The following is a 72089-nucleotide window of genomic DNA, read 5'->3' as shown; positions in this document are numbered from 1 at the left end:
GTGGTTCTCAAACTTTGCTGCATATTAGTATTGTCTGGGAGTTTTTAAAGACCCTGATGCCCAGGCCGTACCTCAGACCAGCTGAATCAGAATCTCTTAAGGTGGGATCTAGGCATTGTGTTTTTAAAAACTCCCCAGGTAATTCCAGTGTGCTGACAAATTTGAGGACCAGTGGTTTAGAGCAAGACTTGCTAAATATTACATGCATAAGAATTACCTGGGATCTTGTTAAAATGCAGATTCGAATCCAGTAAGTCTGCATACTGCCAGAGATTCCCCAAGAGGCCAGGGAATTTTAGAGAAAGGAGATATAATGTCAGCCATGGGAATAAGAGAAGGCTTCCTAGAGGCAATAGCATTTGGATCAACTTTGAAAGACAAACAGTTTGGACATGCAGAAATAGGGAGAAGCTACCCCAAGGTTCCTCCCTGGGGGAGAAACAGACCTGACAGGAGCTCAGAGGCTAGAAAGCATAGTGGATATGAAGATGCTATTGATCTATATGGGGTTTCCTCCTTCTCTTGAGGCTATCAGGAAACTCTAAAAGGCTTGTTCGTACTACCATTACTCATTACATAGAGCATATACTGTGTACTCTCTATTGCCTCAAATCTTCACAGTAAGCCAGTGTGGCAGATTTTATGATCCCTTCAGGAAAGCAAGGCTTATAAAGGTTAAATGTCACATCCTTGGTGACCAGGGTTGGAAGTAGGACCAGAATGGAAGTGGAGGAGGTGGGAAGGATCTGCCCGGGGCACAGGCAGTAAGGAAGAACATTGTCTGAAAGCATTTAAAGGCTTAAGTTAGTTATAAGCTATCAATTCTAAACAATGTCAATGATAAAGCACCCCTATCTTCTGGGGTGCATGGCTCTCTGCTCAGCGCCATTGCTGTGTGGCCTAAATCTGGCATTCATACCCTGCCCTCTGCTATGCCCAGTAGTGTGTTGCTAAACCTAGTCTCTGGGGCGGGGAGGTGGGGAAAGCCTCTGACTTGCAGCGTTTGTTGATGTCTGTGTGTAAATATTCCATGACTGATGATGAAGCCACCAAAGTAGAGAATTGGAAAATAATCTGGTACTAGCTAGGTCCAGTGCAAGCTTATAGCCAATATTTAGATTCAGTACTAAGCAGATTTTATTAACAAAAAGCAATTATCTAATTATGGTTGAGGAAGTAATACAAGTACCTGGTGCAATTAACTTAAATAAAACTGTTTCATATATGAGAGATTTTATTACAGACAATTAAATTAGGCGGCGGGAGTAACCTCAAACAGAACTGATTATTTTGCTAATTTCCAGGAGCAATTGCAATGTGTTAAATTTCCCAATAAAAGTAGTTGACTACTGGTTACATAATAGGCAAATAAGAGATTTTAGCTTCAAAATAGAAATAAAATTATATATACAGTCTATTTGACAATTTGATGCTTAAATAGCTGGGTTATGTTTTTGGAAATAGGGTGGTAACAATTAAATTTTGTTTTTGTCTTTTACTATTTTGATTCTGAGCTCCAGCCAGAGTTGCTTACATGTTTTCAGGACTAACCAGTTAACTTTTTATGGGATAAATGCAGGATATCAAGCCACCCTGCAGCACTGCAGAATTTATCGAGTCACCCTTGATTTCTCCTTCTCTCTCTCTACATCTTACCTATCAGCCAAGGCTGTTGGCTCTATATTCATAATGTGTCTTGAATCTGATCATTTCTTAACATCTTTGCTATTGCCATCTGCTCTGGGCCATGCCTCCTGTCACCTGGTAATTGCAATCAGCCTCCTAAGTGGGCTATCTCCTTCTTCCTCTGATGCCACAACCCTCACAGCAGTCAGCATGACCCTGTTTAAAGTACTCCAGCTCACAGCATTCCTCAGATCAAAACTCTAAAGAGGCTCCCCACATTACTCAGAATCAAAGCCCAAGTCTTGACAAGTGGCTTACAATGCTATATGATTTTCCACCATTGGCCCCCTGACCTCATTTCCCCCCCTTTCCTCCCTTTCTTAGTAAGCTCTGGATACAATGGCTTCCTGGCTATTTCTAGAACATACTTCTCATCTCATGGTTGATTTCCCCTACCTGGATGCCCTTCCCCAAGAGGAGAACATGATTTACTCCTCCATTTCTTTTATGTCTTTGCTTTCATGTTACCTTCTCTTGAGTCATTCCCTTACCACCCAACGCGACCTCTGCCACCTGCCACCAACTGGTACAGCCTATCCTTTTTCCCACTATTTTTTTCCATATTACTATTGCCACTGACATACTTTATTTATTTTACTTATTTATTGTTTGTGTTCTCCACTAGAATGCAAGCTCCACGAGGGAAGGATTTTTTACATGCCCAATAAATACACGTTGAATCAATGAATGGGTAGCCAGGGCTTTCTCCTTTTCCTAGGAAATAAAAAAAGGAAACAAAACAGACAGTCTTGGGAATACACTAAAAACTAGTGAATTGTATGCTTTCAAAGGTTATTTTATGGCATGTGATTTATAGCTCAATGAGCATTATTGATAGTCAACAAACAGAGAGAAGATGGATTGCAGAGAGAAATGCTCTCAGACCTGTGTCTTACAACTTGAGGAGGCAGGATGGACCTGACCTTTACATGTTGAGATGGGTGGAAAAAAGCAAACAGGATTCCAGGAAATACTCTAATCCTATAGGACATATCACCCAAATGATGACTTCTTCATGATGGACCTCAACTAGAATCACTTGGTCTCTTGGAATCAGAATGTTTTGAGGCCTCTTTCTTACCATTTCAATTTCTCTCCTTGTTTGGTCCATTTGCTCATCCATTTAAAATATAAATGTGCCTTTTGAAACGTGTGTTAAAAACTTCTAACCCTCTCTTAGCCATTCCAGAGGCCAGGAGTGAGGATGGCCACCACCAGTGTTAAGCTGTAGAAGTAGGCTGTCCAGTGCCACAAAACTGTGAAACCCGGGGAGAAACCCGGGGAGTGCACAGTAATGTTGGAGCCCTAAACCCTCATGTACCCACAAAGGTTTGAACAAAACCAAAACAATTGGGGTTTCCAAAAGAATGTGTGGCTGATTCATTAATTTATGGGTTGTGCCATGAAACATAATACAGAGTCCTGAATATGAAGTTCTGGCCAGGCAAATGAAGCCTGATTATGAAGTAAAAATACACACTAATGTAAGTAGAGGAGCCAGCCAATTTAATTAGATCTCTTGTTTCTTGGATTTTAGAAAAGAGCAAGTTGGTAATAAATAATAACATCACCTTATCTTTATAGGCTTGTTTAGTTTTTTCTCCTATTTAAGAATTGTGATAAAATGCATAAATGTAAAATTCACTATCTTAACCATTTTGTAAGAGTACAGTTCAGTTTTAAACACATTCATAATGTACAATCATCATCGACATCGATTTCCAGAACTCTTTTTGTCTTGTAAAACTAAAATTCTATGCCCATTAAACAAAATCTCCCCATCTCCCCCTTCTCCCCAGTCCCTGGCAACCAGAATTCTGCATTTTGCCTCTAGGATTTTGACTAAGTCCTTTATTTAAGTGAATCATACAGTATTTGTCTTTTTGTGATTGTTCCATTTCAAATAGTATAATGTTTTCAGGGTTCATTCACATTGTAGCCTAAGTCAGAATTTCTCTCTTTTCAGTGCTGAACGATATTGCATTGTATGTACAAACTACATTTTACTTACTGTTTCATCTGTTCATGAACTCTTGCGGTGCTTCTACATTTTAGTTATGAAAAATGCTGCCATGAGCGTGGATGTACAAATATCTCTTAGGCACCCTGTATATGCCTCAAAGGGAAATCACTGGATTATATAGTACTATTATGTGTTTGTGTTTTGAGGAACCACCATACTGTTTTCAGAATGGCTGCACCATTTTACGTGGCCATTAACAGTGCCACGTTCTCACTAACCCTTGTTATTTTTGGTTTCTTTAGATAGTACTCATTCTAATGGGTGGGAAGTGGCATCTCGTAGTTTTGATTTGCATTTCCTTCATGGTTAGTAATGTTGACCATCTGTTTGTGTACATGTTGGCCTCTTAGAGATCATCTTTGGAGAAATGTCTTATCAAGTCCTTTGTCTAGCTTTTGATCAGGTTGTTTTCTTGTTGAATTTTTGGAGTTACCTATGCTTTCTGGATATTAATCTCTTATCAGCTATGATTTGCAAATATTTCATCCCATTTTTTTGTATTTTGTTTGCAGTGCCTTTGATGCACAAGATTTTTAAACATCCATGAAGACTAATTTCTCTATTTTTTTGTTGTTGTCTGTGCCTTTGGGTGTCATATCCAAGAAATCATCATCAAATCCAGTGTCATGCAGCTCTTATCCTATGTTTTTCCCTGTAGGTATTACATTTAGATCTTTGATCCATTTGAGTTCATTTTTGTTTATGGTGTTAGGTAAGGGTACAGCTTTGTTCTTTTGCATGTGGATATCCTCTTCTCTCAGCACCATTTGTTGAAGAGACTATCTTTTCTCTATTGAATGGTCTTGGCACTCTTGTCAAAAATGATTTGACCATATATGTGAAGGTTAGTTTCTGGGCTCTCTATTCCATTGGTGTATATGTATGTTTCTCTGCCAGTTCCACACTATTTTGATTACTATAGCTTTGTAGTATGTTTTTTTACTTTTAGATCAGTTTCAGTTTCTGCAAAAAACATCATTGGAATTTTGATAGCTATTGTATTGAATCTATAGATTGCTTTAGGTAGAATTGAGATCTTTTTAAAATAGACTTTATTTTACTTATTTGTTTTTTGAGAGAGAGAGCATGAATGCATGCAACCGGGAGAGGCAGAGAGAGGGAATGGGAGAATCTTAAGCAGGCTCCACTGAGAAATCATGACCGTGAGATAACGACCTGAGCTGAAATCAAGTGTCTGACTTTTGACTGACTGAGTCACCTAGGTGCCCTGGTAGTATTGACATCTTAAAAGTATTAAGCCTTCCAGGGGCACCTGGGTGGCTCAGTTGGTTGAGCATCTGACTTTTGACTTCAGCTCAGGTAATGACCCAGGGTGATCAGATCCAGCTCTGCATCGGCCTCTGTGCTAAACATACAGCCTCCTTGGGATTCTCTCTCTCACCCTCCCTCCCTCTTTCCTTTCCCCCACTCAGACACACATACTCTCTAAAATAAATAAAATGAGGAAAAACCCAATATCAAGTCTTCAAATTCACCAATACAGAATACATTTCTATTTATTTATGCCTCCTTCAGTTTTGTAGTTTTCATTGTACAAGTCTTTAGCCTCATTGATTAAATTAACTCCTAAATATTTTATTCTTTTTGATGCTATTGTAAATGGAATTGTTTTCTTAATTTCCTTTTTAGATTGTATGTTGTTCATGTATAAAGATGCAACTGATTTTTGCATGTTGACTTTGTATACTATTTGGCTAAATTAATCTATTCTAACAATTTTGTTGTGTAATCTTTAGGATTTTCTATATGTAAGATCATATCATCTGCAAACAGAGATAAATTTTACCTCTTCCTTCCATTTTAGATGCATTTTATTTATCTTTCTTGCCTAATTCCTCTGGCTATAACTTTCAATGCTATGTTGAATAGAAGTGGTAAAAACAGATGGGTATCCTTGCCTTGTTCCTGACCCTAGAGGAGAAATTTTGTCTTTCACCATTGAGCATGAGTTTTGCTGTCAGATTTCAGATATGGTTTTTATTATGTTCAGGTGGTTTCCTTCTACTCCTCGTTTGTTGAGTGTTTTTATCATGAAATGGTGTTAAATTTTGCCAAATGCTTTTTCTGCATCAGCTGAGATGACCATGTATTTGTTTTTTTCTCCCTTTATTCTATTAACATGGTATATTACATTAATCGATTTTTGTATGTTCAACATTTTTGCATTCCAGGAATAAATCCCACTTGGTCATGTTGTATAATTATTTTTAATCTGCTGCTGAATTCAATTTCCTAATATCCTGTGGAAGATTTTTGCATCAATGTTTATAAGGGATATTGTATTGTTAGGTGACACTGTAGTTTTCTTTTCCTGTAGTGCCCTTGTCTGATTTGGACTCTAGGTAATACTGGCCTTACAGGATGACTTAAGAAGTGTTCCCTTATGTTTAGTTTTCTGGGAAAGGTTTGAGAAGTTTTGGTGTTAGTTCTCTAAATATTTGGTGGACTTCACCAGAGAAGCATCAGACCCATGGCTTTTTGTTGTCAGGAGATTTTTGATTACTGATTAAATCTCTGTACTAGTTACGGGTCTATTCAGATTTTCTATTTCTTCGTAGTCTTGGAGGCTTTGCGTTTCTAGAATTTGTCCACTTCAGCTAGATTATCAAATTTGTTGGCACACAACTGTCCATAGAACTTTCCTATAATTTTTTTTATTTCAATAATTGGGCAAGTGGTGATCAGAGACAGAAGTGAGTAATCAGAGACAGAAGTGAGTATGACAGTTTTTTTCTGTTTAAATTCTCACTCTGTGCACATATGTTAATAAATCAGAAATTAACAAAATAGATCCTTTGGAAGACTGAACATAGATCACGTCAATATCAAATAAGAAGTTGCCATCATCTCCTAACTCATTCCTTGCTCTCTGCTTTCTGCTCCGGGTCATCCTTTCCCCCACCTGGGGAGGATCAGCTTCCAGAATCATGGGTCTGAGTGTACATTCACTCTATCAGACTCCTCCTTCACAGTCCACTCGTCCTCTGTGGAATAAAGCCCGACTCCCTCAGTGAGGCATTTCAAGCCATCACACTGCAGTTCTTATCTGTAATCCTCTCCTCTGACCCCCACACACCTGGGGGGTCAGAGGAGGGTCTTTCTCTACATGTGGCACCTCAGTGTCTTGTCCCGTGCTCTTACTATTGTTCTGTCTGGATTGGCTCCTCATCTCCCTCTCACAAGCCTCTCCATCTCTCAAGGTTCAGCTCATGGGCCACCTCTTTCTTGTAAATCTTTCTGACCTCCTGAAGTTAAAATTCATCCTCATTCGTAGCTCCATTTAATCATTCAAAAAATTGTGTGTGTGCTCCCTGCTAGTAAAGAAAAGCAAGATGCAGGTCCAATCATCAAGTTGCCTGGGGACTTCTAGAAGGAGACTGATGTGTCCGCATCATAACTAAGACTGACTGAGCACATACTAAGTGTCAATAATATATTAACTCATTTAATCTTTACAACAACCCCATGAGGTGGGGGCTACGTCTTGCCTTAATTTTAGAGGTAGAAAAGTGGAGACATGCAGAGGGTAGGTACTCTGCCCAAGGCTGGGAAGAAGAGCTGGAATCCACAGCAAGCATTCTGAGCTCAGAGCCCTATTTCTGTTTCACCACTTGCCACAGCTGTTTTATAATAAGTAGGCTTCCTTCATCTGTTCTGATGTAATTGCTCTGAGTTGGTATCAATATTGTTTTAAAGCTCTCCAGGTGACCCTCCCTATGCAGCCAGAATTGAGAACTCTGCTGTTAAGCATACAGTGATGGCAGAAGTGTGGATGGCCAAATAGACCTGGGGCGTGGGGGTTGGAAGGTGCTTGAATTAGTTTAACTGGCAGGTTGGAACACAATGAGTGATGAGGGGAGAACAGGACACAGGGGATAGAGTAGCTTCAGGAACTGGGAGCTGCTCTGAGAGGCTAGGCGCGGGATCAGACTGTTAGAGAGGAAAGAAGGGGCCATAGTGGCCTTGAATGTCATGCCTAAAGAATGTGCAATTGATCCTTTAGGCAATAGGGAGACATGGAAGACTTCAAAATTATGTTTGCATTCATCATTTTTAATAAGCCCCCTAGAGGCTTACTGGAGCCCCTCAATTGCATAAAATCTGCCCTAGTGGGCGTGTAAGATTTATGCAAAGCTGGTGTTTGTCTGATGTATGGTGCTACAAGAGGGAGCACCTAACAGTACTCTTTGTCCACAAGGCAGAAAGAGCCAGTGTCCATCTGGAAACATTTAATAGTTATGAGAGGCTTGTGCTATGTTTCCAAAATGCCAGAAATCCCCCAAGGACAGACATCTCTGAATGGGGAGAGGCTACATGTGCAGCCTTTTGCTTTTCCATCTCTGCCTGATGTAAAGCCTCAGCTGCTTGTCAGTGGATGTGGGTTGATCTAGTGAGGCTGGAAGAAGAATGGTCCTAGGAGGGGCCTTTTCAATGTGGAGGTGGCCTCGATCTGCATATAAACCTTTGCATAGATCATATTCCTCTGGGCTGGGCCTGAAGCACTGCATTTCCTGTTGCCATGACACCAGCAGTCACTATTACAATCCCCCAGGATTCTGTGAAGGAGAGGGAGGGGTACGGAGGGGGTGGGGGAGGGAAGGAGAGAACACAGGAGTGAGCCAGAAAGCATGATAGTTTTTCTTCCTTTCCTTATTTTCCTTCCCTTTCCAATTCCTCCTTGTATCTTACAGAAATACCAACAGAAAAGTGCAAGCCAAATAGGCAAGGAGGGCAGGGGAGGGTTTGCCTTTTCTCCGTGTTGGCTTCTAAGAGTGTACCAGGCTACTTGAAGAAGTGCTCTGAGTTAGGCTTTGTGGACAGGATGCTGATGGTTGCCTAAACAGAGCAACTGCTTCGCCACTTCCTCTTTCTTAACACAACCCCAATTTGATAAAAAGAATAAATACGGATGACTGAGAGGAAGCTGCTCCACCCCCCGCTCCCGGGGTGGACCCTGATTCCAAGTCTAAGCTAAGGATCATTATATGTACTTTCTATCCCTTGCTGGTGATTGCTTCAAAACCCCAGCTTTGAGCCTATCAGCACGGGGTCCTCTCCAAGCAACAGCGCCTAGTTCATGGATGGACTGTGTCCTGAGTTGCATCAGGCATGCAGAATGGAAAGACTTAATCCTGTGTGTTTCAGGGAAAGAGGCTGCCTCCCTTGTTGGTCTGCCAGCAGCCATCTTCTGACCATGAGACAAGTCAGTGTGAGGAAAAAGTCAACACAGAAAGGAAGAGTACCCAAGAGAATCACAGAGAAATGGAGCTAGAACTCTGTCTTGTGCCTGGAGGTGGGGCCCACCTCTGGACCACCTGACAGGTGAGCTAATGTGTTTCCCTTTCAGTTGGGCTTGTAGCTGAGAGGTGATTTCTAACTCACAGTACCTGTCTTTGTAACTACAGAAGACTGTAACAATGCCAGAGTCTGTAAGAAGCTTTCTCAACAATTCTCTCCTCTGAATCACCTAAGAACCTCTTGAGGATGTAGAATAGCCATTATTATCCCTATAATTCAGAGCAGTGAAGTGACTTGTCTAAGGCCCAGTCTCTATTTTAGTTCCATGCTCTCTTGACTATGTCAAACCTCTCACATGACTGGTACTATAAATTCCAAACAACCCCATGGTTTATTATATATTATTATAAAGTAAAAACCCCACTCCTCATTTGTATAGTTCTTTGCACATCTAAAAACATTTTTTTAAATGTTTATTTTTACGAGAGAGCGTGTGCAAGTGTGGGTGCATGCAGGAGTTGGGGAGGGGCAGAGAGAGAGGGATTCTCTTTCAGAGAATCTGAAGCAGACTCCAGGCTGTCAGCACAGAGCCCAACGTGGGGCCTGACATCAGGCACTGCGGGATCATGACCTGAGCGGAAGTCAGACACTTAACCGACTGAGCCACCCAAGCACCCCTAGTTCTTTGCATGTTTAAATGCCTGGTTACATCTAGGACTTTAATCTCAAAAGACCCCTGAAATGAACATCTCAGATATTATAGGTAGATGCAGAAATAACACATGCTGAAATGAAGTGACTCGGCTGGTCTGGTGGGAAAAGATAACTTACACAAATCAAGATCCCCCTGGGGATTTTGGAATTGGGACCCTGACTAAGATGTAGAGATGAAGGCCAAAGAGAGGAGAAGAGAAAGCCTATGGCCCTGAGAGAAGCAACCGGAGAAGACACCTTGGTTTCTGGCTAATTCTTGGGTCCCATTTCCAGTGTGAAGACGGTCCAGCTGGACATGGTCTCCTGCACGTGACATAGATGTTTCTGGACCCTTTTACTCCAGCCAGTTGGAGTTGGCTTCTATTTCCTGAAGCTTTGATTCAATCCCCCACCCCCCTTTTTAGTTTATTTACTTTGAAAGAAAGAAAGAAAGAGAGAGAGAGGTGGGGAGGGGCAGAGAGAGAGAGAAAGACCCCAGGCAGGCTCTGCACTGTCAGCGCAGAGCCCAGTGCGGGGCTCGATCTCACAAACTGTGAGATCATGACCTGAGCTGAAATCTGGAGTCAGATGCTTAACCGACTGAGCCATCCAGGTGCCCCCAAACCCTTTTTGTCTCTGCTTTTGTTATCTGTTTCCCTGACAGCATTAGTAGTAAAAAATGAAACCACTTAAAATGAAAAGGGCCCCAGTGCCAGTCTTGTGGTAGCCTCGAGCAGGGGTTTGAGAGGCCGTATCCCACTCTGGAGTGAGGCTCTAGGAAGAAGTGTGACAAAAAATCTCACAAGCTGTGGCAGCACCCCAGGAGGAAGAACACAGCCTGCTCACCTGGGATGTTCTGGGAGTGAGTGACCTTGAACCGATGCTGTCGGAATGTCACTGTGGAGTTCCCGATATATTTAAGACCATGTTTCACAGAGTGCCTGGGTAGCTTAGTCAGTTAAGCGTTGGCTCAGGTCATGATCTCAAGGCTCATGAGCTCGAGCCCCACATCAGGCTCTGTGCTAACAGCTCAGAGCCTGGAACCTGCTTCAGAGTCTGTGTCTCCCTCTTTCTCTCTGCCCCTCCCCTGCTCACATTCCGTCTCTCTCTCCTTCAAAAGTAAATATTTAAAAAAAAAGACTGTGGTTCACAGCCAAGAGTTATTTTGTCCCCTCCCCAAAAGACGTCATAGTGTTTGAAGACATTTTTGGTTGTCACAACTTGGGGTGGGGCTGCCTTGAGTGGGTAGAGGGGTAGAGGCCAGGGGTGCTGTTAAGCATCCTACAGCACACAGGACAGCCCCACAACTGAGAATTTTCCATCATGACATGCCAGTGGTGCCAGGGTTGAGAAACTCTGATGTCTGAGAATCTTTTCCCCAATGTTTTTATATGAGTGTTACATTTACTGATGTTCCAGTCTAAGGATTTTCCATAAATATTATAGGTAAATATTTTTTATAACTAATGTGTGGACAAGTCAGGATCACTTTCTCCAGGACCACTTTTCATCACCATGTACAGTCAGGTCAAATCCTCAGGCAGAGAGATTTACTCATGGGCCGCGGGGGTGGGGGTGAGGGAGGGGCAGGGATTAGGGAGGTCATCCCTGTGCTGGATGGCAGAGACAGCTTCCACCGTTAGGTTCATTGATCCATGTGGTCTGTCAGAAAAGCAAAAAGGGAAAGCCTTTTTTGGTGTGCTTGTTTCAGACTATCATCTTGTACCTCGTTAAGAACCTGACATATGGTAATGCTTACCACATCCACAAAGGCTTCGACCAATAGTGATTTCTAGTAAGGTTGCAAACAGTAATTATGTTTCTGAAGTGGTAGTTTAGATCTTATATTGCCAGTAGGGAAAAAACACTAGTTTGCCGGCATGCCCCCAAATGAGCTCTAAAGAACTCCTTCCAAGAGTTATTTATCCTCCATAATGGAAGGGCAGTAAATCTGGGGGAAGGGCTGAGGACCTCAGTAAAGGATGAGGCGGACCTTGACCGCTCCTTTCAGTTACTCTGGAAACCGTGTGCGGTTAAAAGATTCTCAGGGAGCTTTGGAAGATGAGCTTCTCTCATCAGAAGCTTCTTTACCTAATGTGTTTGACACTGTGGATTAGCGCTGCCTCCTCGCAGTGGGTTTTCTCCTTTGGGCTCTGAGGTTTGTGGTTGCCAAGGGGCTGTCCACTGTGAATGTGGAGCTGTGTACTTGGATCCGTCCAGCTGTGATCCCCGGAGCCTCGACTGGCCTGAACACTCTGTGCTTTTTGGTCTGCCTTCAATTCTGAGGCACGGAAAAACATTTTCAGGTCTTGCATAGCCTTCCGGCTGAGGTAGGAAAGAAGATGAGGGTGAGTCTATAAGATCCATAGCATCTTCCCGTTGGCCTCCTGGTGACACACGGGTTCATCTCAGATGAACAGGGTCCTAGTTCTTCCCCATGCTGCAGAGAGGCAAGCACGGGGCAATGGGTTAAAGCACATTCTTGAATCCCAGCAACCAGAGGCTCTAGGAGGGTGGAGTGGGGGGAAGGCAGGGTGTGGAGGAAGGCGGTCATGTGGCTGGGCAGTTGAGACGATGGAGAATTAAGTCCCAGAAAGGGGCGGGGCCAGCAGAAGGCCGCATTCCGAAGCAGGAGAACCAGGTCTCCAAAGGGAGCCGTGTGGCCTCACGCTCCAGGGGTCCTCTCCAGACCATTCTTGGCTCTGACACAGACGTCCAACTGTTCTTCACGTCCGTCCTGACAATTTTGGCCCAGCTGTCTAGTGGCCCGTTACTTGAGATGGCATTGATTTCTGTGTTCTTCTTCACGAGGAGTTTTCGAAGCTTAGAGCCCAAGTTGTGACAATAACAACTTCATTTGTTGAGTGCCTACCATATGCTCCACACCACACACCACCATCTTCTTAAATTATTGTGCTGGTCCTACCAGCTAAGTCCTATTGTGCCCACTTTTCAGAGTAGGAAATTGAGGTTTAGGGAGCTGTCCAAGGTTGGAATGAATGTATGGCAGCGCCAGAATTCCACCCCGGGGCCTCACATTTAACTCTGCTCACTGCCTCATTCTTCCCCTACAGGAGGGTTTCACCTTCCTCTTCACCTTGACACGTATGTCTGAGGTGTTTTGAAACACTCTGTTGACAGTAGTTAAGATGCACGCCGTAAGATACATACGTTGTGTAATAAAATGGTCTTGGTTATGAGGTCAAGGGATTTTTTTTTTTCTTTGAGTCCTATTTGGGCCTGAACTCACACAGAGCTTTCTCTCGCTCACAAATGCTATTTAGGGCAAAGTGATGCACCAGGCATATTTTTAAGTTTAACCAGGCATAACACACCCATCTAAATAAACATTGGAGTGTATTGTAATTGACTGTGTAATGAGATGTTAAAATCGGATGACCCTTTGTCTTAGCTTCAGCGGAAACTGGAGACTACATGAGAACTACTTGCATGTTCCCAAGTGGTCTCCCTGACGGTCCTCTCCCTGCTGTCTGAAGGGCTGGGGGTGGGGACGCGCCCTGCCCCCCTCCTGCCTCTGAGGAAGGGGAGGAGGAGGGAAAATGCCAATAACTCAATAACTTTTTCTAAAGCGATTTTCGCTTTCCAGTCTCCAGCTTCCCACTTGGCTCCTATAACTCTGGTGTATTCTGGAAGGAGGCAGTCAGCCACACATCCCGGTTCCTGGTCACCTCCTTTGGAAGTCCACCTTGGATGTCCCGTAGCCCCATTCGACTGGTCCTCAATAGCCCCAATGACTGGTTGTGTCTCCCGGGCTTGGGGGTGTGGTGGATTGGTGTCTGGCTCGTGATTAAGACATCTACAGGGGAGAGGGTAGCTTGTGGCAAACCAGGTCCTGTGTGAGAGTCAGCCCGGGGTCACTTCAGGTCCTGCCCCAGCCAGGTGCATGGAGGGCTGAGGAGGCCGCAGCGGAAATCATAGGAGATAGATTGCCGGTTGTTCAGAGGCTGAATGAGGAACCGTAAACCCCCAGCCAGGGCAGATCCGTACGCAGTGGCTTCTGGGGAACCATGCGTGAGGGGTTCCCAACAGACTGGTAGCATCTCCCAAGAACCCACAGAAGTGCCCCATGCACACGAGAAACACCAGTACCTTCCTGCTCAACCCAGGAGCCTGGATGCCAGCTTACGAGATAATCCACTATAAGGCCCTTCTGTCCCCTTACCTTTCCTCTCTGTACCCTCTTCAACTCTGAATCTGAAGATACTGCCGTTAGCAGCTAAGGGGAGGGTGAGTAGAGGCACAGGGCAGAGAAAGAGAGAATCTAGTCCTGCCTCCTTCTCCATTGCAGCGGTTCGGCCTGGGGTGGGGGGTGAAACTTTAAACTTAAGCATTACTTAAGTATTATATCCAGGCTAATGCCTAAACTGACTGTCTGGAGGTGTAGCGTGGGCAAGGTCTTTTTAAAAATTCTGAATATGGCCTGAGATATTAAGGGACCTACTCTGGATTTCATCAAGGGCAAAGGCAAGAACCGTGACAGAGTATGTGAATGGGCGGGTGGGGGGGGGGTGTGAGACAGGGTTGTCTGAGGGAACTTGAGAAGCATTAGGGTAGTGCCCTCATTCTGCTGGTCCAAATACCATGCCATTACTTTTCCCCCTCGCTCTGCCTGCTCCAGACCCTGTGGTCCTCCTGGGCATGGTGCTACCCCAGGGCCTTCGCATTTGCTCTATTCTCTGTCTGGAATGTTCTTCCTCCAAGTATCTGCATAGATTGCTCCCTGGTTTTCTTCACCTGTCACTCAGTTTTTTTCCTTAAATTTTTTAAAAAATGTTTTATTTATTTATTTTGAGAGAAAGAGACAGCATGAGCAGGGGAGGGTCAGAGAGAGAGAGGGAGACACAGAATCTGAAGACAGGGTCCAGGCTCTGAGCTAGATGTCAGCACAGAGCCCGACGTGGGGCTCAAACCCACGAACTGTGAGATCATGACCTGAACCAAAGTCAGACACTTAACCAACTGAGCCACCCAGGCGTCCCACCTGTCTCTCTGTTTAAATGTCCCTTTTATCAGACATTTTATCTAACCATGCAATGCAAATCATCACCCGCATCTCACTGCTCTGTCCAGCCCCCCTTAATCCACATTCTTAGGTTTTCCATAGTCCATAATACTGCCAGACCTCTCCTGTGGGTCTGTTTATTGTGTGCTCTAGGAGAATGGAGACTATTTTGTCACTCTTCTTCCCAAACGCATAGAATTGTGGATAGCACATGATGGTGGCCCAATACATATTTGTTGTTTCTCCTATTCAGTGTTTCTCCACTTCTCCAAATTCCTTTTACCTTTCGGACTATAGATTCGTTCAGTCTATTATACGAGCAGAGCCAGTCTGGGCAAGCTGACTGGCACCTTTACTTCCAAAGCCTGTTTTCTCTGTCTGGGACACAAAGGAACCCAGAGGAGGGAATTCACTTAGCATCGAGATGCCAGTGACTTGATCTCTTGGAAACTATACATTGGGCTCCCCTGAAGGAATAGTTTCTCTCTCTCTCTTTTTTCTTTTTAAATCTGAGAAGAAAGAATGCAGAAAGGGTCCCTTCTCACTATAGCCCGAAGGGTGGTTTTTATGAATTTTTACCACATGTCCACACAAAACTTTAGCCTTTCTCTCACTGACGGAAAGAATCTGAGAAATTTTTACTAGAGTCTTGTCCGTGTGGAGACTCTTATCAGGGAAAGTGATTTTCTGAAGTAGCCGGAGTCATTAGGAAATAGGTTTCTTTCTGCAACTTGTGGCTAACTTAGCCCTTGAGTGAAGATAAAGGACTCCTTTTGGGGACTGGCTACTCACAGAGCTTGATAATGAGGTGTGCTCCGTGGCCTTCCCCCCGAGAATCAGGTCTTCCCAGCACACCTGAAAAGTGTTCTTAAATCAGGAGCTCATCTAAGAAGGACAGAAATAACAACCTCCCTTCCTGACAGAGCTGCTCCTGTGTGATCCTTACCTCTGCTCCCCTCCATCATTATTACCCCTGTGTCTACACTTGCAGGAAGGAGTTTTCTCTGCAATTTCTCTGAAATTTAGTTGGCTTGAAAATGATGTTTTTCAGGGATGGCAAAGATTAATTTGGTGCAGTGACAGGGAAACCAGGATCCTGTGTACCTGCTGCCTGGTAGATTAATAATGTGAGCTTTGGAGGGGCGCCTGGGTGGCTTATCGGTTAAGCGTCTGACTTCGGCTCAGGTCATGATCTCATGAGCCCTGTGTCAGGCTGTGTGCTGACAGCCAGCTCAGAGCCTGGAGTCTGTTTAAGATTCTGTATCTCCCTCTCTCTCTGACCCTCCCCTGTTCACGCTGTCTCTCTCTCTCTCTCTCTCTCAGAGATAAATAAAAACATTTAAAAAATTAAAAAAATAAGAATGTGAGCTTTGGAAATAGACTGCTTGGGCTTAAGTTTGAGCTCCCCCACTTACTAGCTGTGTGACCTGGGACAACTTACTTAATTTCTCAGTGCCTCAGTTTTCTCATCTGAAGAATAGGAATAGCAACAACCTACTATATATATGGTTGTTGTTAGGATTAAATGAGTGACTACGTGAAGAGGGCTTAAAGCAGTGTCAGGGTCAATAAGAATAGCTGTATAGGTGTCAGCAAATATTATTTTTGTTGTTCGGTGGTGGTCGATCATGATTACCACCATTACCCTCATTGTTTTTAATCTCCATCTCTTCTTGCAAATGTGGCCCATTTAGACTTGAGGACTTAAGTGAGGAAAAGCAGCCAGTTGAATCTCTCTCAACAAGATGTTACTCAGTTAACCATGACTTGAGTTTTTTGGACTAGTTGGTGAAGGAACCCCCATTGAGTCCTGTTCTTCTAGGGCCCTTGAAAGGGAGTGATTCTACACTTGTGTTCCTTCCTAATCTCTCAGATCCATAAGGATTCTCAGCCCGTTCTCATGAAAATCTCCTAGATGATTGTAGGACAACTGAACCAATCAAATGGCTGAGGAATGGTCTCCAGAATTTTTAAATAGAACTGAAAAAAAAGCTTCTAGTTGAGGAACGGGAAGTAGAAGTGAGCCTAAATATTTTTTTAAACTTTTTAAAAATGTTTTTTAAATTTACTTCTGAGAGAGAGAGACAGCATGAGCAGGGGAGGGTCAGAGAGAGAGGGAGACACAGAATCTGAAGCAGGCTCCAGGTTCCGAGCTGTCAGCACAGAGCCCGATGCGGGGCCCGAACGCACAAACCCACGAACCCGTGAGATCAAGACCTGAGCTGAAGTCGGACGCTTAACCGACTGAGCCACCCAGGCAGCCCTAAACATTTTTTTTAAATGATAACACCAAAATAAAACACCAACACCCAACTATTCTCCAAACTGGATCTAAAAGAAACTAGTATTTCTTTTGTTCCAAGAGCATGGCTTGTCGATTTGAGGGAAGGATTTTGGCATCCATGATCTCAGTCCACCTTTCTCCCTCAGGATATTCGCGCTGGAATGTGGCAGAGGATTTCAGCCGAGTCACAACATCTGCAAGGGGGATTTGCCTTTTGCAGGTTGCCACACGATGTGCAGCTTTTATGGGTCTCAACTCGGAGCATCACCTGCTGCCTGCTTTGTACACTTCCAGGCTGCCCCGAGCATTTCAGATAGGCAGCTGCTCAGGATCTCTTCAAGATTTGCAGTCTGTCGAAGTGGAAAGTTTTCTAGTTGATTAAAAACAAATTCTAAATCTAGTACCCACAACTGTTTGTTTAACGGATGAGGTAACTGTAGAAAAATGCAATAAACAAAACTGAAATAGTCTTTGTTCCTTTGTGAGCATGGGCCTCTGGGAATCTCATTGGATTTTGATCCTTCGTCTCCACACGCTTAAGTGTGTGTGTGTTTTAGTTAAAATTTTTTCCCCTTATTGTAAAATTTCTTTTTGGTTCTCTTTTATGTCATCTAGGTCTTTGTTGAACTTATTTTGTTCTCGTATTATTTTCTTGGTGTCATTGAATTATTTAGCTGTATTCTCTTGTAGCTCTAGAACAATTATTTTGAATTCTTTGTCAGGTAGTTCATGTATCTCCATTTCTTGAGGGTTGGTTTTTGGAGATTTCCTGTGCTTCTTTGGTGATGTTGTTTCCGTTTCTTCATGATCTTGTCCAGTGTCCAGTTACCTCTTCTAGACTTCATAGCCTGTCTTCAGTAAGGAAAGGTTGACTTTGGTAAGGTGACTTCACCTGCAGGCCGGGGCGTGCCGGGGCAGACCGCAACCCTGGGTCTAGTGGTGCAGGACACCAAGTGTAGGGGCTTGTGGTGGCTCCGGGTCCAAGAAGTTGTGATACCTTGACAGCTTGGGCTTCTGGGGTCTACAACATCGACAACCGTGTCGTCCTTGGTGAGAACTTCGGTGCATCTGCAAGGGCTGTTTGGGTCCTGAGTGATGCCTCAGGGTCAGAGGCTAGAGACCAGGGCAGGCAACGGTGATGGCTGGGGCTGGCAGTGGGCATCAGGGGCTGCCATGGTCAGATGCAGGCGCCTGTGCAGTGGAGGGGCCAGTGGCAGGCATACATGTAGTGGTGGGGGCCAGGCCCACCTGCTGGTGCACTAGCAGGTACAGGGCCCCTGATGGTCACTGTGCTCTCTTGTGGCCGTGGGCTCTCATGATGGGCTGTGCACAGCAGTGGACCCGCTGATGGGAGTTGAGCTGGGGGGGTACAGGTGCACAACTTAGCTGCAGGTGAGCCCAGGGGTGCTGGCAAGTAATAGGAGTTAGGGCTGGATCTGGGCCGACAAGCAGCTCTGCAGGCCTTGGTTATTGGCAGGCGCTCCTGCCACTTAATTAAAAATTAACAACCAGGGGTGCCTGGGTGGCTCAGTCAGTGAAGCGTCCGACTCCTGATTTCAGCTCAGGTCATGATCTCACGGCTGGTGGGATGGAGCCCCTGTTGTCGAAGCAGAGCCCGCTTAGAATTCTCTCTCCCTCTCTCTGCTCCATCCCATTCTCTCACTCTCTCAAAATAAATACACATTTAAAAATTAAGAGCCAGCACTATATCAAACAGCCATTTCTGACGCCTCAGCTAAATTCACCCTGGTCTGCCGCTCCTTTCTTTCCCTGTTCTGTGCACTAAGTACACAAGCTGCCCACTGCCAAGTGCCCAAGGACCTTTCATGCAGGTAAAATGTGGCAGATGCCCTTGGCAGCTCTCTAGCTCACACCGTGGATGTTTGGACGCCAGGAATTCCATCCCCTTCTGCAAACCAGAGGGACACATTCTTAGAGGACCTTCAAGGTTTCTCAAATTACAGACCTCACAGAAGTCCCCTCTCTTGCTTATCATTTACTGATTGATTAATTAGCCTCATATCCTCTGGATGAAGAAATGGCAACACATTTCTCATAATTATACTTATATCAAATAATTTCCTAGCTCTACTCACTTAGGACATCCACAGAGTTAACGTCTGAAAGTCTGAAGGGTATCACAATCGATGTGTTTCACAGCTGATCTGATTTCTTCATTCTAGTCACATATAATACAGAAAATTTTGCTGACATTTGGGTGCTGATGGTATATCAAGCACCGATGCAAGCTTTTTGTCACAATCCTGAGAGTAATAGGCACTAATGATAGACTCCTTTTACAGATGAGAAAACTGAGGCCCAAAACATTATATACCTTGCCAAGGTTAACACATTTAAGAAGCGGCAGACCTTCCTGCCAGACAAACCCCCACAGGATCCATATAGCACAAGAGGACCACTTGGCCTTGGCCTTGTATGGAAGGCCTTAAATTGAGATACTTGACATTATCTCCACATGTGGTCACAGAGATTGTCATAGAAATGTACTGGAAAACTGAAATAAGTCTGGCATTCAACTTGGACCACACTGTCCTCATGATAAAACTGTCATATATATAGGGGCACCTGGGTGGCTCAGCCAGTTAAGCGTCCGACTTCGGCTCAGGTCACCATCTCATGGTTCATGGGTTCAAGCCCCACGTCAGGCTCTGTGCTGACAGCTAGCTCAGAGCCTGGAGCCTGCTTCTGATTCTGTGTTTCCCTTTCTCTGACCCTCCCCTGCTCACACCGTCTCTCTCTCTCTCAAATAAATAAAACATTAAAAAAATTAAAAAAAACTGTCATATACACACACACACATATATATATATACTTATATAATATATAGTAACATATACACATGTACACACAGTTGTGTTACATTTATGCAGTATGCAATTTTGGTACATTTCATTTTTGTGTATGTTAAAGTCTTAGGTAAACATAAATATTTTAAATAAATGATAGGTTCCAACCCCCATTTTGATAATTCTTCACTTTGTAACATGCAGAGGCCTGGCCATGGAAGTCTTGACATTGGAGAGGTCCCAGTGCATAGACCATAGCATTAGGAGGGAAACCTAGAGACTATCTTGTCCAACTTCTTCACTTCATACGTGAGAAATTGGAGACACAGAGATGTCGAGTAACCTCCCCAAGATTACACAGCTAGAGTGCCCTTCTACTGACAGACCAGTGTGCCGTGTCCTGTCCTCACTGCTGCTGCTTCTAAATAAGCAAGGAGAGAAGTTACACATATGGGCATGTGTAACATTCTGGAAGCCGTGACACATTTATTTCAAGACCAATGACTCCCTCCAGTGTAATCCGTTTTTGAATATGTGGGGGAAAAGATTTCATTTCCACTGGACTCTGCACATTTCAAAACCCTTTTGGAGCTGAGAATCAATAGTGAACCTCATGACCACCCTGGGCGGGTGTGCATGCAGGCGTTGCTACTTTTTTAGATGGGTAAACAAAAGTCAAGAAATGTTGCACCCCTTTCCCAAGCTCACACAGCCAGGTAGCAGCAGAACTGTTACTGTAATTTAGGACTCTTGGCTTAGAACTTTGTGCTGCACCCCACTGCTTTTCGGGGTACAATTCGTCCTTCAGGAATTACAGAGGAGAGAGCACGAGCATTTTTGTTTTCCTGATGGTATTCATAAACCTTTTTAAACCCAGGGTATTTTTTTTTCTGAAAGAAACTATTCCTCACAGGATCAGTAACCTGGCAAAAAAAGATAGCTAGATCTTCTAAATGATATTCATACAGTAGATGCTATGTCAGGATAGAGACTGAACATTTCCACTGTTCCTTAGGTGTTTCCTTTCAGTGGCGAGGTATAAGATAGATTTAAATGAAGCTTAGTCTGGGAAACCAGCACATTGCAATTAAAAATGCAGCCCTTTAGTCTTGCAATTCTTTGTCTAAAGCTCTTGTACAAAAGAGGGTATTTTAATTCAATAAAAAAAGACAGGCACTTCCAGCTTTCCTACTGGAGGAAGAGGAGGCTTAGCTACCACTTGGAACTAACACACATTACAGAGAAAACACACAAACAAATAGCATTTGATCTTGCTTTGCTGCAGGGCGTTTTCATCTTTCAAAAGGCGGAGGGAAAAACAACCTCAGAACTTTACCACCAAAGCTTCCAAATTTATTGCAACACAACGTAATGGCAAAATGCTATTTTCTTAGCGCTCAGATTTTTGAATAACCACCATGGCCAAGACTGCCTGGTTTTATTTTTACAATAAACCCAAAGAAAATCTGGAATTCCACTCTCAATTTGGGGAACGGCAGAGATGCCTGGGTTTTTCAGAGCAAACCATTGAGTCTAGTTATTCGATCTTATCCTCTCTGTTTAACCTGTGCTTGAGGCATTTATTTCATGTTTATACTAGTTTGACACAAATCATGCTTAAAAGAGATTTCGTACCATCTCCCTGTGCAAAGTTGGGCTACAATAGTAGACTTAACAATGCCAGCCCTTTCTCGGGCTTATCAGTTAAAGAAGCATTCAGCCTAAGAAAACACCTCCAGTGGAAACAAGATACACAATTTCACATCTACCCACATTCCACCGAGATTTGTCTGAGTGGAGAGTATAGATTCACACTAAATAAGTTCTCTTCATTTAGCATCGATGTGTCCGTTTCTTATTCTGCTTTTCATACATGCTTGGAAACAACTTGTTACAATTCTATTATATTCCATGTAGGAAGCAAGGTTTAAAAAAGGGCAGGATAATAAAGAGACTTAAAGGTACTTTAAAGTTCTACACAAATGTCCTACTTTTCAACTTTCTTTTTGACTATAATTAAATTGGTTTAAAAATACAATGAAAATCTTGTTCTAATCTTATCTCAGCACAATTTATTTATAGTTGATATACATAATATTAGTTGTTTACAAGAATGTTAACTACCCCTGCTCCCTTCAATTCTCCTGGGACTGAAATCTGTCCAGATTCATTACTTGGCCAAGGTATGTACTGTAGTTTCATAATGAGAAATACACTTTAACATTTTTATAATAAGGTATGGAAAGCAAACTATCTACATAGCTTAGTAATTCATCAGACATACCTTGTTTGAAGAAAGCAACTTTTTTTCAAAAAATTTCCACCACACAGAAGGGATATCCTTTTTTCGTTAAGCTTTTCTGCATCACAAATCCCATCCAAATTATTCTAAAGAAGAAACAAGGAGAGGTCCAAGCAACTTTTCTCTTTTCTCAGAGGAGCTAATCAAACATTCCCATCAACCTCTCAGCACTTTGAAAAGCACATTTTAGCCACACACACACACACACACACACACACACACACACGTACGTGCTCACACACACACACACTCACACACACTGCTTCTCACACTGGTTTTAGTGCTGAATTAGGCGGTCCTCTTTCAAATTTCCACTCCCACTTGCTTTTCTTTGGACTAAGGATTTCTAAATATTCTTCTCTAGCCTAAAGCACACATTTTCAGTAACCAAATTCTATAATTAGAAATTCTAAAATGTAGAAGAGAGGAGCCTCGATAAAATGGGAAACAAAAAGTATCCCTTAAAAAGGACGTACACGGGGCCATTCGATTTTCTCTTTCTTTTTCAAATGCTAGGGACCAGCTGGTTAAACTGCACAAGGAAAGACCACTGAGCCAACATGACCAGCCCGATTCGACTGGACTCTCACTCTTGGAGTCAAAAACACTTTTCCTACATGGTCATGCTTTTTTCTTTTTTTAGCTCGCTGTGGTCCTTTCTGCATTTTGGCAAGTTTAAGGAAATGCCTGTAGTCTACGTTGCTCGTAACAGGACACAAGATAATAATAGTGGGAAGCAAAACCTGACTTGTGTTTTGAGAAACTGATGGTGGCAAGCTTACGTCATCCGTGCAATCTGCCGATTTTAGTTATTATTGGTGCCATCAGTTACCTGAAAGGAATTCAGACCCAACACATGCGCAGGCATTCGCATATCACAGCGTTTTTAAAAGCACACCATGAGTACATCCGCACTCCTTGAGATTCGTGTGTGTATCAGCATGATGAGCATCTTCTCTCGGCAAGGCCGGCAGTAGAGCCATTCATTCCTCCTCCTGCTGGGGGGTGAGCGCTCCCACAGCCAACAGCAGCCTTTCCATCCCATCTGTTGCTCTGACATTGCCCTTTATTTAAGGTTATGGTTGGAATGCTATTTAACATTCCCCCCCCTCCATTTGGTTCTGCATTTAAATTGCCCCTGAGCCAAAACCATTGGCAGGAAGGATGGTGCTGCCCTCATCATAAGGATGGCTTGTTCCACCATCGGGGTGAGGAAAGGTTCAGACAAAATGGTTGCCCAGGGCACCTGGGTGGCTCAGTCGGCTAAGCATCCGAGTCTTGATCCTGGCTCAAGTCATGATCTCTCTCACGGTTTGTGAGTTCAAGCCCTGCATCAGGCTTTATGCTGATGATACAGAGCCTGCTTAGGATTCTCTCTCCCTCTCTCTGCCCCTCCCACACTTGCGCATGCGCACTCTCTCTCAAAATAAATAAGCTTATAAAAAGAAATAAATGGCATCTGAAACTGAATTAATAATAATTGCTGTTTACCAAATACTTTTGCTAGGAATGGGGATAGCCATTAGATAGATTATAGATCATAGACCATCTCATTTAAGACTTAAAAGAATCTAGAGAGGCCCGTACTACTATTCTCATTCCTCAGGTAAGAGAACAAAGGCTCAAGGAGATTAAGCAACCCCAACAGAGAGGCAAGAACTGGTATTCAAATTCAAGGCCCTCTTAGTCAGAGACAAGCGTGCTGTGTTAGCTGCTTTATTAGTCTGAAGCTTCTTCTCTTTCCCTATTTTTTTTTATTTTGGTGAATAAGGCAGAATCAAATGTAAAGGTACTGAAATGCATATGAAAAGATGCTCAAAAGGAAATGCAAATTAGAAGCAATGATATTTGTGGTGATGAAAAATACTTTAGTCACCCCATGTCCGTGGGGGATAAATTCCACGACCCTTAGTGGATGATTGAAACTGACTATAGTAGGGCACCTTGGTGGCTCAGTCGGTTAAGCATCCAAAGTCGGCTCAGGTCATGATCTCACAGTTCGTGGGTTCGAGCCCCGCTTCGGTCTCTGTGCTGACAGCTCAGTGCCTGGAGCCTGTTTCAGATTCTGTGTCTCCCTCTCTCTCTGACCCTCCCCTGCTCACGCTGTCTCTCTCTCTCTCTCAGAAATAAATAAAAAACATTTAAAAAATTAAAAAAAAAAAAGAAACTGACTATAGCATAGACCCTTATCTATGCTATGTTTCTTCCTCTGCATACATATCTACCTATGATAAAGTTCAATTTAGAAATCAGGCATAGTAAGAGACTAACAACAATAACTAATAATAAAATAGAACAATTGTAACAATGTGCTGTAATAAAAATTATATAATGTGATAACTCTCTCTCGAAATATCTAATTGTACTGTACTCTCCTTGTGATAGCACAGGACAATGTAACAGTGAGGTGAAAGGCAGGCATTGTGACACAGCATTAAGCTACTATTGACCCTATGGCAATTTGTCAGAAGAATCATCAGTTTCTAGATCAGGTTGACCATGGGGAAGAGCAACCACAGATGAGGGACACTACTCTAGATACTGATGGGTGTACATTATGAATGTAATTAATGCTAATGCATTAATGAACTTAAAATGGTTAGACTAGCAAGTGTTTTGTTATATATGTTTCATAATGAGAGAGACAGAGATTCCCTTTTGGGAAAAATAATAAGCCCTGTATCACAACATATTAAGGACCATTAGGAAATTAGTATTTGTAAAGTTCTTGGAATCTTACCTATGTGAGGCAAATACGATATTAGTGTTTTAAAAATGAGTGAAATGTACATCAGCACTTCTGTAATCATTTTCTATTGCTGGGTCACAAATGAGCACACAGTTAGTGTCTTAAAACAATGCCCGTTTCACAGTTCTGGGGGTCGGAAGTCCAGCTGGGGCATGACGGGGTGCTCTGCTCAGGGTCTCACAAGGCTGAAATCAAAGTGTCAGCTGGACCGAGCTCTCATCTAGATGCTCTGAGTAAGAATCTGCCTTAAGCTCATTCAGGTTGTTGGCTGAATTCAGTCATTTGTAGTAGTGGGATAGAGGTCCTCATGTTCTTTCTTTCTTTTTTTAATGTTTATTTATTTTTGAGAAAGAGAGAGAGCGTGAGCAGAACAAGGGTAGAGAGAGGGAAACAGAATCCAAAGGGGGCTTCAGGCTCTGAGCCGTCAGCACAGAGCCCAACATGGGGCTCAAACTCACGAACCATGAGACCATGACCTGATCTAAAGTCGGATGCTTAACCGACTGAGCCACCTAGGAACCCCCTCATTTTCTTTTTTCCCCCTAAGTTTATTCATTTTGAGAGAGAGTGTGTGTGTGAGTAGGGCGGGGGCAGAGAGAGGGAGAGAGAGAATTCCTGTCAGTGTGGATCCTAATGCAGGGCTTGAACTTACGAACTGAGTTCATGACCTAAGTGGAAATTAAGAGTCAGATGCTTAACAGACTGAGGCACTCAGGTGCCCATTTTCTTGTTGGCTGTCAGCCACAGGCTGCTCTGAACTCTAGAGGTGCCCCACTTCTCACCACATGCCCCCCCACCCCCATCATTAAGGCAGCTATGGCATGTTGCATCCTTTTCATGCTTGGATTCTGACTTTCTCTTCTGCAACAAACCAGAGAAAACTGCCTGTAAAGGATTCCTGTGAGGAGTTTCCGCTCCCTGGGATAGCTTCATGTCAACTGATTAGTAACTATAATTACATCTACAATGTTGCTTTGCCACTTACCTGTACCATAATCATGCCCCAGGGGCAAAGACCATCTTAGAAATCTGCCTGCTGGCAGCTATCAATCTTTTTTATTTTTTTTATTTTTTTTTTTAATTTTTTTTTTAATTTTTTTTAATATTTTTATTTTATTTCTAGGATAGAGAGAGACAGCGTGAGCAGGGGAGGGTCAGAGAGAGAGGGAGACACAGACTCTGAAACAGGCTCCAGGCTCTGAGCTGGCAGTCAGCACAGAGCCCGACGCGGGGCTCGAACCCACGAACTGCGAGATCGTGACCTAAGCGAAAGTCGGACGCTTAACCGACTAAGCCACCCAGGCGCCCCTGGCAGCTATCAATCTTAAAAACGTTACTTTGAGGGAAAGAAAGAAGCAGAATGAGAAACATAATACGGTACTGGAATAGTTCACGGTATGTGTCAGTTCTATGTGTCTGGCTTGCTGACTGCAGATCCTGGGTTCCTCAGCCTCCACACAACATAATTCCTCATAGTAAATCTCTCTCTCTGTCTCTCCTCTTGGTTCTGCTTCTTTGGAGAGGCTACCTGACTACAAATGCAATTATGAAAATTAAAATGATAAACCATTAAACATAAAACCACAATATTCATTTTGCAAGAACACTTATCGATGAATATGTACTCAGCAGACCCGTGGTGCTTCTGAGCCTCATACTTGCTGTTGCTGATGGCGTCTCTTGGATCTCTACGTGGGTCACATGTTTATCTTCTTTGCCTCTTTGCTCAAATATCAAGACCTGAGTGATGCCCTGCTTGGACACCCTGTTTTGAAATGGTACGCCCCACCCCCAGCACTTCCTCTATTTTCTTCATAGTGCTTATTGCATTTTAACAATATTTACGATTTATTTTTTCATTGTGCATCCTCTACTAGAATGTAGGCTCTGGGAAGGCAGAGGTTTTTCTCTGTTTTGGTCACTGAAATATTTCTAGCTCTTTGAACTGACACATGATAGATATATAGTAAGTCTTTTTATTTTTATTTTTTTAATTTTTAAGTATTTATTTATTTTCGAGAGAGAGAGAGAGCAGGAAAGGGACAGAGAGAGAGGGAGACACAGAATCCGAAGCAGGCTGCAGGCTCTAAGCTGTCAGCACAGATCCCCACATGGGCTCGAACTCACTAACCATGAGATCATGACCTGAGATGAAGTCAGACACTCAACTGACTAAGCTACCCAGGTACCCCGTCTTTCTTTTAAAAATTTTTAATGTTTATTTATTTTGGAGTCTGAGAGCACACTGTCTTGAGGGAGGGGCAGAGAGAGGGGGACAGAGAGGGGGACTCAAGCAGGCTCTGCTGACAGCAGTGAGCCAATGTGGGACTCAAACTCATGATCTGGGAGATTGTGATATGAGCCAAAGTCAGACGCTCATTCAACTGAGCCACCCACCCAGGCACCCAGATATACAGTAAGTCTTAACTACATAATTATAAACACATTAGAATGCCTGCAGGGAAAGGGAATGTTAGGGGAAAACTGGGATAAATGGAATAAAACACAGGGCAGCAGAAGTTCCCAGGGTCTTGTGTGGACCAGTAAGGAGGGTGCTGGGAGTTGACTGGACCCCCCCATGCCCAAGGCCGCCAGCAGTAGTACCTACTCAACCATCAAGCTAGTAGCCTCAGGGAAATCTTTTAACTTCTTCAATGAAAACAAGGTCATAACTTCCTGGTAAGTGGCCTTGAGCTTGCTACTTGGCATAAACTGAACTTCTAGATTGTTTCTAGTTGAGAACAGAATTTACAATGTCCAGTCTTTTCCTGCATTACTTCTTGATATTCTGTTTGGCTTATAAATCACCCATGGTTGCTTGAAAGCATCGGTTCTTTCCTAAATAACTGTTTGTCACTACATAAACTTAGTGTCCCGGTCTTTATTGTACCCAGTACAAAAACTCAAATCTCTTTTAGAACATTTTCCATTAAAAGTTTTTTATTATTGTCATAAACATTGAATTTGATGGCTCTTTAAAATACTACCTCGTGTTTTTTTTTTTTTTCCCATTCCAGAGGTAGAACTCAGGGAAATCAATGCCCTCTTCATATCACAAATCCATTATTTTATGTGACTTTTAAAAATGCAGGATGGCAATTTAAGAGTAAGTAATGAGGTAGCCTTTTCAGACACTCCTCGTACTTTTACTGTGAGCAGGTATAAAACACAAGACTTACGCCTTTTATAACACAAGCTCCCTGAAATGTCTAAGGCTGCACCGTGCTTGATGTTACATCAATTTTTCATAGAAATATGATTTGCTTTGAACTCCTCTGCAGTAGTTTTGGGACTTTCTTCCCCTGCACTTTGGTAGAGGCTTCCTGCAACAATCAGGTGTTACTTCTGTTTCCTGGACACTTTTGGACATTGCTGCTAAGCACACCTGTTTTGTGTACCGTCAGTGTGAGATGGAAAATTTGCTACCGTAATTAACTTTTGTTAAGTTTATATTACTGCTGTCTTTCAGAAGCAAAGGGTGATCATTACAAGAAAAACATATCTTTCAAAAAATGGACAGAGCCAAACTGATAAACAGGTAGACTGTGGGTAGCTAAAGGAGATTTTGCCACAGAATGTAAAAGAGACTCCAAAACTAGAAGGAAGGGTTCTTTAGAATATATCGGAGGGGAAAATTGACTAGAGATTAGATAGGAGTTATTGATTCTGATACAAAAGATAAACTTAGTGGTACAAAGGAGCTAGTGGACCCAGGGAACTCATCTTCCTCAGCCTATTTTTTAAAAAGGATGTTAGAAAGATTACCACTCCCAAATGCTTCCCTGAAAGGAATGAGCTGAAATCACTGTAACAATTATTGGACAATACCCACAATATTCTAGGCCAAATCGACAAAAAACAAATGCAGATAAATCACTGTGTTTGCAACAGCGTAGAAGAGATTCAAAGACCTACATGATGATATTTGGAACTGGAGGCTATAATGTAGATCCTAGCATTAAAAAAGGCTGCTGGTCTGGCAGATTAGCAAAATACAAAAGTACCTTATTCAAAACAAGGGCTCAAAATGTTTGGCAGGAGATCATAGGCCTTATATCTCCTTTTTATGCCAAATAAGCAAATGGAGTCTCAAATAAAGAATTGGTTCATTGAACACTGGTCAGCTAGGGCTCTGCTGATCTAAGCTATGTTGTGCTGTGCTGTGCAGCTATCCTACTATAGGTCTGTGGGTTGGCTGGTGGACCTCCATTCTACGTGTATTTATTTTGATGCCTATGCTGCAGGGCAACAGCTATACAGGGGAAGAGCCTCTCATGGCAATGGCAATGCCATAAGAGGGCAAGAGGAAATACGCGAGGAGTCTTACAGCCTGGTCTTGGAACTGGCACACGGTCATGGCTGGCCCATTCCATTGGTGGAGCAAGTTTCATGTGAAAGCCCATGAGAGACCAGGCCTTAAGATTCCTCACATATATCTGCCTTAGCCCTAGAATCCATTTGCTTATTTAATGGGAAAACTGTAGAGGCATTCCCACTAAGATCAGCAAGGATGCCTACTATCTCTATTACTGTTCAACTGTATTAGAGATGTTAGTTAATGCAATTCAACCAGAGAAGTCTATTAAAAGAAAGAAAAACTAGCAATGAAAGAGTAGCACTGTCTCTATTTAGCCAATATAGACATTTACATAGGTGTGCGTGTGTGAGCGTGTGCGCGTGTGTGTGCGTGCACATAGATCTCTTTGCTCTGCTTCCCAAAAATGCCTAGAAGCAGTAAAACCTCATTATCAATGAGCATATGTAGAACAAAAGCTTGGTCTCTAAATATCTTTCTTCAATAAACAGAATCAAATATCATTAGAAAATAACTTGATTCTGGGGCTAAAGACGGGAAGGTACAAGATGTGCCTGGAACATTTTGGAGCCAGCAAGTGGGAAAAATGATGGCAACATGCCAGAAGGATGCAGGAACTGACTGGAGGTATCCTCGATAGCCAAATCCAGGACAGTGTGGACAACAGACCAAATAATGGTATTAATGAATTAACACATACAATAAAATCACAATTTGGGGGTTTGTACTAATATAAATAAATAATTGAAAAATAAATAAACGCAGGAGAGGAAGAGCTTCTCTTTACAAAAGAATTCCAGCTAATAAATAAAGGAAGAACGATGGAAATAGATAATCAGCAAATAGCACAGTAGTGGGTGAAAAGATGATGAGGAACAGGATATTTACAGAGCCTCAAAGTATCTCTCTAGAAGAAATTTATTAATTAAGTGGGGGGAATAATATCTTTGAAGTGGAGAAACCTGGAAGATGCCACTTAACCTAGTGATCCCAATTGACATCATCAACGTTTAGACAAATGATGCTACGTGCCTTCTAACAGGATGTACTGAGAACACAACATTTACTTCTGTGGGACCCTTGCCAAAAATGTGTAACTGACGTTAATCATGAGGGTGCATCAGGCAAACCCAAACAGAGGAACAGTGTACGAACCAACTGGCTAGTACTTCTCAAGTGTCAAGGTCATGAAATGTCATTAAAAGAGAAAAAGATGGGACAATGAACGCAACAGGCGAATGTAGATTTGCTCTTGGACCAGAGAAAGGATGTTAATTGGAAAATTGGTGGAATTTAAACAAAGTCCAAAGATTAGCTAATGATATTGTACTCATGTTAATTTTCTGATTTGGTTAATTGTAGGTATGTGAAATATTAGTATTTGGGGAAGCTGGGTAAAGACTATACAGAAATTCTTTGTACTATTTTTATAACATTTTTATAAATCTGGAATTAATATGAAGAGATAAGTTTTTTAAAAGGAAAAAACGTACCGTATGAATGGAAAATTGGATTAGAAAGAGATAACAAGTTTTAGTAGAAATAACATCAGATTTGTGCCAGGAGACCCGTATTCATATCTTTTGACTCCTTATCCTCAAATGAGTTACTTGGACAGTTAGATTCTTCATTTTGTAAAATGAGGAAGATAATTTGCTTGATCACTGTGAGTATCAATGGGGTAAAGTTGATTGATTGAGAAAACACCCTGTAATCTGTAAATTGCTACACAAATTGTTGTTAATAATAATGATGATATGGCCTTGTTCTGGATAAGATCAGAGACAGTATTTGGGAATCAGATCCTTTCAGTAATATTTATAACTGCTCTGGAGAAAAAATGTGTAGCAAACATTAAGGTTTTCCAATGACACCCAATTGTGCCAGCTTGTAAATCAATGTGAACGCGAAGCAGATGGAAGCCAGGCCTCGATGGGGAGCCATGCAAGGGGCTGTACCTGGAGATGAACAAAACTCCTGCTACGTACATCAAGAAAAGGCTCAGAGTGGCTTATAACAGAACAGCAAAAGGGCCTGGGTCTCTTTGTGGAAGGAATTCCAAGAACGCCTGCACAAAGCCCAGGTCCCACAGATCAATATGTTTGTCATGGGGCGTTTGGGTGGCTCGGTTGGTAAAGCACTGACTTCAGCCTAGGTCATGATCTCATGGTTTGTGTGTTCAATCCCTGTGTTAGGCTCTGTGCTGACAGCTTGGAGCCTGGAGCCTGCTGCAGATTCTGTGTCTTCCTCTCTTTCTGTCCCTCCCCTGCTTGTGCTCTCTCTCTAACAAATAAATAAATATTTAAAAACATATTTATTACAGTGTTTGGGTCTTAATGTAGAAAAAGATGGCAGATAAAACTAATAAGCAACTGATGAAATGGGAAAAGATAGTTGCAAATGACATATCAGATAAAGGGCTAGTATCCAAAATCTATAAGGAGCTCACCAAACTCCACACCTGAAAAACAAACAATCCAGTAAAGAAATGGGCAGAAGACATGAACAGACACTTCTTCAAAGAGGACATCCAGATGGCCAACAGACACATGAAACGATGCTCAGCATCCCTCCCCATCAGGGAAATACAAAACAAAACCACACTGAGATACCACCTCATGCTGGCCAGAGTGGCTAAAATGAACAAATCAGGGGATGCTGGAGGATGTGGAGAAATGGGCACCCTCCTACAGTGTTGGTGGGAATGTAAACTGGTGCAACCCCTCTGGAAAACAGCGTGGGGGTTCCTCATTAAATTAACAATAGAACTCCCCTATGACCCAGCATTAGCACTGCTAGGAATTTACCCAAGGGATATAGGATTGCTGATGCATAGGGGCATATGTACCCCAATGTTCATAGCAGCACTCTCAACAATAGCCAAAACATGGAAAGAGCCTAAGTGTCCATCAGCTGACGAATGGATCAAGAAGATGTGGTTTATCTATGCAATGGAATACTAATGGCAATGAGAAACAATGAAATCTGGCCATGTGTAGCATCATGAATGGAACTTGAGGGTGTTGCTTAGTGAAATAAGTCAGGCAGAGAAGGACAGATACCATATGTTTCCATGTATAGGAGAACTTAACGGAGGACCATGGGGGAGAAGAAGGGGAAAAATAGTTGGGGAGAGGGAGGGAGGCAAACCATGAGAGACTCCTGAATGTGGAGAACAAACTGAGGGCTGATGGGGGTTGGGGAGAGGGGAAGGGAGGTGATATGCATAGAGGAGGGCACTTGTGGAGATGAGCACTGGGTGTTATATGGAAACCAACTTGACAGTAAACTATTTTTAAAAAAGAAAAAAGAAAAAGAAAAAAAAGAAAAGCAAAAAACGGCAGATTATCACTTGGAAAGCGTCTACTGGTGATCTGCATGTGAATGGAAGTGGCCCAAGTGGTGGTAGTTAGGCTGTAGGAAGGTGGCCCTGGAAATTTCCATCAGCAGTACAATGAATAGAGCTTCTATTTGAAAGAGCCAACTCTGAGATGTGACAGGATGGGACTGAAATGGCATGAAAGCCATGGAAGATTTTGCAAAAGAAAAGATTGATAAATTTAACAGCATTACTGATAAGACTATGGTATTGTTTTTAAAAATCCACACATACACTAAGAAGGAATTAAAAGACCAATGACCAGATGGGTGGGAGAACATATTTGTAAGAGATATGACAAATGGCTAATATTTATAAACTATAAAAATACTTAAAATCAAGGGTGCTGGGTGGCTCAGTGGGTTAAGCATCTGACTTCAGCTCAGATCATGATATCACAGTTTGTGAGTTTGAGCCCTGCATTGGGCTCTGTGCTGACAGCTCAGAGCCTGGAGCCTGCTTCAGATTCTGTGTCTTCCCCTTTCTCTGCCTCTCCCATGCCCATGCTCTGTCTGTCTCTGTCTCTCAATACTAAATAGATGTTTAAAAATTGTTTTTAATACTTAAAATCAATAAATAAACCTCAAAAGAAACACCAAATGGAAAGAGATGCCAATCACACACACACACACACACTCACACACACACTGTAAATGGACAATAAACACATGCAAAAACCCCGTTTAACCTATCTGGACATTCAATAAATACAAATTACACTGACACCGAAATGTCATTTTCAGCCTGTCAACTTGGCACGATTTGTTCAACATTAGTATGGGTGAAGACCAGTATTCTCACGACTCCTCAGAGCAAGCAGTAGAAAGAAATCGGTACAACCAAATTTGTTGTACTAATTTCAGAAAGCAGTTTGGCAGTCTGTTTCATGAGATGAAAAACTTTGTAATCTTTGACTCAAGAATTCCCCAACTACGAGTGTATGCTAAAGGAGAACTAGAGATGTGTTGGTTGTATCTAAGAGCAAGGCAAATAAACAGCATAATTTATGCTGCTTCCCTGAGCTGAAGGTTACCCTGCAAAGAACTTGGCTCTCATTGGAACTGGGGGATGGGCAGGGCTTTGCCAGCACTATTGGCAAAGGGCACATTCTTGGTTGGGTACCACCCAGCAATCTCCCCAATGTTCACTAAGGTCCTGGGTTGTGTCCCAAAACCTTGTTTGGTGTTGGCTCAGCTGCCCAGTGGAAAGCATCTGAACTCCATCCTAGTATTATGCATTATTTGAGAAGCTTTACCTTTCTGTGCCTCTGGTCTTGGAAAACATTGATAATGATGGTAACTACAATATTAATAGTATTTAGTGAACATTTACTCTATACCAGGTAGACTTCTAAGCACTTTGCATATACAAATTCGGTTAATCTTCAAGCCACCCAGTGAGTAGCAATCATTCTAGAAATGAGAAAACCCATGTAGAGAGAGTGACATGCCCAAGACCATGTATATAAGAAAATAGGGTCAGTAGCCTCTTCCCTGACTGTGCTATTTCTACCTACATTGCTGCGAGGATCAGGACAGAAAAATATGTAAAAGAGATTGTTCAAAATCATAAAGCAGGACTTACATGTAAAGCCTATTTATGGCCTGAAAGGTAATAATAAAGGATATAATCTGGAGCACTTTCCTTGGCAGCATTTGCTGATAAGTCCACATTTAAAATTCAAATGAAGAAATTCCGACTAGATATAAAAATGAGTATTGAAAAATCTTTTTGTTTTCTTAGACCATAAGCTATTTGAGAAGGAATCCCTTGCTAACTGAGGTGGGAGGGATGGTTTGGAGGAACTTTCTTTTCCAGTTTTCTGACTGCAAAATTTAATGCAGCCTTGAGAGTCTGTTTTTCAGCAAAGGGAGGTTTTCTGTGGCCTGATTTGTCTGGCTCTATTTCCCCCCCTCCTTTTAGGTTAAAGAAGCGTAATTCAATGAACTTGTAAGAGAAATGTTTTGTTTTCCCATGTTTTGTGAGATACCAATGTAGGAAAAAATTAATTCGCATAAAAGATTAATTACAAAGCACTTGAACTAAATGGATTCTAATTATGATGAAAGCCGAACATTACCACTTCATTAGCAGAACAGGGAAAATGCAGACAGAGGTGAAGAGATGATGATGTTCCCAACCAGGTGAAGGGGGAGCAACCCGCAGAAGTGGGGGAGGGGCATGTCCAGTTCAGGGGCTGAGCCCCGGGGCCACTGCAGTCTTCCAGAGTCCAGGGTGGACGCACCTGACCACCACATTCCCTGATTTAGCAAAGTCAAGTATATTGAGATGCTCCCAGGTATTTTGAAACACTGGAGCTGGTGCTGTGACTGGACTGGGTGGGCGTTAGGGTATTTATTTACCTTTTTCTTTTTGCCACCTTCTCACCCTCCTTGGAGGGCACCTCTTCTGTTGGTTCCTTCAACACGACTTTCCTTCAAAGGCCCACTCTCAACCTCTGCTCTCTTGGCCCATGTGCCCATAATAGTTTGTTGTGTCCACTTCCATAGATCAAAGTACAAAATATGGGGCACCTGGGTGGCTCAGTCAGTTAAGCGTCCAACTTCGGCTCAGGTCATGATCTCACATTTCAGTGGGTTTGAGTCCCGCGTTGGGCTCTGTGCTGACAGCTGGCTCAGAGCCTGGAGCCTGTTTCAGATTCTGTGTCTCCCTCTCTCTCTGACCCTCCCCTGCTCACACTGTCTCTCTCTCAGAAATAAATAAAACATTTAAAATTTTTTAATAAAATAAGTACAAAATATATGCTGAATTCTTTCAAATCCTTATCTCTAGACTCTCTCTCATGACTTGTGCTGGTTATGGTTCATCACCATCTTGATACTTCACAGGAATCACAAACGAAAACGTGACAAGACAGAGGCTTGTCATCCTTCTGAATCCCTGGTCCTGATGTGTGGCAGCCCCATCTACCCGGCTCCACAGGACAGAATCGGGGAATTGTTACCACTCTCATTTCAGCCTCATTCTTTTCCATAAAGAAATATATATTTTTTATTGAGGTGTAATTCACATATCATAAATTTGCCCTTTATAGTGTACAATCCAATGGCTTTTAATAGATTCGCAAAGTTGTTCATCCCTTACCAGAATCAATTCTAGAACATTTTTGTCATCCCACCTCACAAAGAGCACCCCTTAGCCATTCTCCCCGTCCCTCCACCTCCCAACACCTAACCTACTTTCTACTTCTATATATTTCCCAATTCTGGACATTTCCCGCAAATGGAGTTATGGAGTACGTGGTCTGTTGTGATTGGCTCCTGTCATTTACCATAATGTTTTTGCAGTTCATCCATGTTGCGGCAAATCCCAGTACTCTGTTTCTTTTTATGGACTAAAGACTATTCCATTGTGCTCATTATTTTTTGTCTGGACCATTGTATAAATTCCTAACTTGTTCCTTTGCTTCCAGTCTTATTCATCTCCTCTGACTATCCCCTGCATTGCTTGCAGAGGAATCTGTAAGCATAAATTTGACTATGTCCTGCTTAAAATCTTTTGGTGGCTCCCCACTCTTTGAGGAGGCCCGAACTCCTGGGAAGGGCACACGAGTTCTAGCATGCTTCCACTGACCTACCTAGCTTCTTTCGCACCCTCTCCTCCTGTGCCCTGGGTGCAGCTACACAGGACTACCTGCTTCATTTGTTCTGGGTGAGCTGACCCCTTCCTGTGTTTGTAGGAGTAGCTCTTCTGTCAGGAATGTCCTTCCTCCCAGACTCTGCCCAGCACACTCCTGCTCATCCTACTCCGTTTCTACATCATTTCCTGTTGGAGTTTCCATAGGTTCTAGATGGCAATTCTATTAGGGTATGTGTCGCTTGCTATAATTATTTGTGCATATCATAAACCTGAATCTGGGGGCTACATTTGGCTCTTTTCTCTGTGCTCAGGGCCTGGTACAGAGCATGAAATACAGACAGAAACTGATAAATGTTTGTGAAATAAAGAAATGCTTGGAGATAGAGATATACTATTTTAATATTCCTGTTTGTAGCTTACCAAATAATAAACAATGTGAATATTTTTGTCTGAGTACATGTATAATAACTGGGGGTTACTAAACACCAGATTGTTCTGCCAAAAAAAAACCAAACCTGCAAAGATACCATTAAACAGAATAGAAATTTTATTATCTGAGATTGGCTTACTTTGTCAAAGATTCACTAGACAACTGCTGACCCCCCTCTTCTACTCTGACACAAATAGTTCGAGGATCTCAGTAAATAACCAGTCTGTAGAAAGAATTGGTTTTTGAATTTGAATCTGCAAAGGGCCTTTCACCCATAAGACATAGATTTCAACTGTGAAATTCTTGTAGTAACTGAAGGTGTGATCCCTAAGTGTAGGTATTTGTTTCTATACGCGAAATCTAAGAAGCCAAACTAGAATTTCTTCTATTTTGTGAAGCGAGTGATAGACTCACTGAATTGACCAGCAGTCTACATGTTGTTCTGCTACTGAAGTTAATCCCATGATTTGTGTTTGGTATTTTTGAGGGTTGAAAAAGATTTCAGTTTTGTAGAGTTCTTGCTCTCTTTAATTCATAAGCAGCAGTATGAGAACGTACTTTTGGAATTCTCGGTTGATGATGAAATTGTAAAAAGGTAATTGACTTGGCAAACAGAGTCACAGGTATGTAACATTCAAAGGCAGATTATAGCCTTTGTGTGCCAGAACAGAAGAAGTCTAAGTGAAGCAGTGTTCGCAAACATCAAATACGTAAAAATTAAGATAGGTAAGCGACCCGAATAGTTTGTCTCCTTTCCCCTGTGTTTTTCTCCTTCTCTTAGTGGAAAAAGACTTGAATTAGCCAGTTGTAGTCTTAGAAAATACAGTAATTAGTAAAACACTACAGATTTCCCTCACCTCCACTCCCTAGGGCAATCCTCAATTCTCCTAAATGCTTTCCTGGGTAAATTGGTGAAGTTTGAAGGCTTAGAGGGAGCAAGTAGGATAATGAATTTCTACAAAGGACTTTGGTTTTAGTGTCCTAGCCATCAGCAAAACTTCACATACATTTTTGGGATGATTATGGCCTGACGACGTACTTTTATTTAGTCCATCTCAAAATCCTAGTCCTCTGGCACCTGGGTAATAGCAATGGCACTCAGCTTCTGAAAAACCTGACCTTGTACATACTCTACACTAACCAGAATTTTCAAGGAAAGGGTTTGGTATGGCACACAATCTTAATGTTCACGTTTAAAAATACATTTTATTAAATTTTTTTTCTTCTCTGAACTGTTAAAGCATGGGTTGATTTTATTACCCAGATGTAATTAAGTCATACATTGCCTTTTTGTTTTATAGTTGTTTCAAGAGTGAATCTTTGGGGCACTTGGGTGTCTCAGTCAGTTAAGCGTCTGACCTCAGCTCAGGTCATGATCTCACGGTTTGTGGATTCAAGCCCTGCGTTGGGCTCTGTGCTGACAGCTCAGAGCCTGGAGCTTGCTTCGGATTCTGTGACTCCCTCTCTCTCTCTCTGACCCTCCCCTGCTCACTCTCTCTCTCTCTCTCTCTCTCTCAGAAAAAAAAAAAAAAGAGTGAATCTTTTCTTTCCAATTGGATTTTAAGACTACTTAGGGGCACTTGGGTGGCTCAGTTTTGGTTAAGCATCCGACTTTGGCTCAGGTCATGATCTCACAGCTCATGAGTTTGAACCCTGTGTTGGGCTCTGTGCTGACAGCTCAGAGCATGGAGCTGGCTTTGGATTCTGTGTCTCCCTCTCTCTCTCTCTCTCTCTGCCCCTCCCCTGCTTGTGCATGCATGCTCTCTCTCTCTCTCAAAATAAATAAATAAATAAATAAATAAATAAATAAATAAATAAATAAACAAACAAACATTACAAAAAGAGTATATTTAATTTTAAAAAAAGGAATACTGAAAGCAATCTGGGATTTAATTTTTTCATTTTCCAGTAGTCTGGCAAATTCAGAAGTACTGGGCAAGAATGATACTTGTTTTGGACTAACATTCCTACTGATTAAAAAATTATACACTCAAATATTGTCAAAAAATAATCTTTGTCTCAGTCAAAATCCCAGCAAATTATTTTTGTGGGTATTGACAAAGTGGTTCAAAGCTTATATGGAGAAGACCCAGAATAGTCAACACAATATTGAAAGAGAAGAACAAAGTTGGAGGATCAACTACCTGACTTCAAGATTTAGTATAAAGCTATAGTAATCAAGTCAGTGTGCCAATAGCAAAAGAATAGACAAATAGATCAATGGAACAGAATAAAAAGCCCAGAAATAGACCCACATAGAGATCTAACTTTGATCTTAGATGAAAGAGTAAGGGCAATACAATGGAGAAAAGGCTTTTCAACAGATGGTGCTACAATTAGACATCCACATGCAAAAAAAAAAATGAATCTAAGCACAGACTTTACACTTTTCACAAAAATAACTCAAAGGGAATCATAGATCTAAATGTAAAATGAAAAACTGTAAAACTAGGAGATAACACAGGAAAAAATCTGAATGTCCTTGGGTAAGGCAATGACCTTGAAATGGAACCCAAGACATGACTCATGGAAGAAAGACTCGATAAGCTGAACTTCATTAAAACTAAAAACATCTACTCTCAAAAGACACTGTCAGGAACATGAGATTAGCCGCATACTGAGAGAGTATATTTGCAGAAGACGTACTTGATAAAGGACTATTATGCTAAATATACAAAGAACACTTAAAACTTAACAACGAGAAAATGGACAACCTGATTTAAAAAATGGGCAAAGGCTTGAACAGACATTTCACCAAATAAGATATATGGATATCGTATTGGCATATGAAAAGATGCTCCCCATCATATGTCATAAGAGCACATTACAGCAACAATGAGATACTATTGCATACCTATTAGAGTGGCTAAAATCCAATACACTGACAACAACGAATGCTGGTGAGGACGTGGAGTGACAGGGCCTCTTACACATTGCCAGTAGGAATGAAAATTGGTATAGTCAGTAAACAGTTTGATAGTTTCTCACAAAATCAAAAATACTCTTACAAATGATTCAGCAGTTGAATTCTTTGTTATTTGCTCAGCTGAGTTGAAAAGTTACCTCCACACAAAAATCTGCACATAGAGACTTATGGAAGATTTATTTATAAGTGCCAAAACTTGAAAGCAACCAAGATGTCCTATAGTAGGTAAATGGATAAATAAACTGTGGTACATCCAGACAATGGAATATTATTCAGCGCTAAAAAGAAATGAGAAAGTCCACATACTGTATAATTCCAATAATCTGACATCTGACATTCTGGAAAAGACAAAGTTATGGAGACAGTAAAATGATCAGTGTTGTCAGGAATTAGGGAAGAAAGAGGGACAGGTGGAGCACAGAAGACTTGGAGAACAGTGAAACTATTCTGCATGATACTCTTCGTCTCACTATATCAATTTCTCTTTTCCTGAGACATTCTCATCAGCATACTAAATGCTCTAAAATCTTCCATCTGGAAAAACAACCAAAAAAGAAATCTTTCTCCCATGACTCAATGTTCCCACCAACTGCTGCCTCAAAGCTTTGCTCCCCTTCACAGGCAAACTTCTTGAAAGTTGTCCATATTTACAGTATCCACTTTATTTTTTTTTAAGGTTATTACTTTGAGAGAGACTGAGTGTGAATGAGGGAGGGGCAAAGAGAGAGGAAGAGAACGAGAATCCCAAGCAGGCTTGGTGCTGCCAGTGCAGAGCCTGATGCAGGGCTTGAAGTCACAAAACTGAGATCATGACCTGATCTGAAACCAAGAGTCAGATGCTTAACCGACTGAGCCACCCAGGTGGCCCCTGTGGCACCCACTTTCTTATTCTCTCCCCCACCCTTTCTAATGGGGGCTTTGGTCCTCACTATCTTCTGAAACTGCTCCTCCCAAGGTCAACTATTACCTCCACAAGGTCAACTGCAATGACCACTTTCTTGTCCACCTCTTACTTCTGTATTTGACATGACTTCCTTCAGAAAATATTCCTCTTCCCTGATTGCATCATGGCATCCTTTCTGGTTTTGTCCCACTTCGCTGTTACACCTCACCACTGTCCCACCTGACTACACCGTCTCCATCTCCTTCACTGGCATTTCCTTCTTAGCTTTCCCCGTATTTGTTGATGTCCTCAGCGCTCAGTCCTGGGCCCTTTTCTCTATTTTACTCCCCTCTTAGGTGAACCATTGATTCCCATGGTTTTCTCTTCTCCCATATGCCAATAACCTCTTTTCTGCATGTGAGGGTCTCTGACTCCAAGCTCTACACGTCTGATAGCAACATGAGACAGGTGGTAGGCATGGAGTGTCTCATCTCTTTGACCACAGCAATGGTTATCCTGCCTGGTTAGCAAATTAAGATATGTCTGGAGACAAAAAAAAAAAAATAATAAAATTTATGATTTGGAAAGACTATTACTTATCATTATAGAAGATTTCTTATGGTAAATTATCTTATTATTTCAGCATAAGAAAGCTTATTTCTTACCACAATAGCCAAACACATTGTGTTTTGTTTCAGTTTTAGGCTTCCTGGCTCTAAATATAAAAGTGAACTAAAGTCAGCTAGGGTGCAAATTTTCCATGCGTGGCCTACCTTCCCTCTTCCCCTAATTTTGTAGTTGGAAACACCTTAAAAGGGAAAATAACTCCCCTTTGGGCAAAGTGAAGCAAAAATGTAAACTGCATCTTACACTATCTTGAAGAAATGTATATTTCCCATCATTACACTTCTTGGTCAGGAGTAGACTCTTGAGAGAAAATGGGGAAAAGAAATAGAAAAGTAGCAAAGCACATGCATAAAATCATAAAAATAGAAGAGATGGCTGTGTGAGAGCTTACTTAAAAAAAAAAGCTGATCTATTTAATACTCATGCCAGCTGAATTTTTAGCATCTCTAAGAATAGGTTGGTATCAATAAAAAAATGGGCTTTCTTCATCAAGTTTCCCAGTCTCTGCTGAATTCAGGTTGCTATTTACTCTCCACCTTTTCGGACAATTGGTTTAGCCCCTAATTCAGTCCTCCTCTCTAGGGAACTTATTCCTTCAACAAAATTTCTGTTTATTCACCACTGTATGATCGCCATTCAGTACCACCCCCCTCCCCACATGCCCTGAAGCAAAGGAGATCCTCTCTCCATACCCCTGACCCCCCATCTATCCAAATGCCTAGTCAATATTCTGGTAATTCCTACAGAAGTGACCATACATAGAAACTATAAACTTTAGAAGAACTGTAATTATGAATCAATGTGGGGTTACTAGTAGGCTTAGAAAGGAGAAGTAAGGAAGAATATTGCTGTGGAAATTAATATTGGAGACAGAGGGCTGTTTTTATGCTGTCTTTTGGAAACTGTCTCCATTATGCCTTGTTCTCAGTTGCAGAGGGGAGTTTGGGGGTGAAGAAGTGAAAGAAAGTGTGCTTCTTAAGTAAGATCATACAATATGCATTTCATTGTCTCTGAAACCACTGGTCCTATAAGTTTATTGTTCAAGTGTTGTATTTTACAGCCATAATCTGTGAGGTTATAACCTTTGAGCTATATGCAAAGGCACAAGAACACATTATGGAAAGATACAAACCTCCCTCTCCCTGCTTTCAAAGGCTTCTGCAAAGAGGCAGGCAGCACAAAGAAAGATGTTGTTAAACAGTGAAAGTCTAAGGGGCACGTTGTAAATTTTTCTGCAGAGCAAATAGTGCATGATCAGAAAATAGGGTAATGAATAAGATTGAAACTGGGCAAACCAGTGCTGAAATCAACAGCAGGAAGGAAAAAAGAGGTTGGGGGAAAGTTAGCAGGCACTGAATTCTTTATAAGCTGTGGGAATTTGGGGGAAAGTGTCAAACTATTATCGAGCCAGAGAGAAATTTGGCCATGCCTAAGGATGGTAATGACTGGAAGGTGGAATCTGGTAAGAAGGATGAAGCATGTAAGTTGAAGTTAAGATCTCTTTTTTCTTTTTTTGAACAGCTTTATTGAGATATGATTTACATATCAGAAAGTTCACTTGTTTAACATGTAGAATTTAATGGTTAATGTGCAATCAATACCATAATCTAACTTGAGAAGATTTTTATCATCCTCCAAAGAAACCCCGGTACCCATTAGCAGTCATTTCTGTTTTCTCTTCCTCCCAGTCCCTGTCTCCATGGATTTGCCTGTTCTGGAATCTCACATGAATGGAATCATACAATATATAGTCTTTTGTGACCGGCTTCTTTCTCTAGGCATCACATTTACAAGGTTCATTCATGTTGCAACATATGTAAGTTCTTCATTTCTTTCATGGACAAATAATATTCCATTGTATGGGCAGACATACCACATCTTGTTTATAATATCATCAGTTGATGGACATTTGGGTTATTTCCACTTTTTGCCTCTTATGAATAATGCTGCTATGAACAATCATGTACAAGTTTTTGTGTGTACATATTTTTTCATTCCTCCTGGGTAGATACCCAGGAATGAAATTGCTGGGTCATTGGTAACTCTATGTTTAACATTTTGGTGAATTGCCAAACTATTTTCCAAAGTGATGCTCTGTTTACATTTCCACCAGCGATGGATGAAAGTTTCAATTCTTCCACATCTTTCTTATCACTTGTTATTGTCTGTCTTTTGATGTTAGCCATCTCAGTGAGTATGAAATGGTTCCTTATTGTGCTTATGACTGGCCTTTCTGTAATGACTAATGAAACTGTGCACTTATTAATGCAGTCTTAAGCCATTTTTCCTGTCTTTCTTGCTACTACATGTTCATTCATTATTCCTCAATCTTCCATCATCTCCTTTCCCTGGAGATATGGCAAAAAACCTGGATACACAGGACCTGTATTTTCTGTGCTGAAGCTATCTTCCAAGGAAACTCAAGGACAAGTTCATTACTATTGATTCTGGACAATTGAAATCACCAAATTTGGTTTAATTCAAGACAATGGACTTTTATTAAATGCTTTGGTGGTATTTATGTTCAAAGTACTGGAATATCATACATTTATTGACCATAGGCTTGAAAGTTACTAGAAATATAAGTCCATCAATAAGTATAAAATAAGGAAGAATTAAGTAAATATCATAATAAAACTGCCAAAGTGTGCTATCTATGACTGATATGAAAACCTTCAAAATATACTTACCCTTTGACTCAACCATTCATTACTAGAAATCTATCCTAGGGAAATGATTGCTTATTTCCACAAATGTTTAGGTATAGTGATGTTTGCCTGAGTGTTATTTTTCATGGTACAAAATCCAACAGTTTGATAGGTAGGTAAATAGATTATGACATATCCACACACTGATTACTCATTTATTTAAAATGATTTACAAATATATTTGTTATATACCATGTACAATATATGGGAAATTTCCAGCGTCAGGAAAAAAAGGCAGAAATGAAAACCAGAGCAATAAGTGGGAAAGCTAGTGCTCCAACTGGCTTGGAGAGAAGAGGTTGGGGAAGGGCTATTAGATTCCATTTCCTAGGATTTGGATCTTGACATTCACGTGGGGACAGGAGGCAAGAGCTAGGGTACTTGGCTATACAGCATACGGCCAGACTCCTTGAAGGACTACCACCAGAGAAGGCGTGGATTTAGGAAAATTCTCCTCTGCAGTAGAGGTCACATGGAATTCTGTCTGGCTTGCCTAGTGTCTCGGTAGAAAAAATGAATATATTTTGAAATTTTGTAATCATGAACCGTAACTCATGTGGGATTGGAACCCAGATTTTACTGCCTAAGTTCAAGAGGATCCCAATGTAGGAAATTAAAAAAAAAAAAAAATGCCTTCTGCGCAGAGGCCCCAGGGTGCCTGTCAGAAGACAAGAGAAATACACGTCTGGACACATGTCTGAGGACACATATCTGAGGACACATGTCAGCAATGTAGACTGCACAGGTCACCAGCAGATCAAGTTCAAGGAAGAAAAAGCACATAATCCACAATTCAAAGTCAGTTTCTTCTACTTCATAGATGTTTTTTTTCCCACTACAAGATTCTTCATTTTTCAAAAGTCTGAAAATAAGGTCCACACTCATTCTTATCACTATCATCTTTACATATTCCTTCTCGTTTCTTTCTGGCAGCCTGGTCATCCTGCCTTGGTTAAAACATAAAATCATGACAAGCCAGTGTCAGTGAGGATGATTTCTGAGTGGAACTGAATGGGCTCTTTTAATTTGCTGAATCATAGCCTGCCAAAACTATCCATGAGATCAGGAAACAGTTTTCTGTTTGGCTTTTTAAATGTCCTTGCTTATGCTTTCTTTGTGGTTGGCATTTTGTGATTATGCCATTGTTTGCAGTTGTAGGTACGCGTATTTTGTTTCTGCTTCTTTGAACTGTTGTCATCCATTTGATTCATTGCACTGCAGTTCGGTTTTGTATCATAAATGCCCACCAGTGTATCTGCAATGCTTTGCTTTGCAACATCCACTCAACTTTGTCCTGGCTTTCTCTCTGCTTTCAGTTTCTCCTTGCTATTCACAACTGGTTCACATTCTTCAGGTATCAGTGAACATCGTGCTTCAACCATCAGTATTCTTTTAAAGGAGTTGATGCTGTTTACTTCATAACTTGTGCAAGATATTATTATTATTGTTACAATACCACCACCACTTTGGAACATTCCACTCTAGGTTTCTGCTGACTTGTACTTCTTCAGTGATGGTGTAACATATTTGAATGGAAACTCAATTTTTTGAAGCCTTGTTCATTGCTTTAGAGACACATCTGGCTGGATATCCTTGTTTTTGTTCTTTCCGAGGATTTCAAGTTTTAGTTTAAGCTTGGAGGCAGTGTCCTCCACACAAGTGGCCCTGTAGATTATAATGAGGACTGGGAGAAGCAGAGAAATGGCATCTTGTGAGGAGCCGCTTGAGGTTACAGAGCTAATTCACCTGAAAATAGAACACCCAGGAAAGTCATAAGGGCTGTCCCCAGATATTGGGGTAATGGGGTAGAGGGAAGAATAATTCAGGAGGGCATTGGAGCTTCACTGCGCTGAGGAAACTGTTAACCAAAACTGTGCAACAACTAGATAGATGACATTGCAGATGAGTGTTTTTTGTTAGTGGGGTTTGAAGGATCAGACATAAGCCTCAAACCCAGACCCAGGGCTTCACTCCCTTTTAGATTTACACAATACACATTCCATAGTAGGAAGAAAAAATAATTGTGTGAATTATATACACAATTCTCTTAAAATTTAATTGATTTAATTATGAGATGAAGCTTGGAAATAGGGTGTCATTATATTTTATACCCCTTTTTGTCTCTTACCTTTAGGGGAAGAGAATTTTGTGATGTCTCTAATATTCTTTTTATGATTTAAATGTCCTTCCCCTTGGGGCATCATGTATTAAAATAAGACAGCACTTTGGACAAGTAGCTTTTATTTTCTTTTTGGAATAGTCATTAAAGTATACAAGTTAAGAAATATGAAGGATCTTTTGTTCCTAAGAAATATAGTCACCTAAACTACATGGATGAATGTACTCGTGGATATAATTGGCTCTTTACTTTTTTCAGCTCCTAAGGAAATTTAGTTATAAGTTCTAAACTACCGAAAGGTTCTCTTATAAAGAGAAATCCTTACAAGAAAACAAAATAAAGCAGAAAGAAAACTAGTAAAACCCTGAGTAGAAGTCAGTTGTTCCACTGTTCCACAATGGGGCACTCTTGAGGTTTGCAAGTTGACCTTTTAATAGATAGGAAGGGAACCGTGTTACAAATGATCACTTACTAGGTAATGCTTTGGTTTCCTATAATGAGTTGTGTAATGCGTATTTTAACTTAAGTGAGGATGACAAGTCCTCACCAGAGAACTGAGTATATATTTGTATAATTTCCCTTCAAAAGTGCCACCATCTCCTGTTGAGTAGTATCAGTTGGGTCTGAATTCTTTGGAGACGTGAACAAGTATACAAGTGATGTGCTAGACTAAACTTTTTCTTCTAGGCTTTGCATTTGTGAATATGGAAAAATTATTTCAGTCATTAGACTATTTTTAGGTATTCCAAAGGCCCTAAAGTCCCATTAACTTTTGGTCATTTCAAAAATAATGCTGTGTATCAATATTAGGTTGAGGTGGTATAATATATAAATAACCTGTGAGTTCATTTACACTGTGGGTATTTCAGTGAAATAGCAAACTGGTTATTTGACATTGTATACATAGACCAAATGATTAATTTATTGGTTCTATTGTTCTTTAAAAATGTTTCTTTTGCCATCATGAATGAATATAGGTAGGTACGTATTTTTCTAGCTCATGTTTTTGTTTCCTTTCGGATAAAATAGCTCTTGTATAAAAGAACAATTTTGAAAAGAAAGGGGAAAATGAATCTGTATGTAAATCAAGTTTTCATACCTACATATTACTTAGAGAGAGGAGACATGAACTCTGGTGGCGTCTTGCTCTACTTACCTAAACCTATTGCTAAAATCATTTATCCAGGGATGAACTCACTGGAGAAATACATGGTACATTGAGGAGGAGGAGAGAATGAATGGAAACCTGTACCGAGAGATAATATGTCTCACTTCCTCTCATATACCTCTTCTGACCCTCCCAGGCATTGCAGATCTTACAGAGGGATGGTATTTAAAGATGGGAGAAGTTTCAGAGGCCATTCAATCCATATTTGCATCCAATGGGATCTTAAGTATCCCAGAAAGAAAGACATTCGGCTTTTGCTTACTTACCTACATCCAGGGAAAGACAGCACTCTGCCTGCCAGGGCAATCTCTTCAAATGATGAATTTGTAAAGGTCTTGTTCCTGTGGCTTTGAAAAGTTGTATTTTTGTTACTTCAGATTTGCTGGCCTCTGAGGGCTCTCATAGTTGCAAGAGCCCATACCATCGATCTCTTTTGTGTTACGTGACCTCCTGTAAAAGAAGACAGCACCATAGTCATTGTCAGGCCCTTATCACAATGCCTGCAAATTATAGCCATTGAAGAAATGTTGATTGCTGCATTAGTGTTTCTGGGGACTGGAATGGCTCATGACTCCAGCCACTCCACCATTGTGTTATTACTCTTCTTGCCTGAGCATAATGGAACCTGTCCTTAAAGACTACCACGTCTGTATACCAACTAAAGCTAATTTAGTGGGTAGAAAGAGAGTCAGAAATCTTATGTTTGCTATGTAATTTTTTTTCCTGATCGTAAAGCAAAGTTGGTTCATTGGCAAATGTTTGTAAAACATAGAAGAGTACGGAGAACAAAATGAAACAATCTGTATTCGTATCCCTCAGGGGATTCCATTTTGCATGTATGTGTATGTACACTTGTGTAGAAGTGTGTGTGTGTGTGTGTGTGTGTGTGTGTGTAAATCCTGAGAATATGCCTTGCACCTCTTCTTGGATGTGTGAACCTTTGTCTTTCTTCGAGGGGAGGGGGTCACAGAATGTGAGACAACATAAAAAGTCCCACTTAATGTTCTGTTTTCATATACATATGTTATAATCTATACTTAATATAATGGAATGATAATTTGAAACAATAGTGGATTTATTTTTTTCTCCCCATACTTCCTGCTTCCCCTATCACTTTTCCTCAGGTGGGTCAGGCGACAGGAAGCCTCTTTAAGGGAAGCTGTCATGGTGGAACCAGATAACAAAGGCAATAATTCTTGATTTTTAATTTCAAGAACCATAATCCAGGTGTGAGACCAATGGATCAGGAAAAAAACATATGTGATCTGCTGACAAAAACTGAGGACTGATGGATGTGGGGGGGAGGGGGGAATGGGCATGGAGGAGGGCACTTTGGGGATGAGCACTGAGTGTTATGTAGAAACTAATTTGACAATAAACTATTTGTAAAAAAATAAAAAGAAAAAAAAAAGAAAAAAAAAGAAACAAACAAACAAAAAAATGTGATCAACTCTCCTCGATACATTTTCCTCTCTACTACAAATATAAGGAATAAGATAAAAGTTATGTCAGGAAGTATAACAAAGGAAAGGTATTAACACAACTGTAAAAGTAACAAAAATTGTAAAAAAATTAACTTGAAAAGAAATGTACAGGACTAACATAGAGAAAATTATTATAAAAATAACTCTACTGAGAGGTGCCTTGGTGGCTCAGTTGGTTGAGTGTCCAATTGGTTTTAACTCAGGTCATGATCCTAGGGTCATTGGATTGAGCCCCATATCGGGCTCTGTGCTGAGTCTGGAATCTGTTTGGGATTCTCTCTCTCCCTCTCTTTCCACCCCTCCCTTACTCAAGTGCACTCTCTCTTTCTCTCTCTTTCTAAAATTAAAAAAATAATTACTGAGGGTCAGGAAAGAAGACAGGAGTAAATATAGGGACATTTTGTTTTGGGTAAAGACACCTAAGATTACAAGAACGTTAATTCTCCCAAAATTAATTTATAAAGTTCATGGATCCCCCATCAAAATCCGGCTAGGGTTATTTGTGGATCATGTTATTTGACAACATGATCCCAAAGATCAAATGGAAGAACAAACATGCAGGAATATCTGAGAAATTCTGAGTTGGGAGAGATGAGAAAACATGCTCCACCTCAAATTAAAATGTATCATGGAGTGGTCAGAAATGTTTTAATCATGCTCCTGATGAGGGAATAAAAAGTCAGATCAATGCAGTGGAATGGAGATCTGAAATAGAGTCCACGGTATATGGGAGTTTTGTTTCCCTGAATGTATTGCAGTCATTTCCCAATTTTCTTTATTGTGGTTCTCCTACTTCTTTTATTAGCTTCCTCCTATCCTTTCTCCTCAAAACATCCAGAGTCATTACCTAAGAACATAATAGAGTTAGGTAGGCCTTGACTTAAAAGCTTTCAGTGGGTTTCCATGCAGTTGGAATCCATATTCCTACCCTGACTCTCTCAGTCCAATAGGCCTGCTAACCTCATCTTGTAGCACACATCTCCATGCTCAGCATGTCTCAGCCACACCAGCTGTTTCTTGCCTTTAAAGAACAGGATCTTTTTCCTTAGAGCCCATGCACGTGCTGCTCCTTCCATGGGGGGGGGGGGGGGGGGGGGGGAGGTGCTTATTCCCTGGCTCTTTGCGGGGCTCATGCTTTGAGCTCTGGCTTAAATTCAATGGAACTTCCTCCCAGCAGTCTGTAAGAGGAAGGTGTCCTGCATCTCCACCCCATCATTCTCTCTCTGCACTGGATTTGCTTCCTTCTCAGCACCTTGCAGGTTGTACTTACTCATTGGCCTGCTTGTTATGGTGTCCTCCACCATCCTGCGCTGCACGATGTGACAGTACGTGGCCTGGACTGTGGTTCCAGCATCTAGCACAGTAGGCTTTAAACTGGTATTTGCTGAGTGAGAAAAGGAATGCATGCAGAAATGAGTAATAAAAGTAGATCTCCAAATCGATGGATTATTGAAGAAACGAAGTTGGGGCAACAAAATAGCCCTTCAAAACAAAACAAAATAATAGCACGCATTCTTTATTTTCTTACACGAAAATCAATTTAAGGTTAATCAAAGTTTAAAATTTAAATTGCAAAACCATAACATGTTGTAAGGAAACCATCACTGCGTGTTTTCCTGTATTTTGTGTGCTAATACATAAGTATGATTCTTGGTGAATACATGAGTGGGAGATATCCTGATGATGTTTAAGAAATTGCTTTTGGGGGGCCTGGGTGGCTAAGTTGGTTAAGCGCTGGACTTTGGCTCAGGTCGTGATCTCACGTTTGTGAGGTCAAGCCCTGTATCAGCCTCTGTGCTGACAGCTTGGAGCCTGGAGCCTGTTTCAGATTCTCTCTCCCTCTCTCTCTGCTGCTCCCTTACTCACACTATGTCTCTCTTTCTCTCTCTCAAAAATAAAAAAATGAACATTAAATTTTTTTAAAATGACAAGCTTTTATTTTACATTAAAATTTTAACATTACTCTTATGTTAACATATATTTTGCATTCATGTATATACACCTAGAAGCAACATCACTGTCCCTTGTCTTTTAGTTTAAGTTGTTGTAACAGAGACCACCCCAAAGGCAATGGCTTAATCAAGATAGGAGCTTATTTTGGCCTTTAAGGAAGTTATCAAGATAAGCAGTTCAAGATTGGGGGGCGGGGGTGTGACTGTATAGCCTTGACCTGCATCTTCATCTCCCAGCCAATGGGAAGAAGAAAGGGTAAAGGGAAGCACAGGTTATTTTGTTCTGTGGTCAACCTAGAAGTTAGTTACATGGACATGAAGTGTATCTTTTGGGTTCATATCCCACTTAGAACCTAGCCATGGGTAGCCTCAATGGAGGCTGGAAAATGCAGTCTTTAGTTGGACGGCCCTCTTCCAATCTTGGATTAAGAAGTTTATTACTAAAAGACAGGGAGAATGATCATTGATGGATATCTAAGAGTTCTTGCCACAAGGAGGCACTTGACCTACAATACCATGAAGCTTATTTTTTCCTTCTTGTGTTTTGCCTTATATTCATTTTTATAATTAGTTTTATCTGGCTTTCCCCTTTCTGAAACTGCAGATTTGAAGTTTACAGAGAGGGTTATGCTCTTCTGGCCATTATCATCTCCTCCAGGCATTGCCAAAGTTTTCCTCTCCATCTTCTGTTAAGAAACCCATTGCCCTTGAAATATGGACTGATTCAGCAAGCCACACCAGATGTTTCAGCACATTTATGTTCAGCTCTTTGTTTTCAAGATCCTTTCCCCTCTCCCCAAGTCATGGCCATTACCCTGATTTTGAGGGGCAAGGGTCAGCAAACATTCCTGTAAAGGACCAGATAACAAATGTTTTAGGCTGTGTGGGTGACATATAGTCTCTGGTGCATAATTATTTGTTTTGTAACTGTTCAAAATGTACAATTATTGTTAGCTTTCAGACTGCACAAAAACAGGTGGTTGGGCTGCTTTTGGTGCACATGCTGTAGTTTGCTGACCCCACTTGTAGAGTAATGAATGGCAATGGGTGTCTGTATGTCTCTCTTGAACAGTGAGGGAAAGGCAGTTAGTGTTCTGTACTAGATGATATATATCAAAAAACTACAAGGAACACCTTGCTGTGTCTGAGCAATGACTATAACTCTGATGTAGGTAAGTCTTCTGCTAAATAAACACTGCTAAATAAACACTGGCCAGAAATTATGATATTGTCAGTATCATAAAGCTTTATGCTCTATTTATGTCATATCACAAGAATGAAAGTTACAGTTCGTCATACATATCTCAGTGCCTTTTTAAATGTTAGAAATGTCAACCCATTTAAAAATATCTTTGATAGAAAGATGCTGATGATACCCTAACAGCTGACAATATATAGCTTAGAAATGATTTTCTAATTCCTAACTTAAGATATTTACAGATTGCATTCTCTCTGAATATGCATTAAACCATTCACTATATAATTAATCAACAAGTATTTATCAAACAGCTGTCATGTAGCAGGCGCTGTACTAGACTCTGGGAGTGCAACAGTGAACAAATGAAGTCCCTATCTCCAGTAGGGGGAGCTCACGTTCTAGAGACAGACAACAAACGCACACTTCTTAAACATGTAGGATACTGCCAAGGACTATGAAGAGAAAGAAAGTATGGAGGTACGGATATAGATACTGTTGGAAGGATCTATCTTAGAGTGGTCAGGAATCACTAAAATGAGGTGAGAGTTGAACTGATTCAAGAACGCAGTCAGGGAGCAAGTTATACAGGTTCTGAGGGACCAAGTACAAAAGTACTCAGGACTGCTCAGGACCAGGAAGGGGCCAGCTGTCTGGAAAGAGTGGAAGGGAGGGTGTTACAAAGAAGGTCAGAGAGTTATTGAAGCCAGATAGCATAGGACCCTGTAATATGGATTTTATTCTGAGTGAGATGGGAAGACTTCGGAGGGTTTTGAGCAAAGGCGGCTTTTGATCAGACTGAGGTTTTAAAAGGACCACTCCAGCTGCTGTGTAGAGAACAAAGGGCAAGAGTAGAAGCAGGGACACCAGGTGAAAGGTTATTATAACTATACAGGTGAGAGATGACAGTGATTGAACTGGCTGAAGGTAAGAAATGCATTTGTTTTCATGTGGCTCAGCACACACGAAGTAGGTCTCGCTTTAATTGTATTTCTAATCCTGGAGGAATCCAGTACCACCTAATTGTCTATCCTGGGATAGACGTTGGTAGTCAAAGTCTCTTTCAGTGGAAAACAGGCTAATTAAACGAGGATTTATTATGGTTTACTTATATCTCAAAATCTAGACAGTGCTATATTATGATTACTAATAAAGAGTCCTGGCTATAAATTAGGATGATTTCATGAGGTAGTGCTTCCTTTAATATCGAAAGAGATGATGGAATGCTATTTAGAGCTGAGTTATGTAGAACACTAATCTTTCAGCGATGGCTTGATTTTCAGTCCTCTAGTTACATCACTGCATTGCTTTGCTGCAATAAGGAATTAACACAAACAAATGTAACTCTATGCCTAACAATGCAAGGCAACAAGTGCATATAAACAAAGCTAAGCTCTCAGTGGATCCCCAGTTAATTGTTGTGAATGACAACTGAGTGATGCATTGTAGCATTTAAAAATTAGCACACTATGATGTGCTGAGGACATTATAATAAATGAGAGGACTATAAATACCTTCTAAGTCAACATATTTTTCTTATTTACTGCCAGGAAGTAGATGCAGAGTAAATGAAGGCTTCCATTCTCTGCCATTTTTTGAAGACCACTTCAGTGCTGAGTTTGGATTTTTTTTTTCTGTCCAGCATTTCCCAGACTCACTTACAAGTTGATTTTGGGGTGGTATCTTTTCTTCAAAGACAGAGTATCTTATAATGCAAATGGGTCCTTGACTGATCTTTCTTTTACTTTTTGGGTAGTTGCAGCTTCTATAAAGGAAAGTGTACAGATTGAAATATACTATACAGCTTAATTGATTTTCATATATATGTATACATTCATGTAACTACTACCCAGATCTACATGTAACATATTTACAGCATTCCAGATAACCCTTGCATTTCCTACCAGTTAATACTCCACCAATGGAAATGATATTCTGACCTCTGGCTCCATAGTTTTGCCTTTTTTTGAACTTTTTACAAATAATACACACCCTGTCTCTCTCAAAAATAAATAATAAACATTAAAAAAATGTGGCATGCACACACATATACACACAATGGAATATTACTCAGCCTTTAAAAAGAAAGAATCCTACAACATGGATAAGTCTTGTGGATATTAAGTGAAATAAGACAGTTACAGAAACACAAATAAAGCACAATTCTGCTGCTATGAGGTAGCTGTGAATAGTCAAAATCACAGACAGAGAAAGTAGAACAATAGTTGCTGGGGGCTGAGGAGAAGAGAGCAAATGAGCCGTTGCTCAGGGCATATAGGGTTTCAGTTTTACAAGGTGAAAAAGTTCTAGAGACCTGTTGAACATTGTGCATACAGTTCACATAACTGCACTGGACATTTCAAAACATTTCTCATGGTGAACAAAAAAGATAGATGTTATAACAACCTTATAGCTTTGGTCGAAAAATATCCCTCTCTGCTTTCAGGCAAACATGTCATCAAGAAATGAGATGTTCATAAGCTGTTGTAGAACATAAATGTATTTGCTCACATAGGCTTCTCTGCTCCTCTGCTGCTACGTGGATAGTTCAGGAGGAAATAAGGTCCTTGATATTGAATAAAATTATAAAAGTAATTTTTTAGAAGGCAGTGAGGAGTTATTGCTGATTTATAGAGATTAATAATTTACGAGTACAAGATAGTTATTTTCTAGTTCTCTCTGATTAAATGAATCTGTTGTTGTACTTGTGATCTTTGCAGGAAACAAAAAACTCTGAAGTTACAGCGACTCATTAATAACCTTAGTGAAGCACTCAGTCCTTGACTCAGCCAGTTGCAGGTTGTCAGTGATGAAGTGTAAAGGTGCTCAAGGCCCACCCGGGGAAGGACAGACAGACGCTGCCTCCTGGTGGGCACCAGAGCTTTACAGCAAAGCTGAGGCTTCAGCAAGACATCATAGCTTTCCAAAAAGGGTCATGAATTTAGATAAGCTAGAGAATATGATAGGCATGCGCTTGTTGACAAGTTGCATGCTTTCCAATCAGAATATTATTGTCCTAAATTCAGCTTTCTGAGTTGACCTTACTTGAAAATCGAATAGACTGTTCAGACGCTCAGAAGAAGTAACCATTTATTATCATGGAATTTGTGGATTTGTTCTTCTCTCTATCGGAGCATGAGCCTTTGCGTTAGTCCTGGTGCACGCTTTGGCCTTGGGCCGCTTGCTGCCTGCCTTACCCTGGCCATAGGGCCCAGATCTAATTTCAGACTGAAAGATTGGAATGCTGCCTCCATTTTACTACTTCCTAAATAGAGCCAGAGAATAACATTGTAATGGCTAAAATAAGCAGCATTATTTCTCTCACCGGTCCTGTAATTTTCTATAAGGCAGATAACCTAAATTGTAGAACTGCAATATTGTACATTTTTCCAGGGAACTAAATAAAATTATTAGAATTTTTTAAATATCATAAGCATTTTACATTTTTTCCCATGAATTTATCTTTTTCCTTTCCCCTTCCTTCCTCTCTGTCTCTGTCTCTATCTCTGTCTTTCCCTCCCATATTTTTTAGAGACCAATTGAGTCAGTGTGGAATAGAATGTGAGCTCCAGAATCCCAACAGGGATTTCCCTATCAGTGTGAATCTTACCCCCTAGCCATCTGTTTCTCCTCTTATAAGATAAAGATGATAATAGTAGATCCTTTAGGGTTACTGTAATGATTGCATGAGACATTTTGTGCCTTGCTTGGTAAATGGTAGCCACTATATATTATTAATATATACCAAATAGTATACATACTATGTAACTACAAATAATATCAATCTCACCATATAGTATATACAACATCAGGAACACTGATCTGGAGTAAGAAAACAAAAATAGAAATCTCATAAGAGCAGGCAAAAAGCTAAATTGATGGCCAAACTGTTGATAGAGATCTTGAAACTCTGCAAATTAGATACACAGAAATAAGAGAAAATTAGGAAAACATATGCTTTTAGTCAATGAAATAACAACAATAAAATTGTTGCATTAAATGCACAAAAATTAGTTCAGGCCATAAGCTAACCAAGAAAATTTTCTTTCTTTTTTTTTTAATGTTTACTTATTTTTGAGAGAGGGGGAGAGACAGCATGCAACTAGGGGAAAGACAGAGAGAGAGGGAGACACAGAATCGGAAGCAGGCTCCAGGCTCTGAGCTGTCAGCACAGAGCCCCACATGGGGCTTGAACTCCCAAGCGGTTTGAGATCATGACCTGAGGCGAAGTTGGGCTCTTAACTGCCTGAGCCACCTAGGCACCCTGAGAATTTTCTTAAAATAATCAGCATTTATATTGATAATACTGGTTTAGAGGATGATATTTCTTTGAATTATATTGGAGATGAAAATAACATTGAGCTTACAGATCTCCTGGTCCAACTCGGTGATTTCATAGGGGAAGAGACTGGGGTTGCCAGAGGTTGCACATCTCCTCATGGCAGATCCAGGCCATAACATGGGTCAGTCCCCTGATTGGAGTCCAGGGGCATATCCTACCGGAGCACATAGCTTTAGAATTGTGACAAGATTAAAAAGAAAAAACAAACCCAAACAACATTCATTCTGGAGTGAGAACAGCTTTGCCTTGACATCAGGGATCATTTTTTGCACATGGAATTCAAAGCATTCTGAAGTGATCTTATTATACCTGTGTTCTAAATGGAAAAATAGAAACAGAGATAGGCTCTTGGTTGACTGGCTTTGTAGCCCTGCCTCAGGTACCATAAGTATACCCATCATGCCCACAAATGCTAGCATGTTAACCTGCTAGAGGTACCTGCCCCTGATGCTGAGACATCTTACACCTTGCTTTCTACTGCCTGTGTTTATAGTCCTTTGTCATTGTCTCCTTTTTGCCAAATGTAAGATTCCCAAAGGACTGTTTTTTCTGTTGTTCATAGATAAATCTCCAACTTCCTGAACAGTGCCCAGCATATATTTAATTATCAATGGAAGCCATGCCATTGCTTGAATGAATGAACAAAAATTTGATAGAAGCCAAGACACTTGAATTGACAGATGAATTTTGGGCCATATGTGTCGGCTCTTATTTTTAGACCTCTCCTATCTATTGTCCAATCCCATGTTCTGCAACCATGGGTCAAAGGAGCCTACCCTTGGATCATACCCTGGATTCCAGGACACAACACAGCACTTTCTGTGTTCCATTCAAGACTGACAGGAAAGAAGATTAGAACAGGTATATTCTAGAAGACTGGACTTAAGAGGTATAAAAGGGAATCCTCCAAACCTTGTGCATGGTGAGAGCTTTGTTGACACTTCGTCAGTGAAGTCAGTGAAGCCACCCCTCTGGGAAAAGGCATAAAACCAAACACCATGTACATAAACCCAGTGAAGCCAAACAGGGCCTCCCTCCAGTGGAATCAGTCAACCACCATTATCAAGTTAACTCACCTTTCAGACTGGGTGTACAAGGTTTCCTTTAGCTTAGAATTGTACTTGATTTTCATTTGAAGCATGCCTCACCAGCATAAGCAGACTGCTCAGTCACAGCTGTCAGAGATCTGGGCAGCAAAACAGCTTTAGGCTTTTGCTTTGTTTCTTTAAGCAAAACAGTTTCACTTTCTGTGGTGAAACAGTCCTCTATCAATGACCTCCAGTGTAAACAGAGAACTCTCCACATGCACTGCCTTTTTGCACCTCTCCTGACCACCAGATGTTGTCTACAGGATCTTATAAGATTTCCCAACAGGGTCTGTTTTGGGTAAAAGGATAGATGAGCCATCCAATGGATCTTCAAGATGGACAAGCACTTCTAAGCCTTGGGGGTGTTTTCAGTGTCCTCTGCTTCAGCCTTCTTGGCTCCAATTTTTATGCTGTCATGTGATCAACAATAATACACAAGGGTTAGAAGGAAAGATGCTGTTAAGTAGGCTGAAAAGAGAAAAAAAAAACAAAAAAGAGCATCTACAATACAATGACTCCATGCACATAAGTGACCAGGTCTCCTGACAGTCAGACTCTGTTGCTGCACAGGCCACTGGTAATACCTAACCAGCACACCCATCAAAATACCTTGTCGGATCCTTGGGGGAAAAAGGCCTTAATTTATGACCCCAACACAAGATAGTCATAAGGTTGGGAGGAACCTTCTCTTGTAAGCAATCCTGGACCCTATGCAGCTCTAAAGACAGCTGGAATATGTGTGGATAGCACTGAATTACAATAATACCTATTGACTGAAGAAAACCATTTTGTGGCCTTAGAGTATGGGGACAATATTTGTGAGGGATATGGCCATTATCAAAAAAGAAAGTTAACAAAGAAAGGAAGTAGAAGTGGCTTTTGTGGCTTTGGTGAGGTTCCATTTCATTCTATAGCTGTGTCCCTGGTGACCCATTCCACTGTACACTGGTTCCTACACTTGTTGGGAAGCCAAAGTGTGTGGCTCTCCAGTGAGTCTCTAAAGAGAAGACCAGTACGACTGTCCCTTCTTCTGCCTGGCCTCCCCGAATGTGGCAAGAGTTCAGATTATTCTACAGGTCATCAGGCTGTAAGCTTAAGACAGGAAGTCTCAAGAATTGTTTTTGCAAATAGATTATTATCAGAGGAAATGTCAGCTGAGCCAGGAGCATTATTCTTCCAATGGACCTGGGTGTTGAGGGATTTAATTGGGGTGAATGGTTGAGCAAGACAAAGATGGTTTTTCCTTGGGGAACTGTGTACTCTGTAAAAGGGCCAAAATAGAAATGCTTACACAATGACTTTCTTCCTAAAAATTTGGAACACTTCAGAAATGCCCATTAATTGTATTCTCAGCTCAACTCTGAAGGTTAGTAGACTGATGATCAAATAGGTTTTCTGGGAAGTTACATATATGCCCGTAACTCCTTACATGGCATTGTGGGTTTTTTCCCCCCTTTTTTAATGTTTGTTTTTGAGAGAGAGAGAGAGAGAGTGAGCAGGGGAGAAGCAGAGAGAGAGGATAACAGGGCTTATGAAGTGAGATCTGTGTTGACAGCAGACAGCCCAATGTGGGGCTCAAACTCACAAACCACAAAATCATGCCCTGAGCCGAAGTTGGATGCTCAAACAACTGAACCGCCCAGGCACCCCTCCTTGTAAGGGATTGTATACTCATTAGAAAAACTGAAAATTTATTGAGTACCATCACCAAATATCATCAAGGACTGCAAATTCAAACCGTATGCTGGGAGAGGAGTTTGGAGATATTTGGAGGGTCTGAGGAATAATCAGCTCATCAAGTCTTCCTACAGCTTCTTTTTTTCAATTTCAATGTTTGAGCACTGGCTATTTTCACTTGTTTTGTCTTGTATGGAGAAATTTGATTCTAAAGTCTGTTATAGGAGGTTTGCATCTTTCCACCATTTCTGCCTTGGGAAGGTAGATGCTATATTATTTGGTGTGTAAATATTCATGATGATCACATCTTCATTGTGACCTGGAGTCTTTTACACAATAAAGCAGCAGTACCCAGAATATTCTGTGATGTCCACTCACTTTCTGTGGCATCCGATAGAACTTTTGTGACAATGGACATGGTGTCTGCCCAGTTTAAATTGATTCATTAAATAAAATTTTTAAAAATCAGGTCTTCAGTCACATTACCCACATTTCAAATGCTCAGTCGCTGTTATTGCTAGCTGCTGCAGAATTGGACAGCATGGTTATACAGTGTCTTCTTTGTCTTGCTTCTTATTAGCTGGAATTCTGTCTTGCCTGTTATCAAAGCCTTGACCCCTGTTTTCCTTGTGTTTGCTTTTAACTGGAACAATTTGGCTAACATTTTATTTTTAACCTTTCTGGGTTACTTGGTTTTAGGCAAGTCTCTTGTACAGAGCACAGAGTTGAATCTTGCTTTTTATCTTAGGGTAAGTCCGTTTGCATGTATTGATATAACCTCTATGTTTGATCTCATGTCTTTCATTTTTTGTACATATTGTAAATGCTAGTAATGCCATCTCTTTTTAGTTAATGTGTCCTGGCTTCATGCTGTGAGCAAACTAAAATTAGCTGGCATCCATCTCTTTCTTCACTCATCTCTCATCCGCTTTCCAATTTTAGTCAATAATATTATCTTTCTTAGTGTTTACCTTTATAGACTTAGGCTTCTACAATTCAGCTTGTCAGCATTAAATGATCTCCTATGACTTCCTCCAACTGCTCATGATGCAATTAATATTCTAGTTACTGCATTCTCTCCCCTCTTTTTTCCTCCAATATTTTATTATGAAAATTTCCAAACCGACAGCAAAGCTGAAAGATTTTCCCATTAGGCACCCATACCCCCACTGGTTAGATGCTACCATTAACATTTTACTATATTTGTTTTATCAATATGTGTCCATCCATCCATCCTTCTGTCCATCTGTCAGTCCATGTCATTCTTTTATGCACTTCAAAATAAATTGCAGACATTAGTACATTTACCCTTAAATACCTGAGTGTACATATCACTAACTAGAGTTTGAATATTTTTAAAGGTATTTTCCTTTTGGTGTAAAATGTGCATGTTGTAAAGCACCTCAATCTTATGTACATCTTTGCTAGTTTTGAAAATTGCACACATCTGTGTAACTTGACCCCCTCCCCCCACAAGACATAGAACATCACCGTTGTCCCCAGAACATTCCCTGTGTTCATTTCATATTAATCCCCACACAACAACTAGAGGTGTAAACTTCTGATTTTTTGCCACCATAAATTCATTTTACCTGTTTTAGAACTTCACAGAAATAGAATCAGACAGTATGTACTCTTTTGGGTAAGGTTTCCTTCACTCGGCATCATGCCTTTGAGGTGTGTTGAGGTGATTTAGTCCTATTTGTGGCTCAGTGGTGTTTTATTGTAAGAACATATGGTGTTTTGTATATTCTCTTATTAATGCATGCTTTGTTTCCATTTGAGGTGACTATGAGTAACTCTTGTATGAACATTTTTGTACAAGTGGTTTTCACCAGCTTTCAAATTTCTCTTTGGCTAGTACCTACAGGTAGAATTACTGGGTCAATGGTATGACATAGGTGTAGGTTTAGATCATGAGAAACTTTGGGACTATTTCCCAGCCAGTTTGTATTCACACCAACAGAGTATAGGAGGACTGTTTGCCCTGCCTCCTTGCCAACATTTGCTGTTGTTAATCTTTTTAAATTTTAGCCGTTCTGGCGGATGTGTACTGGTATCTTATTATGGTTTTAATTTGCATTTCCCTGATGACTAATGACATTGAGCACTCTTCATTTGCTTACAGGCCACTTACATATGTATCAAGTGTGTATTAAAATATTCTGTCCATCTTACAGTTGGGTTGTTTGTCTCTTTGTTATTGAGTTGTAGGCTTATTTGTGCCATATGCTAGATACCAGTTATTTGTCAGATATATATTTTGTGAATATTTTCTGCTAGTCTGTGGCTTATTCATGTTCATAACAGTGTCTTTTGATAAGGACCCATCTTCTGGTTTGATACATGTAATTTTTTATTTCAAAAATGTTATAGTTAATTGCTTTCAGCAACCTAAGAAGCTTTTGTCTACCCGAAGTTACTGGGATGTTTTCTTAGGCTGTGTTCTAAATGCTTTATTGTGTTAGCCTAAAAAGTTTTTTTGTAATGTTTATTTTCAAGAAAGAGAGAGAGACAGAGCACGAGCAGATGAGGAGCTGAGAGAGAGGGATACAGAATCTGAAGCAGGCTCCAGGCTCTGAGCTGTCAGCGTAGAGCCTGATGTAGGGCTTGAAACCACAGACTGTGAGATCATGACCTGAGCCAAAGTTGGACACTGAACTGAATGAGCCACCCAGGTGCCCTATTGTTTTAGCTTTTACATCTGATCCTTTTCTTTCCCTTTTCCTCCCATATTTTGTTACATGTGTTAGTGTTACAATATCAGAATGTATAACATTTGCATATTATTTTTCTTCCCTTATTTTCAAATTGATTTTAGTCCTATTTCCTTAAAGAAAATGTTAATGTTTAATTGTTTTTTTGAGAGAGAGAGAGCTGGGGAGGGGCAAAGGGAGAGGGAGACACAGAAGCTAAGCAGGCTCCAGGCTCTGAGCTGTTATGACAGTACAGAGCCCAACAAGGGGCTTGAACCCATGGATCATGAGGTCATAACCTGAGCTGAAGTCAGATGCTTAACTAACTGAGCCACCCACGTGCCCCTATTTTAGTCCTATTTCTAATGATTTTTATGCCGCCCTTCTGCCACCCCATTCCTTTGCCAGGTTACCCCCAGTCATCTTGTGGTTGGGAAAGCTTGTCCTATAGTTTCTGAAGAAGGGTGCCTGGGTACAGTATTCTCTGATTGTTAGCCTCCATACACTAGGGACAGTCAGGATTGAAAAAAACATCTTTGGTTCATATTTTCTTGCTTTGATTAGTATTTTAAATATTAGTTATTTTCTGTTGTTTATTAGTTTCTATAGGCACAGGATGAGAAATCCATTTATTTTAGACTATTTTCTTAAGATCTACATGTAACCAGTTTCATGTCAACATCATCTTCAGGGCCATATAGAGAGCTGCCTTGTGAATTTCTTTGTTACTGCTGGTCAGTATGGATTTCTCCTTTGTGAAACTGGGTTTTTGTGAGTTTTGAATTCGTGTGTGCCTGGGAAAGCATGTAGAAAATGTAAGGTACTAAGCAAATATATGCAACAATAATAATGCCACTCTCCCCTATTTTTATAGTGAGGTGTTTATATCTAAGAAGGTGGAGGTTTTCCTAAAACAAGACTAGAATGTTCAACCTAGAAACACTAAAAGTAATTTATGAGGTTGATAACCCAAAGTTTAGATAATTTAGTTTCTTGTATAAACTTGAGACTCCAATGTCCATTCAATCCCAATTACTGACTCTTAGGAAAACTTTGAACCTTTACAAGTTGGGTAACAAAGCTGAATTAATGAGGCATATATTTTTTCCTCATTAAGTATTTCCATATTTGATCCTTCCTTCCTTAGCAAGTTCATGTAGGAGTATATGAGGAATAAGGAACCCATTATCTTAAAATACAAGAAAGATTTTAAAAAATCTCTTGGGAATAGGCAGGCACAAGACACAGCATCTGGTCTAAGTGGGTCAAAGATAATCCATGGAATTCAATATCCTTCTCTATGTAATATGAATATCACAATATGGTTTCCAAACACACATTACTCTGTTTTTATAAAAACAAAATTACGTATTAAGACAAAAGGAAGCAAAAAAATGAATATGTAACTTATAATATACTGGAAATCTTAAATATTTACTTGTGTAAAAAAGATCTAATTCATACAGCACCATGTTGGCAACTGATGAGCGAAGAGTAGGAATAAGGGATTTTTGCACTTTTCACATGAGGACAAGGCTTTTCATGAAGACAGTAAATTCCTGTTCATGAGGGCAAAAAATAATGAAATCCAATCTTTGCCCTGCATGGAAATTTTAATTTAAAAATGGAAATATTTTTCCTTATAAAAGTCATGCCTGCTTCTAAAATGTAAAAGCTGCAATTGCATATAAAATAGAAAGTTATGGGGTGCCCAGGTGGCTCAGTTGGTTAAGCATCGGACTTCAGCTCAGGTCATGATCTGGTGTGAGTTCAAGCCCTGCATTGGGTTCTCTGCTCTCAGTATGGAGCCCACTTCAAATCCTCTGACCCCCTCTCTCTCTCTGACTCTCCCCCACTTGCACGTGCTCTCTCTCTCTCTCTCAAAATAAATAAACATTAAAAAAATAGAACAGAAAGGTAAAAGCATTTTACTACTTCCACGACTACTCCTGTTACTGATCTCATGCCACAAGGAAATCACTAATACTGATAACTTAGCATTTCAGACACAATATAAATATACATTATATATTAAAAATTTATAAATTGTATAATTTATGAGTATAGGTTTTTGCCTGAGTGTAATCTGTAATTTTATATTTTTTTCATTCAATGCCATCTCTTGGACATGTTCCACATTAGTTCATATAGATCTGCCTTATTTTATTTTTTTAAAGTTTATTCATTTATTTTGAGAGAGAGAGAGAGAGAGAGAGAATCCCAGGCAGGCTCCACGTTGTCAACACAGAACCTGATGCAGGGTTTGATCTCACGAATGGAACAGTGAGATCATGATCTGAGCTGAACCTAAGAGTCGAACGCTTAACCTAGAGCCACCCACCCGCTCCTACTTTCTCCTTTGAAATGGATTTATCATATATATATATATATATATATATATATATACTATATATATGATAAATTGTCATTTATCATGATGGATAAATTGTCAAGTCGTCCCCAGTTTTTTGACACTATAAACTGCACTGTGGTAAACATTTTTATACATATACTTAGCTATTAGGAGAATTTATTACATTTTTTAGAAGTGAAATTCTGAGATGAAAAGGAATGGTATTTTCAATTTTGATATACAATACTAGATTATACTTTTGGTTTGTTATAGACCTCAGGACTTTGGTTCTCTTGTTAGATGACCAATAATAGAATGATAGAAATTTAAGATCTAGAGGCCACATTAAAATTAATATCTATTATTTTTGTTATGAAATAGATAAGAGGTTTGATGACAGGATTCAAGATACTGACCAGTGGTTGTGCAACATGCAGGGGTAACGCAATGGAAGGGATCCCCTTACTTTTTTATAAAATGGTAATAAAAGTACTTACCTTATAGGGCTAATGTGATGATTTAAGGAGATAATGGTTGTAAATCTCCTAGGCCAATACTGCCACAAAGCAGGTGTTCAGTAAAAACTTACAAATTACTGGTAATTTTATAAAGAGAATTTATTCTCATAAAACAGATTTTAGCTTTCATTATCACATTTTAAATATCTCCTGTTGGCTTCTGTTTTCATCAAGTATGAGATATTACTAAATACTTAGTACTCTTTAGCATGAGCAGAAAAAAGTTGTAGAGTCTTTAAAAATGAGTGATTGAATTTTATGCTACAAGATATGGGATGTTGGGGTGCCTGGGAGTCTGTCAGTTAAGTGTCTGACTCTTGATCTCAGCTCAAGTCATGACCTCACATCATGATTCATGAGTTCGAGCCCCATGGCAGGCTCTGTGCTGACAGTGCAGAGCCTGCTTGGGATTCTGTCTCTCTCTCTCTCTGCCCCTTCCCAGCTTATTCTCTCTCTCGCTCGCTCAAAATAAATAAATGTAAAAAAATAAAAGATATGGGATGTTAGGGGTTACTAGTGAAAGCAAAACATTGGGGACAGGATTATCTGCCATATGCCAAGGGCCAGTGCCTGCAGGGTGAGAGGCACCAACAGAAGCTCAGATGTCAGGAAGTAAAAACAGGCCAAGAGTCAACAAGAAGATGATTCACAGGTAATAGGACACCCAAATGTTGGGAGTCATAAGAAGCTGGGAACCTGGCTCTACAACCACAGAAAGGCTCAAGCTAATGGCAGACTCAGGCCAATGCACAATCTGAAGTTTTAAAGTTCAAGGAAGCCTGCCAGGGGCCCAGGGGCCCAAAGCATACCTCCTTGCCAAGGAGCCTTGGCTGAAAGCTGTTTCTAGGTTCTTCCAGACTTGTGTGGGTCAGAAGTCAACCACAGAAGACCTTGTCTAAGTCTTCTAGGACAAGTCGGTGAATCGGGAAGCAGAGTTAGATTACACATAGAAAGAAAGAAGAAATAAATAAACAGAAGCATTAGAAAATGCTACACATCTGCTATCATCCTTTGGGAAATGGAATGTTGCTATATTCTTTCCTTTGTGTTTCTAAAACAATTAAATACTTAAAATTCTTACAACTCTGCTAAGGTCAAAGCAACTATGGCACTGAGCCCTCCATTGTATGCTTTGCCTGTGTGTTATCCTCACCTGTGTCTTCCTGGAAGAGGTCAGGGGTTATGTTGGAGGGAGACATTGCTATGTGCTAAGGGATAGATGGGAACAGGAATAAGCTCACTATTTTCGAAGCCTCACTCCTATACTCAAACCACGCTGTACTGGGAACACTTGATTGGGAAGTGCAATCCCATGAAGCACGAGGGAGACAAAGGAGGAAGCGGAGCAAGTACCAAAGAGCAGGTTATGAAGCTGGCCACAGCTTGTTTATAGGCACTGTCGATTGCTTGTTCTTGCAGGATGTTTTCAGAGAGATGGTATGAAGCTATTCCGTCTCAGTTCTGGGGGTGTAAGGAAGAAGAATTATCCTCTGGCTTCCATTTCTAACTGATCAAAATTTGCCCTGTGGGGCGTTACCTCCCTACACACTTCCAGGTTATACCTCCTGGTCCCTCCATCAACTGCTGGGGAGGCTCAATCCAAGAGAGCAACTGTGGCATTTGCAGGATAAACCCCTTTCCTCGGACAAGCCACAGCATAGGCGAGAGTCACTGGAATCTCCCACACCCCGTCTGTAACACGCAACCTCACAGGTTCTGCTGAGTGGGTGCTAGGTAGGATCCGAAGCATCATTTAACTCAAAGCCCAAGAGCAAGAGGGAGGTCCAGGTAAGGCACTAGTTGGTCATGCCCACAAGTGATGCCCCAGCCACAAGGACGACACAGGCCATTGCTTTAGGCCACCTTGACCAGAATGCAACACATGTGTCCAGATCTGGGGTGACTCATCAACTGAGTCCAGTCCTATTTCTATGTTTCTGATCACATAATAACTAACAGTATTGAGCACTTACTGCCCAAAGCACTTAATATATAATCGAATGTATGAATCTCATTTAATATACATCATTTTATGGTCTATTTTTTTCCATTTAGTTTTCTATAGTGAAGATTTCCTCATTTCATTCAATATTCTTCAAAAGCATTTTTCGCTGGCAACAGCATATTCCATAATATGGATGGATAACATTTTACTTCACTTTCCCAAGTTATTGAACACATTAGTTGTTTGTAATTCTACGCTTTCATAAGTCATTCAATGCGTGCAAGCCAGATTTGTCTAGTCTATGTTGTTAAAACAAACAACTCTTAAATCTTGGTGGCTTAAAATAACAGAGACTTATTTTTCACTCACGTAGGGGGTTAGCAAGGGATCTCTGCACATCATAGTCACGTAGACACCAAGTCTAACAGAGAAGTGTCATCTCAAATGTCATCGGTTACCATGCCAGAAGGAAAAGATAACTCTGGAGAGATTCATGTTGGCAATTAAATGCATCCTGAAAATGACAAATGTCACTCTGAACTCATAGGTCAGATCTCTTTGCAAGAACCCACCCAATCACACGGGGGCCAGAGGGGAAAAAGAACAAGATGAGGCAAGTATTACTCAGTGTGACACCATTACAGATGTACTTGTACCCAAATCTCTTTGTGTTTTGCTACAAATTGTTGGAAGACACAGTGTAAACATTTTTATGTTACTGATGCCTGCTCTGGAATTTTATGTTTTCACTTGCTCTTTTATTTTTTTTTTATTATTTTTTTCTTAAATAGTTTATTGTCAAGTTGGTTTCCATATAACACTCAGTGCTCATCCCCACAAGTGCCCTCCTCCATGCCCATCACCCCCCTTCCCCTCTCCCCCACCCCCATCAGCCCTCAGTTTGTTCTCAGCATTCAAGAGTCTCTCATGGTTTGCCTCCCTCCCTCTCCCCAACTATTTTTCCCCTTCTTCTCCTGCATGGTCTTCCGTTAGCTTCCTCCTAATCCACCTATATGTGCAAACATATGGTATCTGTCCTTCTCTGCCTGCTCTTTTATACTCTCCTCTGCAGGGTGGGTGGGGGTGGGGGTGGCTAGGAGCCTGCAAACTACATTTCCCAGAATCCTTTGCCTGCTGGGTAGAAGCCATTTGTTGTTGTTGTTGTTGTTGTTGTTGTTGCTTCTGGCTCCATCAGCTGTCATGGAAGCCAACTGCAAGTGATTACAGTCTCCAGCAGCAGCAAGCCCAGAAACAGCAACGGGGCGTTGGCTCTCTGCTCAGCGTTGGTGGTAGTGCTTGTGGACTCTGGGTGGTACCCACCTTCTTTCTCCCTTTTGCTTCTTCAGACCGAAAGGTCGAGTTAGCTTCCTACAGTTCATTATTACCTCTAGGTACCATCATCTTCCCCCTTTGGTTCTTCTAACTCTGCTAACTATTTTCTGGTCAAGTCCTGTATTAGATTTCCCCTGCCTAAAATACCTAATTGGATACCTACTGATATAGTATATGTGCCAAATTTCCTCTAGAGATTTTGTGCCAATTTATACCCAGTCCTCAAGCATCTGAAAATATCTCTTCCCTGTAACCTTCACCAGCAAAAAAAAAGTTGTATATTTTCACTTAAAAATTACCTTTTGATTTTATAGGCACTGAATATTTTCTTATTTTAGTTTATATTTCCTTGTTTGCTGTTGGGATTGAACTTTTAATTTGTTAATTTCTTTCAAAAATTGATCACTCATAATCTTTACCTATTTTAAGGATATCTCTACTTTTCACTGATTAGCAAAAGACCTTTACATGTTAAGGACTTTCGTCTTTTCTCTCTTTTGTTTCAGACACACTCCCAATTTGTCATTTGGCTTTTAGTTCTGTTTATGGTGTTTTATAACATGAGGAAGTTAATTTAAAAGAATGAATCAGTTCTACTAATTATTTCCTATGTGATTGTTGCCTCAGGATTGGGTTTTAAAGACCTACTTGCGGTTTTAAAATTTCCTTTACATAGTGTAGTTTTAACCTATCATCTATTAGAGTTTAACAGATAATAAAGTTAGAGATTCGTGGCTTCTTAAGATGGTTTTATTATTTCTCCTTCTTCCTTTCTCCTTATTCAGACAAAAAAGGGCTACACAGGGGTGCCTGGGTGGCTTAGTCGGTTAAGCGTCCGACTTTCGCTTAGGTCATGATCTCGCGGTTCGTGGGTTCGAGCCCCGCGTCGGGCTCTGTGCTGACTGCCAGCTCAGAGCCTGGAGCCTGTTTCAGAGTCTGTGTCTCCCTCTCTCTCTGACCCTCCCCTGCTCACGCTGTCTCTCTCTCTCTCCTAGAAATTAAAAAAAAAAAAAAAAAAAAGGGCTGCACAAAGGGCAGAAGGGATGGTTCAGAGCCACTGCAGTGAAGTGAGATTCTCTGCACAGAATCATGGCAGCTCTGCTCTCACTGGCCAGTGAGCCTTGCCCACAATTCCAGTGGAAGGTGGTCCGTGAAACAGCTCTGCTGTGGGTGCCATTGTGACATGAGAAGTAACGGCCAGAGCTCAGACCTCCGGTCCCAGCTATCTCATTCTCCTCTTTTCTCAGGGCAGCAACTTCCCTTATCTCTATATTCTGGGCCCCTGTCTTGAAAAGTGGTTTTTGATTAGTGTACAGAGATTTCTCTGGGCACTACCTCACACCCCAAAGCACGCTCACCATTTTTAGCCAATACCTTCTCTGTTGTTCTTACAGGTGGTTTAAGGAGATGAAATGATGTGTTGGGTAGATATGTGTCAATAATTTATGAAAATTTCTATTCAATATTTCACTGAAGGATGTAATTTTGCCCCTCTATTGGTTTCTGTCTTTGCGTTTATGCTTAGAAAACATTTTTCTATCTCAAGATCAGAAAACCATAGATCTTTCTTTTCTGTTTATTTGGAGATAGTAGAGTACTTTATTCTGAACAGTGAATAGTGGGTGAGCCTAGAAATATTTTACAGCAAAGAGCAATAGCTGGTATTTTTTTAAATTGCTTTTTCTTTCTTTTCTAAGATTTTTTTTCGTTATGAAAAGCATAATTTTCCAACAGTCTGTTTCACTTCATTTCTTTCCTAGGGACTGGTCTCTGGGTTCAGGAAGAATAGGGAGTGTTGGACAGGATGCTCATGACTTCACACTTCTCAGTAGCAAATTCTGTCCCTTCCCTGTTGTGGTAATAGCCTCACAGCCCTATCCCTCTAGTTCAGGAGTGGACGTACTTTACCTCTCTCAGGCTTTGCCAGTCTGTGGAAACTACTCCATTCTGCTACTGTGGTGTGAAGCAGTCATAGGCAATGTGTAAACTAATGAGCGTGTTCTAGTTAAACCTCACAGAAATTGCAAAAGCTGTCAACTCCTAGCCTCTGTGCTGTGGAAGAGGGTAACCAGGTAGGTGTGATTAATGAACCCTTCAGTTTTTGCTACCTCTGTGTTTGTCAGGAATGTCAACCAATTTGAATCTCACAAGTTTGTTTAGTTTGGTTGCTGGTTAATGCCATCAGGTGAGACCATTGTGATTGGCGTCATCTGGGCCTCCTTCTTCTTCCTTCTATAAAGTCGAGTTCACCGTCTTTCAGGTGTGTGGATGGTTTCTGTGGCTGTGAATTAACTGCAGTCCCATTTTGTCTTAGAGGCTATGTGGGGAGCAATCATGAGGCAGGTCATAGGCCTTGCCTGAGAAGTGGCTGATTGCTTCAGCCTGCAAGAATCTGTTCATTATCACGGGCGGAGGCTGTCAGACTTCTACCACTCATAAATGTGTCTGTCTGTGCTTCCTGATGTCCCTGTTCTTTGGGAAGGCACCGGCGATATCCTGACAGGCTACAGTAGCCAGCCCCCTTCTCCTCTTTTAAGTACTGTACCTTAGTACTTGGCACTCACCATTTCATCTTTCACAAAAGAAATTCCTTAATGTTGCCCTCTGTATCCATCGTTCAAAGCTTCTTCTGTGTTATTGATCATCTTTCCTGTTGACATTTTTAATACACATTTACTTGGGAAGAGGAATACATATAAGAATGCCAAGTCAAAAAAGATCATTTTAAAGCGTCAGAATTGGATTCAGAATCTATGTCAAATAAATTAAGGTTAAATCTTATCTCCTATTTCTGGGTTTGGATATAGGCTAGCAGTATCTGCTACAGACACCTTCCTTGTTTGGTTTTGATAAAATCTCCCAGGAAGGCACAAGTGCATACTGAAGTACAGCCAGTCACTTGCGATCTTAACTAAAGCTTTAGACGTTGTATATTAGCAATTGTATTTAAGTACTTGCAAATTCTGTTAGATGTGAGGCCATACCTGTCTCACTCAACACACCTCATCAGCAGAGGCCATGTGATTAAGGGCTGATTGAGATTTTGTGTCCTCTGAAGCTTATATATAACTTGGTGGGATCTATATTAGAAAAAGGACACAATTAGCTGTCAAAGCAAATATTTCTTTAAAAAAGTCTTAATGTTTATTTATTTTTGAGAGACAGACAGAGCATGAACAGGGGAGGGACGGAGAGAGGGAGACACAGAATCTAAAGCAGGCTCCTGGCTCTGAGCTGTCAGCACAGAGACTGACGGTGGGGCTGGAACTCAGGAACCGTGAGATCATGACCTGAGCTGAAGCTGGATGCTTAACCCATTGAGCCCCCCAGGCGCCCCGCAAATATTTCTTTAGAATGCAAAGAAAATGATAACAAATAGTATATTTTCTAAAAAGATGACAAATAGCACAAACATTGTAAAATCCAGAAAAATAACATAACCTTTAAAGTAATTAATTTCCTAACACATCTCTATAATACCTTCCCTTACATTTTGGCTGTTGCTCTTGAATTGCTTCCATCAGACTGCAGTTTTGTAACATCATTTTTCATAAATGATAGAAGATTCAGTCTTTCCTCTGACATAGTCAAAATCTTCTTTATTATTGATACTTTATTATTGATAGGTTTTTTTGTCTTAAAAAAAATTTAACATTTATATTATTTTTGGGAGAGAGAGCGCGAGCAGGGGAGGGTCAGAGAGAGAGGGAGACAGAGAATCTGAGGTAGGCTCAGGCGCCAGAGTGTCAGCACAGAGCCTGATGCGGGGCTCAAACTCATGAACTGTGAGATCATGACCTGAGCTAAAATAGGATGCTTAACTGACTAAGCCATGAAGGAGCCCTTATTATTGATAGTTTTAAAAAGTTTCAGGTTCATGACTTCTAAGTAATACTGTCAGGTAAATGTGTTCAAGTATTGTCAAATTTAGAAAAGCTCATTTCTCAAATGAGTTCTAAGATTTCAGGGTAATGCAAATGTTTTGTGCTGTGATTAATCCTTAATATTGTGAACTGACAGCACTCTTTGCTTCTCCCGGGGTCTTGGAAGGGTCTTGTGCAGGTGAGAGTCCCTGAAGCTTAAGCTTCCTTAGCTTCATGGTAAATTCACTCTTGCACCAGATCGTACAGGAAAGTTCAGTATTTCCTCATTTTTTTAGACCAGAGGCTGGCTAGTTGCCAGAAGACTACCCTAAACCTAGCACACACACCGCCACCTTTTTTTTTTTTTTTTTTTTTTGCCTGGCTGAGTCTCTAGGTATTGCCTGCTCCTGAATCCCTCATCATTGTGCTTTGTTCAGTTGTGAGGCTAGAGGGCACGCTGAACCTGATATAGGTTGCTATAGAATCCATTGCTGTTTGGTGAACATTTCGCCCTGCCAATAATTTGAATGTAGCCTCAATACCGGCTGGAGGGCATGTCCCCCACCCCTGCCCAGGCAAATCCAGTTCCAGTGGCAGACCTAGTTGCAGATGGGCCACCCTCCCTGTGTACCCTCCCTGATAGTGTCCATGATCACTGGGTAT

At 40.9% G+C, this 72089-nt stretch overlaps 1 protein-coding gene and 1 long non-coding RNA gene across 2 annotated transcripts in view; both read right to left on the bottom strand.

The window, feature by feature from the left end:
• Window positions 1-22230, bottom strand: part of VIT (vitrin) — a 101300-nt gene extending 79070 nt beyond the window's left edge. Inside the window, exon 1 of the mRNA XM_039257230.1 lies at window positions 22060-22230. The gene's annotated coding sequence lies outside the window, so the exon portion shown is untranslated. The remainder of the gene's footprint in view (window positions 1-22059) is intronic.
• A 21669-nt stretch (window positions 22231-43899) lies between these two features.
• On the bottom strand, window positions 43900-57133 carry LOC120248759. Its single transcript, XR_005532676.1, has 5 exons — window positions 57031-57133; window positions 55980-56108; window positions 49736-49849; window positions 47248-47431; window positions 43900-45440 (listed from the first exon to the last, which is right to left on the bottom strand). It is a non-coding gene; the product is annotated as an uncharacterized LOC120248759 (long non-coding RNA).
• Between the last annotated feature and the right edge of the window lie 14956 nt (window positions 57134-72089).

Source organism: Hyaena hyaena, unplaced genomic scaffold (genome assembly GCF_003009895.1).
Source record: "Hyaena hyaena isolate Hyena2069 unplaced genomic scaffold, ASM300989v1 scaffold_607, whole genome shotgun sequence".
NCBI lineage: Eukaryota > Metazoa > Chordata > Mammalia > Carnivora > Hyaenidae > Hyaena > Hyaena hyaena.
The sequence above is the reverse complement of the archived record's forward strand: the minus strand, read 5'-3'. Positions and strand labels throughout refer to the sequence as shown.